The sequence below is a fragment of the Drosophila ananassae genome, chromosome 2L, assembly GCF_017639315.1.
Source record: "Drosophila ananassae strain 14024-0371.13 chromosome 2L, ASM1763931v2, whole genome shotgun sequence".
NCBI classification, from domain to species: domain Eukaryota; kingdom Metazoa; phylum Arthropoda; class Insecta; order Diptera; family Drosophilidae; genus Drosophila; species Drosophila ananassae.
Window position 1 is genome coordinate 4421830 of NC_057927.1, and position 68581 is coordinate 4490410.

The 68581-nt window shown below is 42.3% G+C and overlaps 3 protein-coding genes and 1 long non-coding RNA gene across 7 annotated transcripts; 3 read left to right on the forward strand and 1 right to left on the reverse strand.

Annotated features, from left to right (window-relative positions):
• Positions 1-1195: 1195 nt before the first annotated feature.
• Positions 1196-3203, forward strand: LOC6500525 (eukaryotic translation initiation factor 3 subunit D-2). Its single transcript, XM_001953357.4, has 2 exons — positions 1196-2290; positions 2441-3203. The coding sequence occupies exons 1-2, from the start codon at positions 1304-1306 to the stop codon at positions 3101-3103; spliced, it is 1650 nt and encodes a 549-aa protein (XP_001953392.1). The 5' UTR covers positions 1196-1303; the 3' UTR covers positions 3104-3203.
• Positions 3204-31029: 27826 nt separating this feature from the next.
• On the forward strand, positions 31030-35014 carry LOC6500526 (calphotin). Its single transcript, XM_001953358.3, has 2 exons — positions 31030-31118; positions 31590-35014. The coding sequence occupies exon 2, from the start codon at positions 31702-31704 to the stop codon at positions 34885-34887; it is 3186 nt and encodes a 1061-aa protein (XP_001953393.3). The 5' UTR covers positions 31030-31118; positions 31590-31701; the 3' UTR covers positions 34888-35014.
• A 4446-nt stretch (positions 35015-39460) lies between these two features.
• LOC6500527 (mucin-5AC) lies at positions 39461-57789 on the forward strand. Of its 3 annotated transcripts, none has more exons than XM_001953359.4 (7): positions 39461-39662; positions 41380-41829; positions 46676-47211; positions 51492-51726; positions 52221-52927; positions 53358-53463; positions 56512-57789. In XM_001953359.4, the coding sequence occupies exons 2-7, from the start codon at positions 41769-41771 to the stop codon at positions 56826-56828; spliced, it is 1962 nt and encodes a 653-aa protein (XP_001953394.1). In that variant the 5' UTR covers positions 39461-39662; positions 41380-41768; the 3' UTR covers positions 56829-57789. The 3 variants fall into 3 exon arrangements, with proteins under 3 accessions (XP_001953394.1, XP_014766597.1, XP_044571280.1); XM_014911111.3 differs by having other exon boundaries at positions 39461-39637; XM_044715345.1 differs by lacking the exon at positions 39461-39662 and having other exon boundaries at positions 41206-41829.
• Positions 43017-44196, reverse strand: LOC116656566. Of its 2 annotated transcripts, none has more exons than XR_006507224.1 (2): positions 43857-44196; positions 43017-43779 (listed from the first exon to the last, which is right to left on the reverse strand). It is a non-coding gene; the product is annotated as an uncharacterized LOC116656566 (long non-coding RNA). The 2 variants fall into 2 exon arrangements; XR_004311526.1 differs by having other exon boundaries at positions 43017-43782; positions 43857-43979.
• Positions 57790-68581: the final 10792 nt, after the last annotated feature.

Genomic DNA, 68581 nt, shown 5'->3' on the forward strand with positions numbered 1-68581 from the left:
CAACATGACACCCTGTCGCCCTGACAAAGCTTAGCTCAAAAGTGAAGAGGGGGAGTCGGGGCCAGGCGCCGATGGGTGGCACCACAGCAACCTCCCAGCCCACCATATCATTTTCCACACATCCAGGCACATTCGCATGCTCGACATGTTGCTTTTCGGGATGAGACGACGCGGACGGGGAGGGGAGAACAGGACGTCCGCTTCCTTTTCGCCGGTTCTCACGTTGTTATCTAACAAGATTTTTATGGGATTACCTTTTGCCTTCTGTTAGTTATACTATAATTTGGCCTTTACGCTTAACGAGATTGTTGTGAGGTACTTCCCTGAGAACAAGGAAACCTCTGACCAGGCCCATTGTAGACCCAGTGCATTGTGGCGCTGTTCCTTTTCTTTCCTGATACTTAGCCCCGAACAATAGCCCTAAGCTGGAGCAATGTGAGTGGCATCATGTCCGTGTGGGACACCCAGTCCCACGTTGTCAAGTGATAATCCGGCCCCTGCCCTATCCCCTGTTTCCGGTTACAATTGTTCACTGCTCAACAAACTTTTATTCGTGCGTTGCCGAAAAGATTTTATAGAAAAGATAAAAGGGATCACCGCCCATCGCCCATCGCCCACCGCTGACCGCCATCACTGATTATCGTCAATCCTCGATCAGCTCCAAATGCGCAGGATAAGAGAAGCTGTACCCACAAGAAACAGTAGAATATTGAGGGTGCATCGGAAGACGGCTAGGAGATTCCACATCGCGACATAGCGGCTGCTTTGCGAGGAGACTCATCGATACCCGTGGGTCTGGGGGCGGTGCGTCCTCTTGCGATGGTGACTTGAGCGACATATTCGGTATGTGTACTCCTATCCTAGTGATTAGAAATCCGAAAACACATGTGTCGCCGTTGTCGATTTAGTGTAAAGTGTAAAAGAAGCTGTCTCTTTCATCCAGAATGTCTCGATCAGGGATAGCTTTATATCAATTAGTTAATTAAGTGCACAACTTTTGGCTATCATGCTTGAAAAGCTTTCCTTGTGGTTATTCCAATAAATTTCCAATACAATTTTTGTTATTGGCAATAAATAGTTATTTCAAGCCTACTCAGTTTCACAGACAAACGCGTTAGTACATTTAATTGTGAAGGAAATTTGAATTTCTTCGCATCACGTTCCCTTTTCTCCAGTTGACTTTGAGCTTTGTGGCCTGTCAATGTTTCTTCAAAATTGAACTCATTTTACTGTGATCATTTCGACAAGTCGCATCGAATTTTTCCTTTACAAATATATATTCCGAGAATTCTGCCTTTGGAGAATGGCCAGCTACGCTCCGTTTATAAAGCCGTACGTGCAGTACAACGAACATGGATGGGGTCCGTGTGAGATACCAGACATGGACGTCCCCTACCAGCCGTTCTGCAAAAGTGACCGCCTGGGTAAGATCTGCGACTGGACGGTGGCGATGCAGGAGAAAAAGTTCTCCAACAAGTACGCCTCTTCGTTTGGCAACAACAGCCAGTACGCCTACTTCCATGAGGACGACGATTCAACATTCCATTTGGTGGACACTTCCGGATCGCGAGCCTTAAAACCTTACCAGAGAGGTCGCTTCCGCCCGAACGTGCGCAACAATGCTCGGGTCAAAGGGCGCTCAGGGCGTGGCCCCGGCATGCTCGGTGTGGCTGGATCAATGGCAGGCGGTGGAACAACCAGCGGCAGCACCAAGTACGGAAAAGGTCGTGAGTCTCGTCGCAATCAAGGACGTCGTTTCGCCCGAAACGCACCTTCCCGTCTCCGGGAGAGTTCCGTCCTGGTGCGTCCCAACTGGGTGTCCCTGGAGGAGATTGAGTTTCCACGTTTGCTCAAGCTAGCTCTTCCAAACATCAAGGAGGGTCAGGATATCGTCACTTGCGGTTCATTGGAATATTACGATAAGCTATATGATCGCATTAATTTGCGCAATGAACGACCGCTTTTGAAAATGGATCGCATTGTTCACACGGTGACCACCACTGACGATCCAGTGATTCGACGACTCTCCAAGACAATGGGCAATGTCTTTGCCACTGACGAGATTCTGGCCACTATCATGTGCTGCACTCGGTCCAATTACTCCTGGGACGTGGTCATCGAGAAGCTGGGCACCAAAGTATTCCTCGACAAGCGCGATAATGCTCAGTTCGATTTATTGACCGTAAACGAGACCTCGTTGGAACCACCCATGGATGAGGAGGGATCCATTAACTCTGCCCACAGCCTGGCCATGGAGGCCACTCTGATAAATCACAATTTCGGTCAACAGGTATTTATAAAATGTTTCCAATTGGTCATTCATTTAGCATGATTAGCTTGTTTACCATAGGTTTATAAATTAATTAACTTTATTCAAATTACATTTGAATATAACCAAGTTTAATCCGCAATTAAATCTGTGAACTATTCTTTCTAAAAGGTTCTCCGCGTTGGGGAACAGGAGCCCCGGTTCAAGTTCGGAGAGCCGAATCCCTTTGAGGAACCCGGCGTGGAGCTGGCCTGCTTGGGCTACCGCTACCGCCAATGGCAGCTGGGCAATGACTTGGTTTTGGTGGCCCGTTGCAAGCACAACGGTGTAATCCAGGGTCCCAACGGGGAAGTCCAGTTCCTTTCCATCAAGGCTCTAAACGAGTGGGACTCGAAGGCAGCCAACAGCGTGGAGTGGCGCCAAAAGTTGGATACCCAGCGGGGGGCAGTTTTGGCCTCCGAGTTGCGTAATAATGCTTGCAAGTTGGCCCGCTGGACGGTGGAGGCTGTGCTGGCTGGGTCTGATCAGCTCAAGCTGGGCTATGTTTCCCGGGTGACTCCCAGGGATCACCTGCGCCATGTTATCCTCGGGACCCAGCAGTTCAAGCCCCAAGAATTCGCCACCCAGATCAACCTGAACATGGACAATGCCTGGGGTATCTTGCGCTGTCTGGTCGACATAGTGATGAAGCAACCGGACGGAAAATACCTGATTGTGAAGGATCCCAACAAACCGATGGTCCGGCTGTACGATATTCCGGAGAACTCATTTGACTCGGACGCGGAGGATGAGGAGAACTCCAGCGAGCCCTTCGCCAACTCCCTTGACAACTGATATTCACGCAAATTTATTTAACTAATAGTTGGTGTTCGAATAAAGGATCCGTTGACAGCCATCTGACAGATGCGATGTGTGAACACAAACGCAATTTAAATTAAGTTTTTGACCAAACACATTCGTATGTCCTCCGACCGCCATCTCCGGGCGGCTGCAGTCACAGTTATTCGGTGATGGCATGGCCACATCAATCACAGCGGTTCAAAGAAGTACAAAATGAAAGCCGGCTAAATAAATATGCATTGTACAAAACACCCCGTTGCCATTACCAACTGGACATTGCACATTGTTGGGGGGTTGGGGGGGGGGGGGGGCGGAGGGGTGAGGTTAGGTGGGGTTGGGGGGGGATGGTGGGGGGTGGGGGGGGGGGGGGGGGGGGGGTGGAGGGGATGGATGGGTTGGGGGGGGGGGGTGGGGGGGGGGGTAGGGGGTAGTGGGAGTATTTTGGTGTGGGGGGGGGGGGGGGGGGGGGGGTTATTTAAGATGGGGGATTGTTTGATTAATTTGTATTATGAATTGATTGGATTTGTAGGGGGGAGGGGGGGGAGGTGGGTTTTAGGGGGTGGGGGGGGGGGGTTTTTGGGGGGGGGGGGGGGGGGGTGAGGGGGGGGGGGATGGATATATTGGGTTGGTGTGGATGTGTGTGGGGTGAGGGGGGGGGGGGGGGGGGGGTGGGGATGGATGGGGGGGGGGGGGGAGGGGGGGGGGTGGAGATTTGGATTGGGGGAATTAATGGGGGGGGGGATTTTTGGGGGGGGGGGGGGAGGGGGGGGTGTGGTGGAAAATTAGATTTGGATTTGAGGGGGATAGTTTGGTAATTTGGGGGATGGATGTGGGGGGGGGGGGGGGTGGGGGGTAATTATATTAATAGTGGTAGGGAGGGGGGTGTGGAATAGAATTTGGTTTTGTGTGGGGAACGTGGATTGGGATGGGGGGGTGTTGGGGATATGGAGTGGAGATGGGAGGGAGGGTGGGGTTGTTTGGGGGTTTTGTGGGGGGGGTTGGTTGTGTTAGGGGTTTGGGGGGGGGTTTGGGGGGGATGAGAAGGGGTTGGGTAGAAGGGTGGAGTTGTTGGGGTTATTTTGAGTGGGGTAATGAGAGGTTGGTGGGTGGATTTTTTATTTGGATGTGTGGTTGTGTGATATAGATGGGGGTGTGAATAAATGGGGGGGGAAAGGATTGGGGGAAGGGAGGGTTAGGAATGGTGAGGGAGGGGGGGGGTTTATAAGGTTGGGGGGGGTGGATTGGTGTTATGGGGGGGGGGGGGGGGAATTTGATTATGGGGGGTGTGGGGGGTGGGGGGGGTGGGGGTGTGGTGGTGAGTAGTGGCTGTACTTAGTGTAGGATTTGGTACGTGGTGTGAGGTTGGGGGGGGTTTAGATGGTGAGCCAGATGTTTTGGGTATAGGGAAGGGTGTATGAAGAGTGGGGAGGATGATGGATTGAATGAGTAAATGAGTTATTAGTATGGGGTGTTAATGAGGGTTGAGGTAGGGAATGTTTGTGTTGATGGGGGTGCGGGTTATGGATGGGATTGGTAGGAGAGGGGGGAGTTAATCTGTAGAAGGGGGGGTTTGGGTGGGAGGGGTTAAATATTTATGTTTAGTGAGGGATATGGATATGAGGGATTAGTTATTAGAAGGTGAAATGAGATTGGGGGCCGGTTTACCACGCATATAACTTTGTACATTTTATCGCATATGCAGGGCTGCGGGCCATGTTAGAAGGGTGAGGCAGACTAGAGACGGGGTTTGGGGCACTGGAGCAGTGGGGGCCGGAGGAGCACTGGGGGCAGGCTAAGGCATTTGCATATGCAACCGCAAACACCGCCCGAGTGAAAAGTTAAGCGTTGAATGAGGGCGACAAATTGCAAATTAAACTCTTTTGCATTTTCCCAGCACACACATGAGAAATAGTTGTAAATAAAACTGCCACACCCGCGTCAACTTTTTCTTCCCATCCCCCGGACGACTCCCCTGCCAGCGACCTCTGACTAAAATTCAATTTCATTTCAATTTGGCCAACGCGTCCTGCAGGGGGATGGGAAGCCGTCTGAGCCGCATTAGGAAACCAAATGCGACTTAAAGTTGCCGCCAAAGCGTTCAGTGCCCGAGGCTCTCTAGCCGTTTAAGCAGCGAATTTGCCATCTTTGGACATTAGTTGGGATTGGAGGATTTTCTTGGCGGATGGAGGGACTCGAAATCGGGGAAGGTTCGGTGAAGAGTTTAGGAATGTTTGTAAGCCAAAAGTTTGGTGTTCTTTTGGCCGGCTCGGATTTCGCCTTTGCCTTTTGGCATATTTAATTTGCCGACTTGCGTCAGTTTTTCTTTTCATTTCGGGTATCCTGTCAATTTTGTGACATTTGCTTTGGGCCCCGTTCACCGTTAACTTTTCAAATGCAGCTCATTTAAATATCATTTGTCAGGGAAAAAGTTTGCCACGAGTCAGTTAATCGAGGATAAAGCTTGGGGCAAGCCAAGGGTTGCAGCTCTCTTCTGGGGAAATCTTGAGAAATTTTTCAAACCGATAGCCCTCAAGCAAACATTGTGTTATTTTAAATAAAAACGATTTGTATATTTTTGGCTTTTGGAAAGCCAACATTTATGTCTTATGACAACTATTTTATTTAAATAAATTTTAGTTGAACAAATTACCTTTCAGCCATTCTGTGCACCTCACGACATTGCTCCACTTTCTCGATTGCAAGTCTGCCAGTTTCTGCTCCAGAGTTTTTCCAATTTAATGTATTTAAATTACGCATTTTGCATTTTATATGCACGACTAGACAGAGACACGCCGACATTGTTGATGGCAACGAAATGAGACTTGTTATCAAAACCAACGTCACCCCCATCAAAACAAAGAAGTAAAACAAATTTCACCGGCACCCAACAAATTTGCTACAATAGTGATAATTTTTTCTACTTCTTCAGCTCGTATTCCAACACTCTCTGTTCTGGGAGAAGTTTGTTCAAACATTTTGACAAAGTTATTTTTTCTCGGTATTTTAGCCAAAACTTTTTCGGTGGCTGTGGCGGGCGAAGGAGAATAATGTCCAAAATTATGTAGATGCAATGTGGGAGACCAAGGAGTCGGGGACTAAGGTCATAATTCGATGAAATGAATTGGTTGCAGCTGCAGTGCCATCTGTTCCAAGACCGAGTTAACTGACAATTCGCCCAATGATTGCATAAAAAGTTCTCGAATCCCGCAGAATTATCGCCCCACCCGGACTACGACGGAAATCATTTTTTCCCTTTCCGGTCAGGCTCACAGTTTCAGTTCTCGATCCCTGTTCCTTCCTGTGCTGCCGCAGAAAAGGGGAATATTTTTCACGACTCACTTGCCACTCTTGCCCCATTGCCAGAGTCCCATACCCCGGAGGCGGCGGGACAACTTCTGTTTTACACATTTCTAATTCGTTTCCTGCCTGCAGGCGTCTGGATGCTCGGAGTCTGGCTGCCTGGAGTTCAGAGTTGCAAATCTCGCATGAAATTCATTGAATACTTGTCAAAAAAAAAATATTTCACTAGCCACCGTAATTGGAATCTTTATCGTTCGTGTCATCCCTGTTGGCCACATGTGCTCTTTTTGGGCTTTTGAATATTTTTGCGGAGATTCTTATGTTCGATTGAGGCCAATTCAGTGGAAATGCAAGGCATAGGAATTCTGTATAACCTTTTTTCAGGCTTGTAGTCTTAAATAAGTGAAACACACAAATTGTTATGAAGCTCAATGATGAATTGGGTCAATATGGTTTAAACTTTAAACAACCAAAGGGAAAGACGTCCCATTTATAATAATGGATTACTTTCAACCTGAAGTTTTATCAACGAAGACAGCGTTCATTCTGTAGTGGATTTTATGTTATGCAAATCAGTGAGGAGATCAAAAGCAAAACACGATCTCTGGCGGTGATTATTCTGGGCAGGTTTCATTTTAAATGGGGAACGCAAAACCGAAGAAAGCGAAGCAAACTGAAACACTGATGTGGTTTAACTTTGGATCCAGGATGTGGGGTAAAAAGTAAATCAACAAGTTGGTTAAACTTGGCTGTCAGACACCGATGGAATATTTTAAGCACGACGAGCTCTTAACTGCTTTAAGTTTTCAACATAAATATCAAGTATACGCACACGATACCCACATCCCGCACTCGCAGGAGGGCATAGGAAAACAGGATGGTGCGCTGGAGCTGATGCTGGAGCTAAAGCAGGAGCTGGGAGGTGAAACCGAAATCCAGGACCCAAGGAAAAAACATAAGAATGAAAACAAACGAAACAGACAACAAAGTTGGTTTACTTTTGGGTTCCTTTCAGTTCTTTTGTTTGAAACCTGTGATTACCTGTTTGAAATGGAAAATATTTATATATATATATAGAATTGTCTTTGAGTGTGTAAGCTGATTGTGAGGTTTCCTTTTTATGTGGAAAGGACAGACTTTGCATAACCGAATCGTAAATACAGCAGAGGGTCGGAAAACAGTGAAATTATGTCGAATGTGTTTTTCGGTTTCTAATCTCGACTTCGATCCTCAGTGCCAAAGTGAATTGCAAACTTTAGCAGATGTCGAGTGGCAATTTGCAATGAATTTGCTCGATTGCTTCAGCTTTGACTCCTGCTGCACCTGCTGATGGTGCAACAAGGAGCCGTCCCTCGAAACCCGCATTGCTTGCCAGCATTGTTTTTTATTTTATTTGCAACAAATTGGGTTTTGTCAACCGCCAGACATTGGGTCTGTCCACGGTATCCGGACTCCGGAGGGTGTCGATGTTGAGGGACATCTGATGCAGCGCCGATGACAACTATGTCCTTGTGTGTGAACAGCAGAAGTTTCGCACAAAATTAAATTCCTTTTGCCTTTCTCCAATAAACTGGCATTGTTGAATGGGAATCATCGAAATTTTCATCACTCACCCTCCCAAAAAGTGTCCAAACAAAAGGCAACCAGACGTTGGCCAGCATGTGCCGAGCAAGGTCTCTTGGCCCTTGGCTCGGTTGCACATACTCAATCACAATCCGAGTGCGGTGGCAAGTGGCAAGATAAGATCAAGTGCCGCACTTGTGGGTGTCACAAAAAAAGAGAAAGATTACTTGCTTGGAGTTGGTATAGTTTCAAGCAAAGCAATCAAAATTTTAAGCAAAAGGACATTTTTTATACTTTTCTATAGAACTGCTAAATGAACAAAACAATACTTTGTTTTCTTGGTTTTTTTTTTTTTTTAATTCAAACCAAGTTTTTAGTTACCCATATCCTTTCCAACAGTAGATTCATAAATCCTTATAATTTTATGATGCATGAAAAAAAAAAAACAAACGCATTATGATAGTGATCTAGTATAACCTTGAGAGGCAGTAATAAAAAATTAGCTTTCGTAAAACATAATCCAGATTTTTGATTATCAAAGAAAAAGTCAAGAATATAAAATATTATAATAAACGGAAGGAACCGACCTATTGACCGTTGTTAAGTTTCTTTGGAGCGTCGTATCTTGCCCTTCGAGCTATAAAATATATCTCATGTCCTGACTGCCATCTCACTAATATATCATATTTAATGTGTCTGACTTTCACGTTGTTTGTTCCTTGTGTTTTTTTTCTTGTGTTTTTTTTTGGTGCATTTTTAGTTTCATTTTCTGTGTACTTTTTTCCGGGTCGCCGTCCTTTATGCGCCACTTACTTCCGCACTTTAATGTGGCTCCATAAACTCTCCTTTATGACGGGCTCTCCTCCCGAAAACAAAATGTTTTTTCGTGTCCCTGGCTCCGATTTTTTTTCGGGCCATCTGTAATAGCTGCCAGTACTTATTGTGGGCATGTAAGCCTGGGTGTCGAGTATGGTAGGCCTTTAATGAGCTGATTTCAGTTAAATTTTATGTGGTTAAGCGCATTAAGAGTGCACAAACTCATTTCCAGAGTCCACATCAAATGGGGTCAGCTCCCTCTCGTCTTTGTCCAGGTTACCCAAGGAACCGACGTGTGCGTCACTTGACACACATCCATTTCAAGATGTTCAGGAAAAGCACATTAACAGCGTTTTGTGCTAATCAGGGGCACACATTTGATTCTAGTTTTTGCTCTCTGGAACATCTACTGCGAATTTCCGCAGAACATGCTATTTGTCACCAGAAATAAACACGACATTTGGCTAATTTGAATTAAAATACTTGCCATCGTCAAGGAAAAACCACCACTGGTGGCACTGTTCAATCTTAAACAACCTATGCGATTTTTAAATACTCTTTCAGTTTATATTTAAGTTATTTTATTATTGTAGCTGTTATTATAATAAAAATAGGATGACCTATGTGTATTTGCTATTAAAGTATTTAGAGTTTATACATTTAAACTTATTAATATTCTTCAATTTTTTATAATAAGAAATACAAAAATCATTGTAGGTCATAAACAGAGTATGGAATCTGGAACACCTCCGGTCGGTCAAATAAAGAATCCAAAAAAAGATACCTGCCAGAACAACAAGATACTGAGGAGGGGCGCCTGTTGTGGCGCCTATCACCTGGTGGCTCACTAAACAAGAAATTATTATGAGCTTGCAGCTTCGTTGCCAGTTGCCGCAGCAGCCGTTGTCGTAATCACACACGACTTGCCCCCATCTCCCCGAAAACAGCCCTCGGTGCCCGTAGCCCTCAACCTTGTTTAACTTCCGCTAAAATTCATATACACAAACCAACACCAGGACCCAGATGTTGGTCAACTTTCATAAACAGCCAGGAACCTGAGGAATTTCGGCGGGTAGACTATTTAAAAGTCATAGCTTTTGTATTATTTTAAATTTGATGAAAGTGTTTTTCTCTTATTAGAGTATTGTAATTGAGGAAGTGTATTTTGAAGTATTTATGGATATTTTTTTGAGCTCCTGACACAGTCGCTTACACCCCTTTATACCCTCGAAATCACTCACCCCAAAAAAAAGTTTAGCGTGCCAAAACACGAAAAGGGAAGTTGACCGCTTGCTCCATATGCCCGCCTGTCTGTCTCTGCTAGCCAGCGACCACGCCCCCTACGGGCACCTCCACTTCGACTACCCACCCACCTACTGCCCCCACACTCCCGATGCCGCCATGTTTGTGTTATTTAATGTATCCTGGATTTATTGTGCTGTTTCCTTGTAGCCTGCTGCCGTGCATTAAATGTACATAAACTTTTTTTTCTGTCCAGGCCTGTTTTTCTATATATTTTTTGCGAAGTTGCCGCTTCTGCTGTTTTGGTTGTTGCAGCTTGTCAGAGTCTGAGTTGGCTTCCGTTTGGTCTTGAAACCTGCAACAAAAAGGGAGGAAGGCAAAATGCGCACACATGTGCACATGTGCATATCCTCGGGCTGCATTTTTGCAATTTACAGCAGGAAAAAGACGTCGCCCAACGCTGACATTATTATGCGGCGACGACGAGCAGCGGCGACTTTTGCCCCTTGGCCATCGTGTCGTATGCGTTTCCGGACAGGGCCAAGACCCTAGCACCCCTCCTTCCGCACTTCCCCTTCTGCTGAATCTCTTCAGATGTTGCAGTGTACCGCCTGCAGCTACCAATGGCACTTGGCTACAGTAAACAATACACAAAAGAACTCAACTTTGTTGGCATTTTCAGGCAAACGTTATCCTTTTTTTTTCGATTGGTTTAATTTTAAATATTTTAATTATATAATGATGTAATGAAAAAGACCCTTTTAAGCTCCTTTAAAGTATACCTACACTCGAGAGTTAAAAATGTGTTTATAGTTGGTTACTTTAATTTGAATCCTTTGAATTTTGTGAATCCTTTTTTTGAGTTTACCAACCACAGAGTGCATCTGTGTTTGATTGTATTTTGTAGTACGAAACTTTTTACGCAACCGAACAAAGCAAACAAGCTCTGGCCACCCATAGGGCTGTGGTTGGGGAGGACAAGCGGAGCGGGGCTAGCTAAAAGCTAGGGGCCATGGTAACGGCTGTGTCACACAGGGCGGATGACTGCTCATGTTGGCCCCCAACACTTGTTTGGCATTTACAAAGTAATATACAAGTAGGAAAAGCCATTGGAAATGTGTTCGCACTGTTTATGAAATCAATTTGAAGAGGCAGCCAACGGAAGTTCATTTGGCGCGGTTGAAAATTTTGCAATCAATGCGAACCATTCGCGCTTTTTTATTGCAATTTCAACTGCGACGCCAGCATTCGCATGTTGAAAAGCAGGGCTACTGCCGAGCAGGGACGGAGGAGGGCAGCTCTAGGTTTAAGGGAATCATTCTATCGCATAAGCGACCGCATTACACGCTGCATTGAGGACCAGCTAAATGACCGCAATGAAACCCACACCCCCCAGAAGGCATTGGCAGGAATGCAACCTCCTGTGCCCCCTGCATCCTTCGCTTGGCAACATTCGCATCAATTTGTGTGTGCAAGCTTGTGTGAGTGTGTGTGCGTTGAAGTCTGCAGAAAAGCAAAGTTTACTTGAGCTTTAAGTAGTCAGGGGCAGCTGAGGCGCAGCTAGAGCGCCGCCGAGGGGGGCTGAGTGTGGGTGGTGGGGGGGCAGCTGCTAGGCCAGCAATGAGCAGCATTCCATGGCATGTCGGCAAAGGCATCCCAAAAGCACACACTGGCATCCAAGTGCAAGTGCGCACACCCACATTCCCTCCTGCGAACATTGGATTTGGGTTTGGGGAAACCCCTGAATAGCACTGCTAGTAATATTCCATTTAAAATAGTATTTAAAAAATGCATTTTAAATTAGGAACTTCAGAACTAAAATTGATAGGATTAAAGGAAAAAAATATATAACCAAAAATACAATTTTTTAATAAAAAAGGGATGCTGCAGTTGAGATCATCAACTTCCTCCCACCTAGAGCCACCTTTTCTCAATAAAGATAGACTCCGCTGTTGATCATAAAATATACTTAACTATATTCATGAACACTTTTAATTTAACGTAGGACACGTTGAGGTATCCATGTTTCTCCCTTTAAACCACTTTTAATATTATACGACTTGTGCGAAGACCAAAATCAGGCGCAAAAATAATGTACAATTTATCTTACTATCTTCTTTTTAGTTCTATAGCTATTGATATATCTCAGTATCCACATACCACTGTGCTTCAACCGGATACAGCTCGCTTGATGGGCACTCCAACTGTTTGCATTATGAGGCAGTGAGCTTCCCGTTCAGCCTCGGCATCGTCATCGGAATCAGCAGTGGCAGCAGCTTCATCCGCAGCCGTCTCAGCAGTGGCTCGATCATCAGTTTCCCCCTTTGGCCAATGCAAGCAAATTGAGCTAGCCATCCCTGCCACCCTGCCACGCCCACCAAAGGCCTCCACCTCCGCCTCGCCATCCTGCTACCACTTTGTGTGTGCAACTGTCAATACTGGCAATGAGTGAAATGGAATTTGTCTTTCTTGCTGGTGACGGTTCGAGTGGCGTTCGGCAATTTGTTGCATTCGACCCCTGGCCCCCAGTTCCGGGTTTGCTCTTTATGTCGACCAGTCGCTCCATTGCTTTGGTTTGGGTAATAGTTTCAAATCACTTTCCAATCTTCTCAAATTTCGCATTTTGCGCTGAGAGCCAGTGATTATGTTTTTTTTGTGACTCACTTTTCGTTCTTTATTTTGTGGTGGATTATTACATCGCTGGTATGTAGTAATTGAAGTGAAGTTTCGAAACCGCATTTTTATTACGATTTTAAACTCACTCTGCAAACAGAGCTAACCTTAACCGAGTTGCGTAATTGGAGGTTCAAAATTACCCAGGGCTTTATTTATATGTCTCATTTTCACATATTTTCAACTTTTTGTTCCTGCTTCAGGTTTTTGCGGTTTCCCCACTAACAGTGCTCTGACTATTATTATGCGGAATAAATATGAACCCTTTTCCAGTCAGCTGAGTGTGAGTAATTAAGTTTATTTTGATGATACACGCGCATATGTAGTTCTGGTTGAGTTTTAATTTTAGCAGTTTAATTAGTTTAGCCTCCCGGCTACACATTCCCACGTCGAACGGCCCGTAAGGTAGATTGGATCCATCAGAGCTATGAATAATTCGGACCGTTTTAGCAACAGTTTCACATAAATATTTTCATTTTCCGCAGAGCGCAGAAAACTGAATGTAGAACGCATAACTAAGTTGTACACTTTATTCAGCGTTATTGAAAATATGGTATCGCTTTCGGCATCCTATTTGTCCAGTCGGCGACCTCGTCGGAACTTGACATTGATGCGCATATCAAATCAGGGGAGTATAAACAAAGAGCCAAATGCACGACTTTCGTCAATTCATTTGCATTTATTACAGCTCCGATCTGGCATCCAGGAGGGGAGCAGCAGGCATGAAAATGGAAGATGCCAAATGTGTGTGGTCCTGGTCAGGCAGGAAAAAGGTAGCAAAAAAAGATGACAGCCCGAAACCAAACCGAAATCGTACGCTGAATTATTCATATTTTTGCAATGGCCAAAGTTTCCAGAAGGCCAAGAGTGAGTGTCGGGGAGGGCGGCGAAAGGGGGGAGTCGGAAAATCAGCTTAGCAAATGAAAAATCGAAATTGGGCAAAGGCAGAGGAAAAATCAGCAGGAGCAGCGGCAGCACCGGCTGAAAAGCAAAAGTTGCACTCATTTGTAACAATTTATTTGATTTCTAGCAAAGGAATTTCCTTAGTCGGGCTCCCATTTGTTGGCCCTTTTCCACTTCCTTTGCTGTTTAGGAGCTCAATGCAAAAGCGTTTTTTATTCAATTTTCTGCTCACGTAATATTGACAAATTATTAGCGGGGATTTTTGATAGCTGCGGGTGTAACGGGGCGGGGCAGTCCGGTCGGGGAGTGAGGTGGAAACAGCTGGCAAAGCGATGGGAAAATTTTTTATTGTTCCCTCGGACGAAAGGTGCAGCTGGCAGGAGATTTTCGAGAGGCCAGAATGACTTTGTTTTGCATTTTTTATTGGGATCTGAAGAGGAAAAGGAAAAAAAACGGAACAAGAGGCATTTTTAAATTGATTATTCCCTCTTGTTTCCAAACCCCCCTACGAAATGAGATTTTCCTAGCTGTGACTCCTCATCTGTGCGAATTTCATGGCCCCAAGCAAACAAATTGTTGCACAAATATTTGCTATTAATTTCTATAGACAACATTTTGTGCCGCCAAATGAGCAGCCGAGTTTTCAGGGGCACCAGCAGGTTGAACTGGGTGGCATGCCACGCCCATCGATGAAATACCAATGAAATGTTAACCATTAATTGTCATCCAGTATTTAGCCAGGTCATTTGACAAGTTTCAACCATTGTGTTTTTTATTGCAAATCTTCGCACTATGGCTTCTTCGGTTAACAGAAAGGCCAACATGGTTCTAACAGCTAGCGAGAGGACAGAGTCCTGTTCTCACGCCTGCGTTATGAGTCCTGTTGTCCTGAAGACTCTCATCTGCCGGTTGCTCTTTATGATTTATGAAATTCTGGCGGAACTCTCTTTCTTTTAAGCGTAAAAGGATGCGAGGGAAATGGGAAGAGGCCGCAGAAATGGTATCTGATATTGGCCTGTTGACATATATTTTCTAATTGGCTTTTCCGATGCATTCGTTTGGAGTTCGCACATCGATGGTATGAGGTTATGGTTAAGAAAATGCCGAAATTTTAAGCCAATAAATTATTGATACCAAATTGGAGTATCGTGTGTACCCAGGCCCCAAGGTAAATGTATTCATTTAACTTGGTTTATAAAGGGCCTGCTTACATTTTAAGCTCTTACCATAAGATGGTTCCAATTAGCTATGAGGGTCCTCAAGCATCAAGCTGAAAAAGCATCCCAAATACCAATGAAACTCGACTGATCCCCTAAATTGGAAGCCTTTCGCTTTTCGTCCATCAGAAGCCACAAAATGTGCAATTTGATGGAAATCCCTTTTCGAACTATCAACCGCATAAAGCGGAAGTGAAGGAAATTAGCGAGTCAAGTATTCTAATCAGGACACGTGCCAAGCTTCGGGGCCAAGTGTTTTGGTTTTCGAGTTATGATTGAATGCACACGGACTCTTCGGCATGTGGCCTAATACTGCAGGACACACTGGCACACCCACCACTCGCACACATCGTAAATCTCTGTGCATTTACACAAAAGGGTCGCAAAAGGTTTGGGGCAAGGATATTGGGCCAATATTCTAATTAACTCATGCATAAACGAATAATAACAAACAAAAGTGCTATAAATTTCCACTTGACTTGATTGATGGCCTCTAAATTGTATTTACATGTTCGTCCTAACGAATATGTTGAGCCCTTGCCAGTGTTTCTGTGAGTATCTGTGTTAGCCAAGGTCTGACCTTTGCACATTTGACAATTCTGCGACCTTGCCTATACCCACATACATACGTATATTTGCAAATTGTGGTTAATGAAAAAATAAATTAATATTCGGGTGACGGGTTTACAGAGGAGTTTATTCGTAAAATTAATCAAATATATGTTTATTTACTTTTGAGTGGAAAATGTAATTAAAAATGATGGTAATATATGTTAATAAGTTCCTATATTATTTTATTAAAAATAATATACGCTCGAAAAGTTTGCCAATATTCAATGAAATTTTATTGAAAAGAAATTAACTTTTTTCTAATATTTTTGAACTCCATTAAACAGATATTCCTCCATCCACAAAAAGAGTGTATCTAAAATCATTTGAATTAAGTGCAAGGCAATTTTCAAACAGGTAAGAAAAAGTCTTTCGGCTTTCGGCCAACACGTTCTACGTTGTCTGGACACTAAATCACAATTTATGCTGTTCTCACGTAAAGCCCATTAGGGGGACATCAAAAAATTATTACTATAGCGTTTTATTTACGATTATTTGATCAAATATGGGCCAACGACAATGACGGCCATGTCTGTATGCCATTTGTGGGAAGCCAACTGGGCGTATAATGTTCTGTGTGTTAAGGGTCATAAAGTTAATGCAATCCAAACACTAGCAAATAAAACAACAAACAGGATCATGATAAAAGGACGTGGCACACAGGCTGTCTGGCCGGCTTGGCACGTCCCAAGGTAGCCAGTAAATGCAAAATTGAAGGAAATCTAAATGGGACAAGCAATCATGTTTTTAAACTGTTAGTTTTAAAGGGATCTCTACTTTTAGTAGATAGTATACGTTTTCGAAAATGATATCTTGGAAATTTGCTAAATAATTTCTTGTAATTTGATGTAAAATAATCCTTTAAGTTATAATTATAATTATTCTTTTATTTTTTTAAAAATTAAGAGCATGCTTGGTCATTGAATTACATATTATCCATGAGATATAATTGGACGAGAAGTCTAGATGAAACTATCTGAACCAAATTTAACCTAAAGTTTAGCCGGTAAATGGATGGCATCAGGTGTGTGGGCTTTCGGGCTGCTAGAAAATGTAAACACGTTTTAATTAAAATACTAAGACAACAATAATAGCAGAGACTCACATGGGCCATCCAGGAAGGATGTCAAAGTCAGCAGCTGGCCAGGAGCACCAAACCGGAGCCAGTTCAAATGAATTTGTGGTGGCCAGTCGGAACAGCCTGGTACAAGAACAAATCTAGTCGCATTCACCGAATGCCTTCCCAAGGATTTTGTTTGCATGCAAAGGACATAAACAACCGAAAGCTGTTTGGGATGCAAACAGTGACAGAAATGGAAATACTTGTTCATTTATTTACTCAATAAGTATATAAATAAATAGTTTTTATATGATTCAGCTTAAAAGTCAATTTGATATATAAACACTACAAATTGGCTAAAATTGATTTATTTCGAATGCTCATTTAAAATGTTTTTTTAATAAAACATTTTGTAGAGTAAAAGACAAAGACCTTAGGCTGTGTTCATAGCATAGGTTCTTCTCAATATTTTTCTCTCAAACCATTTCTCTCAGTACACGCACGTGTGTGCCGAGTCAGGGAGTCAGGAAGTGAGCTATGTAAGAGTGTTGGGGGCTTAAAACAGAGTTCCTAGCAGACAAGTGCCTAATGGCTGTGGCTAATGAATGATGACAGCATTTAATGTCGCTCCCTCCACTTCCTTGACCAGCATCATTAATAACCCGACCGACCAACAATGCCAGATGTCAGGGTATCAGTAGCAGAAGCAGAAACACCTTGACCAATAAAATCAAACTAAACGACAAAAACAGGCCGTTGACCCAAACCGGTAAATGCTGGGTGAATTATAATTGCCAAAGTTTGAGAAACTGGCCAAAATTTCGACCACAGCCCAATTAAAAACCGAAAGCAGGCTAACAATGAACCCATCAACAATCCTCGCTAGTATTTAATCCATGGAAGCGCGATTGGATACTGCGAGCGCAGGCATAGCCCTGAACGTAAGCTTAATTACTCTCGACTCGCCGGCCAAATTAATGATGCTTAAAAGTGAGGGAGTGAAGTTGGAGGAGCGTAAAAGGCGTGGCACACTGCGTGCGGTGACGTGTGACCGCAGCTGACTGCATTGCTCATACGCCCCGTTGCACAATTAAGTCAGTTATGCCAAAACAGGCAAGGAAACGGTTAACGGAATTTCAAGAGTTATTGGAGGTGAAAGGTGAACATTATGGGATAACGATGTTGTCTTTCATAATACCAGAGCTTAGCTTGCTCTAGAAATTAATAATTAAAGAAGAGGATTCATTTTTAGTCTGATAACTATATTTACTTCCATTTTGTTTTAAGTTTCTTTCAGTCCAGATCTGGGTCTTCTTCTGTCTGATAGCTTTCTGCTGCTGAAACTCAAATTTTAATTAAATTTGGTTTGTTTGATATAATTGCACACAGCTTAAATGGCGCTTGAAAAAATGAGCAAATGTTTAATTTTGATATTTTATAATTTGCACTTTTGGGGGAAACTAAAAATGTTTGGCGGACTCTGACCCAGAAAATTGCTGCCGACATTCGACGGGCGTTCGGCGTATATAGTTGCCATTATAGCATTACAGGTTCGATGAGGCCCTGGTGTGTTGGCTTAGTTGCGGGGTCAAAGCCAAATGGCAAACATAGGATGCATTGGCCTGGGCCAACCTCGGACCGGGCAAACAGAACCGTCTGTGTGCAGCCCACCCGTAGGGCCACTATTTGCCGTACACGAGTAAATGGCTTAGCCGAAATGGGGGCTATACGCCGAATATAATTGTTACATTGAAGTGGCAAATCGCTGGCCGTTCCACGATTACAATTATTATTATTATTATTTGTAGTAGCCGCATTAGAACTTTTGCAAATTGGTTTTATTTCAGCAGTCCACTCACATGGCAAGTATCGTGTTTTCACAGACTGCCAAACACAAGCACACACATTTCCCCAATTTGCAGGCATCCCTCAGGACACAGCGAATAATTATGCAGGAGCCGGGCCAAACTCAAAAAAAAAGTTCCGCATATTTAAGTTATGCATGGGCATACATAAATACTAAAAGTGGACCCAAGCCCACAGAAAAACTGAGCATATGTGGGGGTCGGGCATAGATTTGCATTTGTTATTTTCATTCCAAAGGTGATTATTGCCATTACAGGGAATAATAATTGTTGAACGGTCTATTTCAGGATTCCGAAAAAAGTTGCAAAGCGCTTTCTTCAGGGAATTTTTCCTTTATAGAGTTTTATTTTTAAAGCTTTTTTGTGTTAATTTCGGGTTTTTCGTAGTTACATAATTCTACAATACAATCTACAATCTACATTAAAACCTTTAATCGAAATATTTTTCGTCAACTTTTCTGGCGGTGCTTTTGGCGAAATATATCCTAAGCCCACATGGACTACATATCTTTGGTGGAGGATCCCCTTCGAAATCATGAACAATGTAAGAAAGGCTCAATGGTGGCTATATCTTTGCGAATTTTCATCCGATTCTAAAACGGAATACCTTAAAAGATTTGTACACCTCTTAACTCTCTTAACTGTGAACTACTTTATAGCCGTTGCATTAGAGCTAAGGAAGTAAAAATTTAATAAGTTCTTTAAATAAATTTATTTTTTTCAGTGCCTCCTGAAAATGGCAAAATCAAATAACAGGTAAACATATATACAGCATTAAAGCATAAATAAATTGACCGAGGAATCAGTATCCACTGACCCCTTAAACCTTAAGGCCTCCGGGATCCTCGCATTTCCAGCTTAAGCGAATTTTTACCAGCTTTAAGATACATACCTCCGGCAATCTGGGAGGCACTTCCTGATGCTTATGTCAATGTCGGCATCGACTTGGGCAATGTTCGAGAGCTCGAACATGTGCAATAAAATTGCGAATCTCTCGACTCGACAATTTTCCATTTTATGGCACACTTCGCTGACAACGGTCTCGATTTTCTCGATTTATCGAGTTTATTGCGGGTAAATGCGCTGCGAAAAAAATCAACAATAAATGCACACAGATGCAATGTATTTAAAATTCGCATATATATGTAAGGATTCCCTTAACTGACTTTATATGTAACACAGAATTCTGATTATTTGGTAAACATGGTAGCTTTACGTATCCAAGACAACTGTAATATGGCCAAGGGACCAAAATGTTAAAGGATATTGGGTATTAAAAATATATGTTACGAAGATGGGGATGTAATTTTCTCAATAAGTCGATTTCTGCAGACCAGGTTGATAAAACAAAAATATAAATTACTAAATAAATGATTAACCTTTTGGCACTTTTTCAGAAAGGCTTTCCAAGGAACATATTTTTAGTCTGCATTTATAAAAACTCGCAAAAATGAAATTACGCTTAAAATCATTTAGATCGGAGCTTTTTTTCAAATATACATTTGATATCCAAGTGGATTTTTATTTAATGGCAATTTTGTTATTATCAATATTGTACATTTTAACTTGTAACTAGAATGAGTATAACCGTTTTTTAATATTATCTTTACGATATGCTTTAAAGCTTAAATTCTTAAAATGATGGAAAAATTCAGAACATTATGACGAAAGAAGGATCCTTACTTTCGTTTAAAGTTATTAAAATCTCATTTAACGTAATTATGAAGAAAAACAGTAAGTGTTTTAGAAATATTTTCCACGAAATTTTGTATAGGGCTGTGGTCCTTACAAGAGGCATTCTTATTTCAACTGCAACAGCTGTTGCCAAAATTTTTTGGCTATGAAAATAATGGTAGCAATGAGCGAAACGGGCTAAGCTTTGAATAAAAACCCTTCAGCTGTGAGCCAAAACTTTCGCATAAATATTTTAGAAATGAAATATGCACCACTGCAACCATTTTGGACATTTACTATGCACACAAAAAGTATCACAAATAACTGAAAGTGTACACGTTTCAGTTTATTTATAGTCGTAAAAAATGAATGTGTAGTGTTATTAATAAAGTCAGGTGTCAAAGAGAGTACATTAAATGGGAGCATAAATGTGATGTGATACCAACATAATATCTTTGTTATTCTTTGGAAAAAACCATTCAGCAGCTTCTGCAACAATTATAAGACTCTTCTCTGGAGAGGTTACTAAAATTGGGGTACTGATTTTGTTTGAAAGCGAATTGTTCTGGCCAGCTCTCTAACCCAAATTCCCCAATCGGCAAGGCAGTTTTAGCCATTTTATACACAAACGATCGCCCGTAAAATCGCCACGGAGAAAGTAGACGGCATGGGATGGCTTCGGGGGTTGGATAATGGCCTCCCACAGAAGGTTATTGCGGATGGACGTGGGGGCATGTATAGAAGGCTAACAATCTAAAGCTCCACCTCAGAGCCATGTCAAAAAAAAAATCGCTCAGCAGCCGTAATCAGTGCAGCCAATGCAAAAATTGTTCACAAAATGAAAACTAATCGATGGCATCGGGAAGAGGGGAAGGAGCTGGAAAAACCCGCCAGAGCCACGAGGGGTGGTAGGCGTGGGGCGGGTTGTTAGCCAAAGTGGGCGTGACCGGTTTGATGGCGTTCCTTTAGGTGTTTTACACGCTGGACGTGCATAAAATTGCTGGCAGCCGGCGTACGTGGCATGGGGAGAACGGCAAAGGAGATCCGGAAAGTGGGGTCTGCGTCGGATTCCCATCACGTATCGCAATTTAAATTAACACTTTGATATTTTTAGCTAAACGTGTCGCGGTTTTTTGCCCCGTTCAAAAGGAGAGTTCAACACCAGGACTCTGGACCTTTGGCGCCACATAATGGAGCATTTATTATTTTAATTAAGCGTTTAGAGACTAACAAATGGGGCCAGTGAAATATATACCGCCACATCCTCATATTTGAGGTATAAATCATAATCAGCGAAGCGTATTGCCCGATCCATTCATTCAAAAAACCCCCACCGTGAATTGGTTACCCGATTCCGATTTTCAAACTCCGTTTATTGTTTGTTGGGAAGTTTTAATGAAAAACCAGGAATCAGGATGCATCCAAAATGGCGGGGAAATCCCTTTCGCATAGCGGCATGGAAAATTAGTTGCTTGTTGTCGGGCAAGGAAAAGGTGCATGGTGCAACAAGCTGGTGGCAGAAGGGGTGTGGCAAAGGAATGCATAATTATGGACAAAGTTCTCATTTATTTTCGCGCTGAATTAATTAAAAGTTCACTTATGCACGAAATTTGCATAAAAATTACATTTTAATTGCGCTTCATTTGCGAGGAGGACGTCGACTTGTCTTCGTCAGATCTTTGTCCTTGCCTGGGTTATGAGAGAATCCCTTCTGTTTGTAAGGGCATCGGCGTCGCAAGGGGGTTCGTTCTGGTGGAAAAGTGACGGAGAAGTGCACTCGAGACAGACGAGAACACTTGGAGATCCACTACAAAGCGCACTTGCCAGTCGTAATGAAAAAACACATTTTCTCCCAGAGCCTTCGACTCTTGTCCTTATGAGGATAAAGGGGCTAACAAGACGCAAAGAAGGTTGGAATTTTATTTAAATTATTGGATTTGGTTGCATTGTTTTCTAGGTTTTATATCATCATTGGTAAGCTCTATCTAAAAGCTTATTTCTTTATAAATGCATAATCATTAGCAAATTAAAAATCCTTTAAATACAAATCTTTTCACTTGCATCAGCTGAACAAATTCCAAATCTCACGTGACAGTGTGACAGTAATTTTCAGTTCATCGCATTAAATGCGCCCCTATTAGCTAAACAAGTACCTGACAAATAAGTTAATTCCCGTACGCAAACATCAGCGAACATTAACGCCTTTGCCAGGACCTCTGAGCTAATGGGGGCGTACGCCATAAGCCCCACCATCGACCAGAATATATCCTTAAGGGGATGGAAAGCTGCTAGACAACACCCCTCGGCGTTTCATCAACTTGGTCCAATGCACAGAGCCAACTCAACAAAGTGGGGGATGCAGAAAGCAAGTTGGCCAAAAATATTCTCAAGTTTCGGCAGGATTTGGCCTGTTCTTGTGGCTGTTGATGATTCTTTCCGTTTTCTTTTTTCGTATTTTGGATGTTTTTTTGCTCATTTCCGAAATACGGGCAACCTGAGGTTTGTTTTAATTTGGCGCCTCTCTATGAGCCATCCTCCATCCAGAGCCATTGTCTTTCCGAACGAAGCAAAACTTTTGCATTTTCTCATTTTCGGAAAATGTGCAAAGGGATTTGTTTTCATGTCTGCTCCTTGTGGTCCTGCTGTTCCTGTTTCTGGTCCTGTTCCACGCATTCGTGGGTTTATGTTGTTGCATGATATGATTTCTGCCTTTGTCCCCGTATGGAAGGAGAGGAGGTGGTCGGTCGTGCTCCTTTGAGATTATTTTTGTGATGCGGCGGCACAAAAGACAACAAACGGGCCCGGGTCGGGCTCGGATCCGGCTCTCGACTCTGACTCGACTTCCCTTGCCCAGCACTGCAAATAAATAAAGCCAAATACATCTGTTTTCCCATAAATTGTACGAGTATGAGCATCTGTGGATACGAGTGTACTTTTATGAACAAGTACGAGCACCACCACCGAAATGATATCTTGCTTTCGGTTTGTTTTGCTGGAAAGTTTTCGGCATGCTGCTGCGGTTTCTTTGGCGATAATCTCAAATTATCTTTTGTGTACTTGATTCGAGGACCCGGTTTGGGGATTACAATAATGCTGAACTGTTTGCTGGAAAAATACAACGCACATCCGGATAATTATACGCAGTTTGCTCCAAAATAAGCTGTTTTTGTTTTCAAGCATTTTGCTTTGTTTCTATTTCTAGTTCGTGAACTTTACGAGTCCGATTTCATAGATAAATTTGGGCACTAGGGTCCGCCCAGAATGCCGTGTGTGCGCTTGGCTTCATAGCAGTGTAGCTTCCTTTGTTGTCGAATATTTCTCTTGTGCCAGCTGGCGGGGGGCATTTGCCTATTAGGCCACGTTCTCGGCTTCCTGTGGTAAATTACATTGTTTTATTTGAATTACGATTTGTCCTGGCCAGGACATAGCATCTCTCTATCTGTTTGCCACCACGTGTTCCAGACATGAAAGCTGCTTTGCTGTAATTTAATTTGTCCCACTCAGAGGGAAATGCGTGTTTATGTGATTGTCCTGGCCCTGGTGTAATGGGAGACAGGATCATTTGGGAGGCACTTGGAATGCGCGATAAGAGATTACGCACTCCAATACGCTGCCATCGCAATTGCATTATTCACGCGTGTCAAAAGTCCTAGCATGTCAGGACCCTCATTTTAATTGAATAAATCACAAAAGTTGGGAAAAAAATCCTACGTACGTGGCCTGCTCGCGAAACAATTAACCCTCGGATGCCTGGAAACTTTGCAATCCCTCAGCTCAAATGGACTCCAGCCTGCAGTCCCCTGAACTTCGCTCCACTCAATTGAGACGGGCTCTTCGTGGCTCGTTTATTTTACCAGCGGACATGCTAAAAAGGATCCGCCGACAGGAAGAAAATCTCCTCAAGCTAACTCGCCGCGTCTCGTGGCACGTGGCGCCCTGTGCATTTTGCCGTGGCGTGAAACAAGTGCAAATACCAGGCTCACTCGCATTTTTCGTGGCCAGGGTAATAAATGGACAAGGGTTGTCATTGCACTCCTGGCTGAGCATGGTTGCCCGCAAATTGTGTCCCGACTCCGGATGTTTTCCATTTTGCGAGCCCCTCATCTTTTTATGGACTCCGGGGAAATTAAATTGAAGAGATTTTTAGGGAAGCACATTCATCTGGCGTTGACTACTTTTCTCTTTATTATTCATCATGCTGAGGAATTCTTTTCGTAATTTTTTATCGCTCAGTTAGGTTAAAAAAAGGTAAATGTAATATAGTTTTAAAAACAATTTATATAAAGAGTTTAACAACATTCCACGATTTATTCCTTCAAATTACAAAAAAGTCGAGCATTGCCGTGGAAATGGCCAAAGTGGCGATGACCACTCATAAGGTACAATGTGTGCAAATAAGAAAAACTTATCTGAACCGAAATGGCAAAAAACTTGAGCGCATATTATTGATCTACTAACTAAAGTAAAAATATCTCACAAACTCAACAAAGTTTCCTGGCCAAAGACTACAAAGTAAAAATTCGTAAAAATAATAAAGCAAAAAACAGGAAAAGACAGACGATGTCAGGGACGGGACAACCAGGGGGATTAAATGGGAAGAACTGGACGCTGGCAAGACATTAGCACTGCAGGAAAAATCTGATGCCAGGTGAAAAACCAACAAAAAAAACATACGAAAAACTTGCGAAATCGGGAAAAGAAGCGACATTCACGTGTGTGTTCGTCGTTCACGTCTATCTGCTTTGTTGGAAGACATATGCTTGGCACTTAGGTGCCCTGCTCTACTCCCGATTCCATTCTGTTCAGGTAAGTCTGCTTGGCACGGCGTGGTTTTTCCAGCTCTTGGGCAAACGCAAACGCTTTTCTTGCATTAGTTTTTCCTCAACTGGCGGCGTTTTTGCAGTTTTCAGCTTTCAGCCTTCTTGGTCCTTTTCGTATTTTACACCACCCTCCCCACGGCCCACGGCATCCGGCTTACGTGTGTGAATGGTTTTTGTGGTAAATGTTTTTCGATTCGTTTCCCCTAACAAAAATTCTCATCCAACGCATCGCATCGCTGTTCGCACCGAAAAGTACACAAATTTAGCGTTTTATTTGCACCTGCTCCGGCCGCCTCTCAATTCGCATTCGAAGGTGTGTGGCGGCTGTAAGTGCTTTGGAGGGGCGGAAATAGAGCTTATTATGGCAGCCCACTTCACTACCCACTCACTCGATTTTGGCCAAGTCAAAGGCGTCGTCCAACCCATTCAGCCAGCCGCTCGATTCGCTCATTTTGCAGTTCGCAGCTGGCTTTGAATCGAGATTGAATGGAATCGGAGCAAGTGCCATAGAAATCGCATAGAATTTTTCCTGAATGGGGACCTCGTTTACTACACATTCTCAAGAGTCATTTGTTCCCCCCACCGACCCACAACATTTTATCCCATTTGTGGCTTCTATTTATGAGTGGCTGGCCCTCATCCTTTTCCTGTCAGTGATTTAACTGGTCCTGATGAAGGGTTGTTTAAATTTAATTTTCGATATAATCTTTCGATTTGTTGTATTTGGGAAATGTATTATTATTTGTATGTGAACCATTGGAAAAGTTGTGTATATAAACTTGGTTGAGAAACTAGAAGTCGAAAATATATTTTTAAACAAATCGGCAACGAAGCATCACACTCCCAGTAAGAGAGCCAAATATGTATGGTAATTGGTAAATAAGAGGTGCGCATCGGTGCATTCAATAAAAAATCAATTGATTTCCAGTAAAGAGCTCAGAATCGGACTCGGAAGTGCTGCAGGTGAGTTGTGGAGCGTGGAAAATGGGTTTTTGTCCACTGAAAGATGCTGAAGTTGAATTGGAATAAATGGAAATATTTGTAAGGGAATTTTCTTAGCCATTGTATTGTGGAATTTCATCGAAAAAAAAATATAAAAAATACATATCTCAACTATGTTAAAGACAATCAAATCGCACAAGTTTACTTTGAACAAAAATGCAGTAACTAACCGCATTTTTTGTTTGCAACAAACAATGAAAATTTTCGCTAAGAAAAATGGTAACTGAGCAATTCGAATTATGATGTGAGCAATGCTGAATGGCAGCAATAAAACTGATTGAAGTACACAATTGAGGGTCGGCCAAACGGGCATTTGGGTTAAATTAAAACCTCAGCCTCAGAAATAGGGAGACTACCCTCAAAAGAAACATGTTGCCAGTCCGACTGAGTGAAAAGTTCATAAATTGTATGCGTGCGTGCTGCCGAAATTGTCAGAACTTTTGTCAGGCCAGAAAGTAGAATGTTTCGGAAGGTCCAAGAGGGTAAGGATACACTCTTGTTTAGAGGACGACATGTGCTGAGTGGCCACAGCCGGTTGGGTTGTGGCCTGGTCTGCTCAACAAATGTCACTCGGCGCAGATACAAATGGAACCCGACATGAAGCTGGTATATCCTTAAAATGATATTTCGGAGAGTCCACATCGACGAATGTAATTGACATTTCTTTAAGCGTCTATGTGCTCGCAATTTGAAAATATCCCAAAACCAGAGCCTGGACAAGAACTTTTGGTTTATCCTTGTCTTGACCACATGCTGTATTGCCAAGTTCTGCTGTTTGGTCCGGAACGTGTCTTCATTCAAGATGTGGTTTTGGTTTTGGCTCGGGACAGATTTCATTTCGCTATATTATTAAGGTTAGTCTGGCCAGAGAGTATAATTAAATAATTATAATTTAACATTTAGCCCCGTGTAAGTCCCCAAGCCACAGTAACTTTATCTGCAACCGCATCTCAGGTATGTTTTAATTTTGACAACCTGCATATGTATAATACCGCGAAAATTGGTAAAAAAAAAAGTGACCTCTTGTTATCCTAATGGCACAATATTCAGCTAAGGGCTTCATTCTTTTTCCACAAAACATCAGGGCATAAAATCATAAGAATGAAGCCAAAGAAGCGGAAGAATGGTAAAAGGGACCCCAAGCCCAAACCCGTGCCCGAGCCCGGGACCGAACCAAATCGAAAAAGTTTCCGCTTAGGCCTGGCATTAAAAACTTGGCAGCTTGTTAAGCCCGGGTGAAGAGCAGATGTAGTTTACAGGACCGGGGGCCAAATTAAATCCACAAACTGTAGACAAAATGCAATAAAATAAATTGCAACGATATCCGCAAAAACCAAAGCGGGGAACAAAGCTTAACAAAATAAAAGTTCCTTATAAATGATGCTGCTGCTAACCTTAGTTTCGTTTTTGCCAGCTCCGGTATTTGGAGTGAGTGTAATATAAATTTTCAGCCAAGTCGAGCCAGGAGCCAAATGAAAGGTGACAGCTGGGATGGGGTGGTTAGGAAGTGGTATGGCTAAACAATAGTTCTGCAAAAAAAAAAAATAAGTTGAAAACGAGTGAGAAAAACTTAAGTGCCCGTTAAATTTCCCAGCGGACTAATGATAAAAGTTACGCGACTCCATTGCCACGCCCCTTAACGCTGCCACACCGCCACGCCCCCATTCTACCACCTTTGCTGCATCATTCCTTCCGGCTTGTCGGATTTGTTTGCTCTTTAACCCTTTCCATTTGGAGCTTGTTCATTGTTTTTTCCCTTAGCCAGGTCTTCTGTTGTTTTTCCACCTTCTTGCCTGGAGTAGCGGTAAATACATTGCGGCATTCAAGTTAATTTACCACAAGAAAGGAGCCAGAAAGGAGTCGCTGCGGAAAAGGGAGCAGGGCACAGGAGCAGCATGAAAGGCTGAAAAAAATGCAATGAAAATTATGTTGAACCAGGCCAAGGGATCGTAATTAGTTTACTGCCATTTAACTCGCTACATTAGTTGCAATTACGGCATAAATATTGCTCATTGTTTAATTCATTTGAATTATTTAAACAGTTTTGTCGAGTGAGTAAAAATATACTTGATTTTCTCAAATATTTGCTACTTAAAGCTTACTTTTCAAATCCAAAGAGCTCCGTTTAAGCACCAAAATTATTGCAAAAACCAAATCAATTCACTTTTCTCTCAAATCTAAAGCTAAAATAAAAGCGTAAGTGGTTTATTTGGCTTGACACTTGGTTGCGTCAAAACCCATCGAATAACCACTTTAAATATTTGAAGCATTTTTCAGCAATTTAATTGATGCAAATTGTTGTTCGGCCTTCCATTTAAATATGTATTTTACTTTCCGTTGTTGTTGATACAGTGAACACTGGTTCGGGCGTGCGTGCCTTTCGATTTGTGTTTGTTATGTGCTTTGCATAATTTAACACTCTGCCTTAAAAACAATCAAATTGTCAAGTGTCAAAAGGTTCTTGTCAGGTCGGGAGGCCGGGCTTACTCGCTCATCGCCCCCGCCCAGCTCCGTTTGTGAAGCTATGTAAATGTAAATAAAAATGCATTAAAAATGTAGCTGTAAATTACACACCCACACCTCGTTATGTGTGTATACACACATTCGTCCATGTTGTGGGTGGAATGTGTGCTGTGTAACCGTAAGTGGCTGCTTGTGTGCAATATTTTGCATTTGCCTGCCAGTTTTTTCCGGCTTACTCTGACCACAAAGTGTTGGCCATTAACCGAGCGCAGTCTGACCCAGTGGTAGATGCAACACCCCAGTCCACACACACAGAGGCGCGTGTTAATTTGAATAAATTATTAAAGCACGTGATGAGCGCGACCTTTCAACCAATTGGGGCAGGCCCCCGCCGTCCCGATCTGCTTCAATCGGAATGATGGCGTCCATCTCAAGCCCAACCACCCACCCCCACCCACATGCCAAGTGCAATTAAGCACGAAAAAACCAATCAAACTGGAAATAAATTGCACCATAGTTGCAACAGTCTCACTCAGCGACCAGGGCTGCCATACGGCGCCGATTTTTTTTTTATCGCCTAGCCAGCAAAATGCCCGCCCCATCCCGGGTGTTTTGGGTTTTTTGCACTCCAAGGGGGTATCCCTTTTTATTGTGGCCGCTGGGCGAAAATTGTTTGCATTGCATTCTCTGCTGATGCATGCGATTCGAGAAATATTTGCAATTTAGCAAAATACACCCGGAAGCGGTCCCGGATTGAAGCTTCAGATCTCGCCCTTCAGCTCCTTTCCCCTGCTCGTCTGACGCAATTCGCTATTTCGATTTTTGTATTCATATTTGTATTTGGTTTTTGCCAATCGCTTTCGGACCCTCGACTTTCAACAAGCCCGCAGTGCGTGCAAAATGACGGCAATTAAGCTTATGTATTGCAGCTATTTGTGTGTGTTTTTTGTGGTTGTTACACTTTTACCTGAAATCGGATATAGAAATACAGTTTTTTAAAGGAATTTGTATTGTACTTCATATATTTTATGGCTTCACATATTAATGACTTTAGAAACTCAATAAATTTTTCTACGCTTAATTTTACAATGTGAAACTGATACGATAACAGGTTTTCTAAATTTTGAACTTAAAATCAAAAAAAATGTCTTTAGACCGAATTATCTACTAGAAGATATTCCGTCTTATTAGGCTTTTAAATTACTAATTAATTATTGAATTTTAATATTTCTAATTCCTTTTACAAATGAAGACAAATTTTAAAGCATACTTTTATGATGCTTCTTAGACAATGCCTGGAAATCTGAAAATATGCTGGGAATCTTAATTTAACATTAAATGTTAAAACTATATAACATAGTTGAAAATATTGTATAGCGCTTAGTTATAGCTTTATCTAAACAATAAGAATGCATCCGGTTGCATAAGCCATTCTGGGTAACAGACCGAATCAATTTTCGAGTGCAGTGATGCATCAGGGTATAGAATAAAGTATAAATACAATTTGTATGCTTGATGTAATTTCATTTCCACTTATCTTGGTATTTTCTCTGCATTTTGCTTCATGCGATTGATTTATCGCACAAAAAATAATAGGCAGCCAATGTCTGGGCATCCTGTGGAAGGACTAGCTCCTGCTTGGGCCCTTTCTTTCCTCGATTCAAGATTCAATCCCTGAGCCGGGTTCAGTTTATATTCAAATGCTTACGCTTAAATGTCAATAATACGTGAAATTGAACTGCCAATTCAATCTTCCCAACTACTCCGTTCGGTCTCCGTTCGCTTCCACTTCTCCAGTGAAATCATTTCCATATAAGCGATTTCCCATCTCCCCTATTTATATATGTGTGTTTCTTTTCTCCTCGCTGGAAATCTTTTTATTTTGCGAAGCAAATTCTTTCTGTTCATATGTGGAAAAACTATTTGCAAAAGTCTCAAGTGTGCTCGCTCCTCCGAATGGAAACTGGGCGGAGGACAAGGCGGGACAGAATAAGGAGGAGGTGTTGGACTTTTTTAAACGACGCCTGCAAATTGTACGCAGATCACATTACACTTGCAACGGCGGACGGCATGGCATGTGCAACTCCACTGCTGCCTCTGTGGATTGCTTTACATTCGGATGCACTTCCTCCCTTTCGCATTAAAAAAATTGAAAGATTTATTTCTTAGTTCTTTGCGATTACATTTCCACCGAGCTAATGTGTTCCGATCCAACGGCTATGTCGTGGCAGTTTGTCAACTGTCATTGCATCAGACATTGAATGGCGACCAGTGCAGGAGTGATGGGGGAATTTTTATTTCCGCTCCACCGGACGCCCACACAGTGGGTGTGGCAGACTTGTCGCATTTTGTTGACAACTACATTGCAAATACGGCAAAGTAATCAGTATTGTGTAAATAACCAGTTATGTGTCTGTGAGTGCAGCTGACAATGCGAGTGGTAAGCGATATGCAATCAGGCGCAAATAAATCTTGAATGCGCATTCAATGCAGTTGAGAGTACTGAGATTCACAGCACATTTTCGGCCCCAGGGGAAGGCGTTTTGGGCGAGTCGGAAATAGTTCAATACTGGCTAAGGTCAGCTGCTAAGCACCTAAAACATAATGTGCAAATAGCGCAAAAGCAGTTCAAGCGGTGCGTATTGTATGCATTCTCAATGGGCAGTTGTCAGACTTCCTCAAAACGAAGGCAAGCCACCGAGAAGAGGTGAAAATATTCAAGAAAACTTGGTCAGCGGGCCAGTTAGTCGCAGCTTTTCCCATCGAGTGGTCGGTATCTGTCAACTATAATTTAATATTTCGGTTTGTATTATTGGTAAAAAATGATTCGAAAATTTGAAAAACATTGTTTAATTGGTGATTTGAATTATGTATTAAAGAATTCATAAGCTTTAATTTACTGTCAGCCATATGAGGGGAATCCTTAAGATAAATAATATCCTTTAAAGAGCTTTAGGAAGGCTTCCTGGCCAAAAAAAAAAAAACAATCGAATGGATTAATACGGATAACTTTTCAACTTAATATTGTTTAAAAAATGTAATATAAAAAGTTGTTCTCTTTTCTTGCTGGATGTCATTAAATTAGTGTCGCGTAGTGAAAAAATTCAATCAATTTCTGATCGATAGCCTTAAAAAGAAACAATTAGAGAACATGTGGCTCTGAAGAAACAAAGCTGCTTGCATTTTTTTAAACGGTCAATGACTCTATCCAAGGCCCTTCTTTGTGGCTTTCAATGTCGCTTGGATTTTAATTTGTATTCTCTCTTTTTGCAGCAATCCAATCAATGGCCATGAAAAGCTGGTCATGAATATATTTTCCGACTAATCACTGGACAAGTTAAAAGCAACGGGCTGACTTTAAGAAGGAATTTTAACAGCCCTGACAATGGATCAACAAGGGGCGGCACCACCTCCTGCTCCAGCACCAGTGGCAGCACCTGTTGCCCCCACCACAACACCTGCTGCGGTGGCTCCTGCAGCAGTATCTCCGAATGGAGTTGTTCCAGCTCCAGCGCCAGCAGCAGCTCCTGTGGCAGTCCCTGCTCCTGCAGCAGCATTAGCTCCTGCGGCCGTCGCTGCTCCCGTCGTAGCCCCAACTCCTGCGCCAGCCTCTGCTCCTGTGACAGCCACTGCTCCTGTAATAGCCTCTGTTCCTGTCGCAGCCCAAGTTCCTCCCCCAGTAGCAGTACCACCTGCAGCTACTGTTGCAGTTCCGGCTCCAACTTTATCTCCTGCTCCAACAGCAGCCCCAGTATTAACTCCTGTAACTGTTCCAGCTGCGACACCTGCTCCTGTTTCAGCCGGTGCTCCTGCCGTTCCCCCTAAGCCCGCACCAGCTCCTATACCCGTTGCTGTAGCACCTGCCATACCCATTTCTACACAAAATACAGTACCAGCTGCAGCAGAAGCTCCGGCGATTACTCCTGCGCCAGTTACTCCGGCTCTTGTAACTCCTTCAGTAGCATCCCCTGTGGCTGCTCCTGTGGCTTCTCCTGTCGCTGCTCCTGTAGTTACTCCTTTGGCCACTCCAATGGTTACTCCAGTCGCTGATCCAGCTGCCCCGTTGGTCGCTCCAGTAGCTGTTGCTGTGGCTGTTTCCGCGGCAGCTCCTGCAGTTATCCCTGAACCGGCTCCAGTAGCTGCTCCAGTAGTTGCTCCAGTAGCTGCTCCAGTAGCTGCTCCAGTAGCCGCTCCAGTAGCTGCTCCAGTAGCTGCTCCAGTAGCCGCCCCAGTAGCTGCTTCAGTAGCTGCTCCAGTAGCCACTCCAGTAGCTGCTCCAGTAGCCGCTCCAGTAGCTGATCCAGTAGCTGCTCCAGTAGCCGCTCCAGTAGCTGCTCCAGTAGCTGCTCCAGTAGCCGCTCCAGTAGCTGCTCCAGTAGCTGCCCCAGTGGCTGCTCCTGCAGCTGCTCCTGTAGCTGTCCCTGTGGCTGCTCCAGTTGCAGCTCCTGTGCCAGCACCAGTAGCTGTAGCCGTTGCTGAATCTGCAGCTGCCCCTGAACTTGCTCCAGTAGTAACTTCAGTGGCTGCTCCTGCAGCTGCCCCTGTGGCCGCTCCAGTAGCTGCTCCAGTGGCAGCCCCCGTGTCAGCACCAGTAGTTCCAGCCGTTGCTGAACCGGCTCCAGTAGCAGCTCCAGTGGCTGCTCCTGCAGCTGTCCCTGTGGCCGCCCCTCTGGTCGCTCCAGAAGCTACTTCTGTGGCTGCTCCAGTAGCAGCTCCAGTGGCTGCTCCTGCAGCTGTTTCTATGGCAGCTCCAGTGGCTGCTCCTGCAGCTATCCCTGTGGCTGCCCCACTACCTGCCCCTGTGGCTGCTCCAGTTGCTGCTCCTGTGGCCGTTACTGTGCCTACTCCTGTGGCCACTCCAATAGTTGTTCCTGTGGATGCTCCTGTAGCTGCGCCTGTGGCCGTTACTGTGCCCGCACCTGTGGCTGCCCCTGCTGCCGCTCCAGTAGCTGCTACGGTAGGAGCCCCTGTGGCTTCTCCGGAGGCTGCTCCTTTGGATACTCCCTTGGATGTTCCCGAAGCTCCCCCAGTGTCGGAACCGATTGCTCCAGCTGCTCCTACAGTGGATGTTTCTTCAACTGCACCCGTTGCCACTGAATCAGTACCTGCCCCTTTAGAGGCTCCCGTTGCCGCTTCTGAGCCTGCTCTTGCAACTGACTCGGAATCTACTCACATAGCTCCTGCAGAACATGCCCTAGAATCTGTTCCTGAGCTGAGCGTCGCTTCAGAGACCGTTCCAGTGGAAGCTCTTGTGACTGATCCAGCAGCTGAGCCCATTGTCTCTCCAAATGTTGCTCCAATTGATATATCTGCAGTCCCTACAGTACCTGCGCCTGCTTCTGAGATTTCACCAACGACTCCAGCCTCTGAAGAAATCATCTCTGCAGTGGAAACAAGTGTCCCGGCGTCGGAGTCTGCTAAGACCATTGAGGCATCAGTTGCAGTAGACGCGGCCCCAGACACTAATGATGTCCTAGTTGCTACAACAGAAGTGGCTGGCATTATCGAGGAAGCAAAACCTGAGCTGGAAAGTATTCCGCAGCCAGAAGTCTCATCTGACGCCATTGCTCCTCCAGAAATAACAGAAGTACCCACACCACAGCCAGAGATTGCAGTTACTGATGATACAAGCGCTCCAGGTCCAGCTCCAGCAGAAGATCCCGCCACCGTAATGCCAGAACCTTTGGAAGTCCCAGCGCCAGATTCCGTGCCATCTGAAGAGCAGCAAGCCTCAGTAGGAGAACCTGAAGCAGTGGAATCGGTGACAGAAGCTCAACCAGCCTCACTTCCCGCAACTGACGCAACTCCTGATATAGCTGCCGCACCTGAGCCCGTACAACAGGAAAAAATAGCTGTCGAACCCGCTACTGCGACTTCTGAAGCAGTGACTGTTCCTGCTGAAGAAGCCCCAACAACAACACCTCAGTTGGACGCTTCTGCATCTGATACGGTAGCTCCTGTACCTGAGCCGGTAGATACAGCACCTGAATTTCAGCCAGTAGAACCTTCAGCTGAACCTGTCATTGAACCTCAACCGCCTGTTCCTGATCCAAGTCCAGAGCCCACAGATGCTACTGCGGAAGTACCTTCAGAGGTGCCAGCAACGCTCCCCGAAACATCTGAGACAACCCCAGACACCACTTCGGAGGCTGTATCTGCTGTTGAAGAAGAAGCAGTTGCACAACCTGAAGTAACTCCCGAGGCTTCAGTAGGCATACCAGAAGTTGCCAAAGAAGAAGAAAATGTAGCTGATAAAGTTGCATCAGCTACTGAAGCCACTGCCGTTGAATCCACGAATGAAAAAATCGAAGAATCAGTCCCGGAACCAGCTTCTGAAGCAGGCGTTGTAGCCGCAGATGAAAGTTCCTCTCCAGATGCAAGCTGTGTGCCAGTGGCCAAAATAACACCGCTCCTTAGAGATCTCCAAACTACAGATGTATCTCTGTTGGCGATTGCTGCCACACTGGATGCCATAGGAGAGAAGCTGAAGGACCAAAAAGCTCGCAATCAGCAGGTAATGGACAGGCTCTGTGAAATCGAGAAGATACTGGGGCCTCCAAAACAAAATTAGATTATAAAAGGTTTCTGCTGACTTAAGCAAGTGTTAACAAAACATAATTATATTCATAACTAAAATAAACCTAAAATAAAGAATGCACTTTGTGGTATTTCATCATCACCAATTTTACAAAATGGTACCCTCGCAAACAAATTAAATTATTCAAAATTCATGAAACCAAAATAAATATTCGCTCTTCCCTGGTTGGACAAGTAAAGGTGGCGTGGTAAATAAGCGCACAAGCTAATTTGCCAGCCAGGCGAAAATTTTCATTACAGAATGGGTGAGTTTCATAAAACACATCGCGAAAGGAAAGGTAAAAAGTGTATAAATTATTCGCCAAAGTCAGCGAAAGTAAAACAATAAATCTTTCTTAAAGATTGCAATCAACTGCTTGCGTATTGTAATTGATAATTGAAAATTTATCATCGATTACTATAAATGAGGGTAACCAATGACATTTATTTTTAAGTTGGGATAGGTACATATATATTTATAAACGTTCTTACAAATCAATTTGAAACTGAGCCTGGTAAAAAGGATTTTTCAGCCCCAGAAGTCAATTGAGAATAATAAAATCGTTTGATTGGAGAAAATGGAAACTTTTATGGGGAAAGCTGAAATTTGTTTTTATGGCCCTGTAAGTCCGGTTAAGTCAAACAGCTACGGTGATTATTCTAATCATCTGCATTGTTTTGACTGCCCAACTGACCAAGAGGCCAACTGGCTGGTCATCCCCCAAAGTTACCCTCGACTGGGTGGGCGAGGGTAGTTGAATCCAAGAGATCCCAGTTACATGTTCGACAGTTCAATCTAAATCTATAGGCTGCTCACACACACACAATGTCGAAAAAGCTAAGCTAAAAACCAAATTCCCATTTGACCATTTTGTCTGGAAATAATAAAATGACCTCTCGCACACACTGCCGCACACAAGCAAACGCACACACAGGCAGGCAATAACATACGGAATCCCATAAATGTTGCAAATGGAGCAACAGAGTGAAGTTGTCATGCAGAGGATGCGATGCCTGTGTATAGCACAGCACCAAAACAACCTCTACCCAAAACTGAAAAAACGAATTTCCTTTTTTAGACTTTTTGGCACTTTTTGGCAGGGGCCAGCAGCCGAAGGGCTATTCTCATGCGACTGAGATGAAGGTTACACAATCTAACCGCATTAATGCCAACCCAGAACAGAACAGGACAGAGCAGTACGGAACAAGGCAGCCCGGTCGGAGTCAGAGCGAAATGTGTAATTGTTGCCTAGAGGATTTGCAAAAAGATTTTCACTGTCATTTGAACTGCGTTTAAGGCTTCATTTACTGTGCCTTCCCTGCTGTGTTTACCGTCATAAATGCTATCAACTCTGCTTAAATGTCCCAAATTGAAATGATCTTTCCATGTGATACGATGTAGGATAGTTTTCTGCAAAATGTCGCATAATTGGCGCAGTAATTGTGGTCCAGAAGTCGCTGATGGCCATGTTATTTCCTTTCCTAGCAGCACACCATGATTATTTTCTTAGCGACATCTGGGGAATGATTGGAATAATAAGCATTTTTCAAATAATTTTCCCTTTTTATGGGATCTTGCCTTTCTTTGTACTCGTCATAGTAGTTTAAATATTCATGAATCTAATATTCACAATTTCTTTTACTGCACTGACCAGGACTGTCTGTTAGCCGCAGAAACATTCGTTCAACACTGACTGGACTTCCCATAGCTGAGGGGCTTCAGAGTGTGCCAAATCAATCAGTCGGCAATGCATAAATGACACAGTCAGGACAGGCGTTCTTCTCATACTCATACATTTGACATCGTCCAGCTGTCACACACGGCCGTTGCGGCTAATGTGGTCCCTTGTTGCAGTCTCCAAACCACTCCACTCTACTTCACTTCTTGTCCACTCCGGGCCCATCAGTAGCAGCTACATGGGAATTATACCGCCCCCACCACCGACCAGCCCATTTCAATAGCCGCCCATGGAGTCACATTAGCCAGACACGATGAATGTCCCGGGCACTGGACAATGATGATGCCTTAGTGCTTGACTGGCTATAAATTTTGAATTAATTGGTGGCTGCTGAACATTCAGCCCTGAAATTTATGTTTTTCCTGTCAGCCAGTGCTGGAATTTCCAGGCAGTGATTTTGAGCTGTAATTAGATGGTTGAAAGAGATCTCACCGGTAGACCTTTTTCCTTTTAAATATTTTATAATATTATATTTATTTTAACGTTTAACCTGCATTCACTTTGGAGTTTTTAGAAGTTGGCGTTTATTAAGAGTTCGAAGCTGATTTCTCCCAATTTAAATGGTATTATCTCGAATTCAAAAAGAGAACATCCACTGTTCTCGGACTTTTTACGCAATAAGCTGGAAAATCTGTTTTCGATTTTAATATGATTATCTTTTGTAGACGGCACAATTGTCTGTCCAATTTAATCGCATTAATTTCAGCGACCCATTTGAGCAGGCACATTATTTTTTTCCCACTCCTTTGAATAAATTTTTAATTTTTTCTCGTCCTTCAACAACCGTGATTAATGAGTTGTAAGGAAAAAGTGAAAGGTGCGCAGAAGTGTAGTAGGGCCAAAGGACAGCTGAGGAGGAATTCATTTCCAAGGGTCTTGCATGATTGAGTTCTATTGAGAAAAGTGCACGGCTAAGCACAATTTTTTGCTTAATTCAAACTGGCTAGGGTAATTTGTGCGATTGTTTATAGCTGGTAGTGAAATGAAATGAAAATGGAAGTGACGTCTTGCTTTCACCTGATTAAAGCCGGGTTAAAAGCTAGCTGGAGTGCTTTTAGCATATAGCTTAAAATTTATTTAGTTTTCTGTTCATTGAACAAAGCAACATGTAGTCAATTCATTGCGATTCGCAACCTGATCCTGTGAGCCCTTTTAAAATGCTGTAATAAACTTTTTGAGTTTTGGCATTATGAATAAATATTTTGAACTCATACTTTCCACTATTTTGATTTTGTGAAACTAAATTAGCTGCGGGCCGTCCAATGTAACTGCATCAGGGAAAACAAAGAAATATGTGCAAAAATCGTTTTAATTCACAAATGATTGTGTGTGCTCATGGGTGGTTCAATTATTTAACTACATAAACAATACAAAAAGTCGCAGTTTTGTGCGTATGAGGGGTGTTTTAAAAAGTGAATGTGTCTTCTGCATGTGCAGCCATTGTTTTACAAGCCTTTGTGGGCACCGGGAAAGAGATGGTATTGGGATTGGGCCGCCATGGAGAGTGGATAGGGCCAAAACCAGCCAGAAACTGTCAGTGACAGCACGACGTAAGTAATTTCGCGCATATGTTACGCTGTAGAGGGAGGTATGGCCGAAACGGAATGCACTGCTGGATAAAATGTCAAAAGCTATTGAATTGCAAAAATTAATCTTTTTGTTTGGATTAAAACAATTGTGTATTGTGATTGTGTTTTTTATCGCAAAACAAAACAGTGTAAATGAAAAATTGACATCGTTTCTTCAATATTTTTTTGTGAGGAACAAATTTTGATTGACAATTGGTGATACAGTATATGGTCTAAAATATTAATTATTTGAAACTGCAGGTAAAAAGACAGCTTCAAATAGTATCTTTACTAACATCTACTTAAAACCAGCCAACTAACTACTTTATATTAATATTTACTCATTTTAACTGGACCACAAGTACAGGGATTAACAATTAATTGTATTTTTTTTCGCTGTGTAGAGCCCAGGCGCCGTCATCAGGTTCGGCTTAAAGCCGGAGTTCGGCATATTCATGGCTGCTGCACACGACAAATTGAATTTTATGCAAAAGCTTCCGTTTTTTGTGACCCCTCCTTCTAATGCACACTTGCAAGGCCCCTCGCGAACATCTTCGCCGTTCGTCTGCACTATAATTTGGTCTTTTGTTGTCTTTGCTGCTTCCATGCTCTCTGCGAGTCCCCGATATCCTTAGTTATCCCACTGTTTTGCACTTTGCCATGGCATATCCGGCCAAGACGCGTTCTCAATGCGGTTTCCTCTGCTGGCTGCTGCTGTCCCACTTTCATTCATATCCTTTATATCCGCTTTGTTTTTCCTCTCTCTCTTTTTTTTTCGCCAGCATTTTTCCGAGCATTGTGAAGAAGCGCCTTTGATCCGCCATTAATGAGGAATTATGTTATCGCGCTGTTAAAATGCCATAATTGTAGGTTTTCCGGCTGCCAAACCCTTTGACATTTAATTGACCAGGCTTAAACGATAATGATGGGCCGGAGGTCTCCAGGCTCGTTCAGATTTTATGCTGGAATTTGCATGAAATTCCAAATGAGTAATTTTCCTAACTACCCAATGCATAAAACATGCCAAATAACAATAGAACAGTTTACGCGTGTAATTGCATTTGTTTCGTTAGCATAAATGACAATGTTAACATTGGCAGCATCACTTTAACTGTTAAAGTTTAGCAGAAGCGCGCTCTCAGCCATTTTCTCTTTTGCTGTTAGAGCTTTACAGCTGTTAGTGGGAAATTACGAATATTGCGTATACGCCACCGAAACGCACCCTTCGGCTCGCTTCGGACCCGATTGGTTTCGCCTGTTAAGGTGTCGCCATTTGGCTTAGTTTCCTTTTGGCCGGTGTCAAGCGCAGTTCGCTTCTCGCTTTCAAGCCGTTGAACTTAAATGCATTGGTCTAACAGTGGCAGTTATAAATGGTTTACAAAAATACTAACAAGAACGATCATTGACAAATTTTAGTGATCTGACTTTGTGCTGCGGGGTAATTAAGATAATCTAAATGAAAAGTAAATAAAAAAACAAAAATGCACTAAAAAAAAATAAGGAATAATTTAAAGTAAAAATAATCAAAAGTTTACAAGTGACTTAAATATGAACAAATACTAAAACTAAGAATGACAGAAAAATTTTTATTTTTAAATCAAAATCAAATTATAAAAAAAAAATAGTTTTAAATTTAATAAAATTATATTATGAATTAAAATTACCAATAAACTGAATTCATAATACCAAGAACTGCAACAATAAACAATCAACCACAATAACAATACCGAAACAACCATATAAAATAAAAATTGATGACCGATTTTCAAAATTGAACGGCAATCGAAATAAACTAAATTACAAGACACAAGAATTTCCCGCATTCCACTCCGTCGAGCAAGGCCCAAGTGTTTGAGTGTTCCGGAAAGCAGACGGCTAGATCCAAGACGGACAGCAGTCAGAAGTCGAGGATGCGGAATGCGAATAGAAATAGGAATTGTGTTAAATCATTTACACTTCCGCTTCTGCTTTGTTTGTGCAATCAATTTAATATTATTTGTGTTATCCACGGCTCTGGCTCTAAGTCCAACTCCTTCCCAGCCCTAATGCATATGAGCCAGTCGTCCGGAACATTACATTTGTTTAACATTTGAGTTAACGCTTCATTGGGCTACCTACTCCGCCGCCATTACTTATGTATGCCTGGCATTTCTCAGACTCAGACTCAGACTCAAACTGGCCAACGAATTCGCATTCACACTCACGAACAGAGACCAACTCAAAGCCCATCTGTTGGCAAAGACAAAACAGCATTTAAATCATTATTCGCAGCCAGACTCGTTCGGCTCCGATCGGCCTCCACCTGGGCTAGCCATCGAGAATCCTTTCAATTCATCCTGCGCGTGTCCTGCATTTGTAAGTGGGCACGTTGGGAAGTGGGCGTGTTCGCCTGCTTCCTAGATGGCTGCCGGATGGCCGGCCATCCATATGTACTCCTTTTACGCCCCACTAAACACCCGCATAAATAAATTTCGTTAATGCCAAATAGTCTGGGGCGTAAAAGAAAGATGAGGTAACACAAGCAGGGAGCAACGGTTGGCCAAATGGAATGCTCATGCCAAAGCTTACCCAACTACATGTGGTCTGATTCCGAAAATCAATTTCTCCTTCATAACGATAATAAGTTTTCTGTTTATATTTTTTCCGTTTAAACGCATTGAAAAACAAAAAAAAAGGTTCTTGATATTATTTAATTATTTATATTTAAAGATTTGTATTTTTATGTCAACTTGATTTAATAATATGTCTGAATTAAATGATTAAAGATTAAAATTGTCTTATTGATATTTCCTTTAAATAACAGACAACTTAAGTCTATTATTCTTAATTTTCTTCAATGAATTCATTGAAAATTTCATTTTGTTAAAGTATTTAGAGTTTTGGGAATATGAAATGGGAAACATCTCGGTTGGATAACTAACGGCAAGAGCACCCACATTGCTGAAACCAGCCAAAAACTTACACAAACATATCAAAAACAGGACTCGGCGGAAAATGCCGGCCATAAACTGGGGCACGGACCGGAGGAGCAAGAGAATTTAGGATGGCTGTAGAGGAATACGAGTATGGGACCTAAAACACAGAGCCTTGCTCGACCGGTTAGGAATTGTGGGAATATTTAAAATTGGCCACGTGTTGTTCTTGCTGCCCAGCTTACCATACGACATTTTTCGCTTTTAGTTATTTTAGATTGCCTCGACAAGCTTACCGTGCAGTGCAATTTGAAAATATGTTAACCCTGCGATTTTGTGCGCCAAAGAACAGCCAACAACGCGAAGGAAAAGAACATATCGCTGCAGTTCGTGTCAAGGCGTATACGCCATATTAAAAAGAGCAACGAATACTGCTCCGTTCAGGGGCCGAGGCAGGGATAAATTTGCAAAGGCTCCAGCGGCACAACGCCGCCAGACGACAGCCAATGTGACCCAGTTAAGGCCAAAGGATTTAGCCGCCCAAGGACCGCGAACCAAGGAACCGAATCGCGAAACGCGACACGGGATACGCGAACGCGGAGCTCGCAATCCCAGAACCGACACGCAGCAAGGATTATCAATTTGCTTGGCACTTTAATGGAGTTGGCCAGGATGCCGGGAAGCCTGATCCTTCTGGCCCTGCTCATCTGCTTGCCGGGTAAGCTGCGTCAAATATGAAATTATTTCTTACGATACATTTGTCGCATATTAAATGACCCGCCTTTCTCTGCCAGAATCTTTTTCTGGTGTTTTCCTTAAAAATAATTTGATATGCGCGGCTTAAAAGCATTTTGTGGGTGAATTCAGGGTATTTTCTGCCGTGTGTATTTGGCCTTTGTGAATATTTTAGGTCCGTCTGTCTGAGGTAAAGCCAAATATGACAGAGTGGGAGGATAAGCAGGCCTCGGTTGTAACGTTTTTTGCTTGGGTTTGTCAGGGTCAATTTAAATTATCCTGGAATTTTGGCAGTTAAGTTTATGCATACGGGAAATTCAAGTACTTTCTTGGAAAAAAAAAAAATTAAAAAATGATTTTGAAAATATTTATTCTGATTTATTTTGAAGAAAAAAGTTTTTTTCATCTGGCATCTTAAGAACAGGAACTCTGACGAATTTATTCAGGAAAAAATTTCATTTAAACGTATATATTTACCTGGTCAATATTTAAAAACAAAAGTGCTTCTGGAATTTAGAAATTGTAGTTGAAACTAACATTCATTTTTTTATAGTCAGAATTGCTTCGTTTTTTCCTGAAAAATATCTCAAAAAAGCTTTGATGAGGTCCTTGAATTTCAGTTTTTATCGAATAAAATGAAAAAATAGAGATGAAAAACAAGGGGAGAGAATGAAAGGTAATTAAAATCAAAATGGCTACATGAAAGGGCACAAATTGCTAAACTAAAAGTTAAGACCAAAGCATAACGAAAGTGACTCTCGACATTTTCATCAATGAACCAAACTCGATCAAACGCTGCATTCCTCTGGGCCTGCCTTCATAGGTTTTTCTCTTGGTTTTTGTTTTTTTAATGAAAAAGTTGCAATAGCAATGGGAACTGCAGCAAGGTCGAGCAATGGGGAAAAATTGTACTAGCTTTGATGGGTGTGGCACTGGATGCTTTAAATTGTGTTAAAAGCATGAAACTTTGATACACCCCAGGATATACCACTACCACTAACCCCATTTTCGGAAGCTGTTCGATTTGTTTGGCCATGAAAGTGATGAACGAAACGCTTGAGGAGATTCAGCCAATTGAACGAGAAATAACAACAATCAAAGTAACAAGTATGGGGTAGGGTAGGGATTGGGATGGGGATAGGGTGAAAAATGGACGAGAGAATAAAAAAGTTTTAAAACTTTCGCTTTTGTTTAATCAAATTCAGCTGCCCGCTTGAGCACCATTGAATGCTTGTAGCAAAAAGTGAAGTAACCGAGAAGAGCCAGTCCCGAAAACGAACCTAACTCAACCACAGATTCCGTTGGACCTTCGCTCCATTGTTGGCTTTTTGGCTCGTTGGCTACTCGGCTGGCTGACTGCCTTGCGGTAGCGATAAGTTGTTCAAGTCCTGGGTTATTCTCCCACGAGATGCCACTCGGTTAGCCGCCAAAGTGGCACGCCCGACTTAAACGCTTAACAACAATTATTACACAAAGTTACGCCCTGCTTTCGGTCGTCTCTTCTCCAACACCATCCACACTTTGCGGCCGTCATCATTATGGGTGATAACTAGGCTGGCATTTTGATGAGAGTGTCCGGCCGAGAGTCCTTAGTCTTGTCCTTCCGTTCCATTGCGGAGATTGCGCCGCTTCATAACTGCGGCTGAGCGCCCTGGGGTTAAGCCAATTTCCATCATCATCATCATCGTAATAGTCGGCACCAGAATTAGGCTCATCATGCCGGCAACATGCCTATCATAATTAGGAAAAGTGTCGAAATGTTGTCAGCCCAAGACGGACACAACGGACATCAGTCAGTCGGTCTGCCGTGGGAATACACTGGAATTTTTTACTTGCCCTATTAGGTCTGTTTTTGATGAGCTTTTGAGCTTTAAATCTTAGTAATTTGAAAAGAGTTCCTCAGGTAATACATTTCGGGTTATGAGCGGCATCACTGCTGCATTTAAAAGAAGATGTTTACAATTTCTTATCATCTGAAAAGTTTTATCAAAGAACATGGAAAAGACTCACACAATCAAGAGCAATCCGCTTCTCAGCTGCGATTTTTCGCATAGTACTCTCCTTCCCCATTGGTTGTTATTATTGTTCTCATAACAATAATATAGTCTGACAAACAACAACAAGCAACTACACAACAATAAGAAAAACAAAAACAGACTAAGGAGCAACTTTGACCCCGAACCGGCTTCCGGCTGGGGCAAGTGTAGAGAGGCGTTTGATTAAAACACTTTCGACTAAAAATGCCCGCGGGACTTGGGAGCTTGCCTGCTCGGTTAATTTTTAGTGTAAGGATGCCGCTCAAGTTTCCTTGAAGTCCCAGCAGCACTTTCCCCATCATCGTCCTCGTCGTGGAGAGTCAATGAAATTCTGCATGATGAGGCTCATTTTATGTGTGAGTTTCCCCATCCGCTTTTCTCCGCCCCATCAGCCTCATTACGCAAGTTTTTCTCCGTTCTCCGTCGAGTGTTCGCCTTGATTTCCTTCACTCTGCCCCGCGTCGCAACTGTTTGTGTCTCCGGTTTTTTATATACATATTTTTTTTATTTTTTAGCTTTGCGCACAATTTGTTTTTACAGTGGCGGTGTCAGCGGGGAAAGGAGGTCTGTGTTCGTGCCTGCTTTTACAACTTTTTAGTTTGCGACTTTCCTCTCTGTTTTGGCGCGGAAAGATTAAGCAAATTTTTAAGGGCCCCGACAGTTCCCCTTCCATGGCCCCAACCGCTCAGTCGCCTGTCTTTCAGACCCTTAGTTCCCTTAACAGTCCCATCATGCAGCTCTGGCCTAAATGATAATTTTTTTCTTAATAATTTGAGTTTATTATTTTGTTTTCATTTTTTCTTAGGTCCGGAGTCCGGACTTTCAAGTAATTCGCCTGTTTTATTGCACTTTTTTACGCTGTTTTGATTTGTTTCATCGCTGGTCGACACGCCCTCCTTCTGTTTGCCTACTTTAAGCCACTCCGACCGCCCACCGCTCTGTCTGCTGCCGAGTTCCTTAGCTTGTCTCCCACCAGCTGTTGGTTTTTATATGTTTTGCGGGCAAATGAGTTGAAGTGCCGGACAGTGGGTTGAGATGAGACTAATTCTGGATAAAATATGCAGATTATTTACAGTTCTAATTTGGGATAATTTTTAATTTCCAAATAATAACATGCAAGGTGAAGATGAAACGGATTACGTATACGTAGTGTTGAACAAAAAGTATTTCTTTAATAGTAATAAATATACATTTTTGTTCAAAGTCATGTATAGTCATAAGAAATTCAGGGTGAAAAGATGTATCCTTTAAAGAAAGTTTATTAGTAGTATTAATAATAAGCATTTAAAATATAGTTCAATGTATGAGGCTTAGTCTCATATATTTAATACTTCAAGTATTCACATATCCTTTTACCACTGTGCTTGAGGGGAAATGGAATTTTTGTAACTTTATTATAATCAAGTTGGCTGCAGTGCATCATTAGTGCAGGCAATTAAAAAGTTTTTTATATGCAATCGCTTTATCTTTATTGCACGTACACGAAGCATAAACATAAAACATGATAACGCACACTCCCTCGCAGACACCCGCTGCGGCTCTTATACACACACCCAGGCCATATACCATACGCACGACTTGGCCGGGACCGTTAAAAGAGGCTTCCAGAGTTTTGCATTTACTTTGAGCAGAACAAAATACGCTGAACTTGATTAGAAAATGGCGGAGGTCCCATCTATTCACCCGTCTCTATGGCGAACTTTCTCCTCTCCATACCACACTCAATGGGTAATGAAGAGCTCTCGATGATTGGCATGCAGGGAATTTGCAGGATCACTGTTCATTAGTTAATTAAGGCTGGGTGCCTCTAGGTACTTTTTTCTTCGCATTGCCAATAAAAGAAAAATATCTGCCAATTTTAATTAAAATAATGAAAAAGGCAACGCCATCCCTCGCTTTACTTTTCTTTCTTATCATCAGACTGAAAACTATTTTCCGACTCTCGCACTTTCACTTTTACTTTCTCTTTGGCTGCTTCTATCTTTGACTTTTGCAAAAGTTTTTGGCAAAATTTATGGCGCCAATTTGGCAACTTTACTCGCTGTCTGGATATGTGAGGGCGAAGAATCAAATATATGCAGCGAAAAGTGTACATAGAAGTGTTCAAGAAATACTTCGATATATGTACAACACAATATTATTATTTACAATCTTTTTAAAGAAATAAAAGAGTGTGCTTAATTTTTCTCTCTAAAATATGAACATAATAGAAAGATACCACAATTTCTTCCTGTGCAACAATCTGCATCCAAGGAAGCCCCAAAAGTACTCGAATCGTATGTCAAAGGCGCATAAGTTATTACCCATTTTCGTGTATATTTTATTGCGTTTCCAGGTGGCCATGAATCGAGGAGTACCACGAAATTCTCCCCCAACCTTGAGTTACTAAGGCGACCCAAGAAGAATTTTATTCCAATTATCAGCTTTTTGGCTCAAACTTCGCGCTTTTGTTAAAGTTAGACACCCTCTCAGCTTCAAGTACATGCAAATCAATTCAAGTCGGTAATTAGCTAATTAATTTCACTTTCCGCCGAAACTCGACTTAAGCTCTGGCCATTGAGAAGTAGTTGTCGAAAAATTAAGATTAATTTATTGAACCGAAATGTGGAGACCGTAAATCGTTTTAATTGTCGTAACGAGTATTTCAGATAAATGGGGATCAGAGGATTCGAAATATAAGTAAGCCGTTTTGGGAGCCCAACAAGGGACAACGGCCAGTCAACAAAACACTAAGTCATTCATTTCCACTCACAACCTATTCATTCTTCGTTTTTGTGTCTTTTTTTCTTGCAGAAACAAGAGCCAGCCAGCCGGAAGAGACATCAATATTAAACGGCAGCGGAACAAATGGGCGACCCCTTCAAAGAACTCAATCAAGGCGCGAGGCATTAATTCCGGCGACAACGCAAATGGCCCGGACATCGGACAAAGCAGCCGCATTTAGGCCAACAATGGCAGCTGCAGCGTTGGCTTTGGCTTTGGATGCAGCCCAGAATCGTTCCGAGCACAATGTCGCCATTAATAACATCAGCAACAATGGCGATCAGCGCCTGACCGCTGCCCTCGAGGCGAATCTGATTATGAGCAATCGGAATGTCCATGAGCAGCACAGCTACCGAATCACGCACGGCGACAATGCTACACTAGCTGTACCGCCAGTGTTTGCAACCACTACTACAGCCACCACTGAGCCAGCTCCGACAACAACGACCACTAGGCGCACCACTCGACGACCTGTGCCAACCACCACGCTGAAGCCACCGCCGACAATAGATGATTACCAAACAATAATTAGCCAAGCCGGCACCCACGCCTATCTGCCATGCAACGTAAGTTGAGTTCACAGAACCGAAATTCGAATCAATATCCAGGACATCCCGGAGGAAACTCTTTGGCACAAGTGCTCGGAAAATTCCATGAAAATTCAATCAGTCAGGCAAACTCTTTCGGGCTCCACTGTTTACCCAACAATCCATCCATCTGGGAGAAGAAGTTTCCCGGCAATTTGTTGGCTCTGCAAATATTTACAAAGGCATTTTTATTAATCATTGATAATTTATAATAAGCAGCTGATTATACAATTCCGGCTCGGTCCAATCAGTTTTTCGCGCAAGAGGATGTTATGGGAGGGTCTCAGGATGTAGAGCCCAGGGGATGTGGCATCGATTGGCACAACTTCCGTTCGGTTTTTTTTTTTACCATTTTAGAGCTTTGAACTAATTTACGCTGGCCTCTGTCGGAACTGAACGAAAACAAAACCGGAAATTGCCGATGCTGATGTCGATGCCACGCCCTGGCCAAAGGGCATACATAAGCAGTTGAGATTGCACTTCAAAAAATTTAGTCTTTTATAAAAAACGATTTACTAAGAAATCGTTTCCAGAGATCAATTTCCAGAGATTTCCTTTATATTACTCATACGACCCGTAAACAAGTTGAAATTTTTGCAACCATTTTAATCTTCAACTCCATCAAAAACTAAAAGTAATCTTGTTATTCTCTGTGTAGACATGGAAAAAAGTACAAGAGGAAGCTGAAGAAGCCGAGGGAGACACATTTTTGTTTGAAGCTGCTCAAAAACGATGACCCAAATAGTTGACTATATACATTTATATATCCCTTCTGCACACAAGTACGTATTTACATATGTACGCATAAATTTGGAAGGAGTAAGAGAGTGAGCAACAAACTAGGAGAAAGATGGGGCGCGGGCAGTGCTCTGGCATCCGCTAATAACTCAGTTACGCGCTTTCTGCTCCTTGGCGCTGCGCCTGCTGCATCCGCCTGCCGCCTGCCACCCCAGCTTCCAGATCCGCCCATCTGCAGGTCTTGCATATCCGCGATTCGCATTGAAAATTATAATTGGCGCAGCTGGATGGTATCGCTGCCAGTGCCAGGACTGCTGCTAACTGTTTGGACAGGAAATTACGGGAGAGCCATGCAGTGGAACGCAGGGCTTCAGAAATAAATATTCCTTCTAACTGACGGCTGCAGACACTTTCCCCGGAAACTCTCATTCGGAGGAAGTCAGCTGTGAGAAAAGTCAGCGGGGGCCGTGGTGCCGAGTTAATTAAAAGATGCAACTGCGCAGCGAGGGGGAAAAGGGTTTTATTTACTTACCTTTACTTGCCGCATTCTGCGAAAGCGCTTTTCCGATTTTCCAATTCATTTCAGTTCTTATTTGTTTGGGTCTCAGCAAACAGACATAAAGGGGAAACAAATTATGCCAAAATTGGCTAAATGCGTTAATGGTTTTGTATAAATTGAAACCCACTTTCTTGCCTTTTGTATTCAAAATCACTTAGAGTTAACTATCGCCTGAATACAAGGACCTATCTATCGCCTCAATTCTAGCATAAATAAGTATGCAAATTTAACCAAATATCGAATATGTGCTGGAGAGACCAGAGTTCCCAGACGGCAAAGCGCTTCCTCAACCATGAACTTCCCCTGGGCGAAAGCGAAAAACAATCAACTATAAAATATTTATCAGATAATTTGAATACATACATACGCACACGCCCGATACTCGACTATACCATACTCGTTTTTGGCTGATGGCTGATGCCTGTTGGCATAGGGAATCGCGTGTATATTTATATGCCCGAAATAATCTTCAAATCTGCTTAAACCTAATCAATTAATAATACATTTTGAGACCGTGGGCGTTACAAAGAAGAGCAGCTGAAGTATAACGAATCGAGACGGTACAAAGGGAATCGGAAGTGTGGGGGAATCCCGCAAAAATGCTTTGCCTGCAAGCACTTGAATATTTTTTACCCAGAATCGACAGACCCTCCACCCCCATCCGCTGTCATTCTTTTCTTTTCGTTTTTTTCGGCGAAGTCAGCGAAAAGTTTTCTCTCATTTTTGTACTTTTTCGTTGTAGCGTTGGGTTATTTCGAAGCAGACATGAAGGCAGGCACTTTGAGGTGTATTGTTGTGTGAAAAGAATGAGGAAGACGCTGCACAGAAGACAGAAGAGAATCAACAAAATAAAAGAAATTATTTGCAAACAAGTTTAGACGAAAATTCGCAATGTTATGAGCAAACTTTGTTGTCTGCTCGACTGTGATGGAAAACGATGCTCACCCGGAGCCCTAATCTGTAGCTGATGATGACGACAGCGATGGTGGTACAAAGCGATTTTAGGGAACGGCCACCGATGGGGGCAGGGCTTTGGTCTGGCTAGGAGCCACCCGCTAGGATGTGACACACTTTCGGGAGCTTTAGCTGCAGCTAAAACTAATTAACAATATTTAAATGGCAAACGTTCGGGCATCTGATAACGGCCGACAGCCCATCACTTTATGGCGGAATTAAACGCAATATACACGGCGAGAGAGGCGAGAAATTTAAATTAGCTAATGCCAGGCAGGTCCCGCGCCGAGACAGGCCACACAGGGATATTTGTCAGCCGCAAGGACAAAAGGCAGGGCGTAGCAGCCGACTTACTTACACTTGCCACGTACTCGAAGTCCTGACTTGGCTCCCTGCCCAAGTGGATAAGCATCTTTACTTAATGCCGAGTATAATGTCGATGCTCAGCCCGATAATAATGTCCTTAGAGCCGGCAGAGTCCTGGCCCATCCCGGCCTCAATGTGGCTTTGGCTTTGGTGAAATTTAATAACTCTCACACCGCACAGTGGCTCCGATCAATGATTTTTCGATTCTGTCATAGATAGTCATGAGAAACATTTTGTATGGAAATTTTGTCAGCTCATGTATCTACTGGGAAATGATTAATTAAACATGCATTAGGGCCGCCAATCAGATGGGCCGCCAGGCCCAAATGAAAAGGAAAATAATGGAAAATAAAGGAAAACGGGAAATTGAAAATGAAATGGAGAATCTGTGTGTTTTTGGTTGAGTTAAAACGCGAAAAAATGAATAGAAAGTTTATTATTTTTATTCAAACAAAAAATATAAGCAGTGCTCTTTAAACGCTCCTATTTGACTCTAATACGACCTGACAACTTAAAGCTACTATCTCCAATCAAATTTATTGTCTAAAGGCTTTGGTTTAGTGAGTTGATTTGTCTCTCAAGAGCGTAGATGTTCATATTCATTTAAAATAGATAGTTTCTGACAGCACGTGCTCAACCAGCAATAACAGAGTGAATGGATGTGGGTGGAGCTCGGGAGCCATTCGAGTTCCAGTGTCTGGCACTTCCTCTTCCTTGGCGACATCCACAACAACAATAATACCAACAACAACAAAGACAATAATAAGAGTGGCGCGACCACAACAAGGCCATAAAACGCAAATGATTATAGTATCTAATCATGACGTTGTCGTCGTCATCGTCTTCGTCGGAGAGCTGGGGTCCTCGTTGTCTGGGCCCTGACACCGACAATGTATTTGATGACAGTGGTTCAAAAGACTGTCATTTGCCTCTGTCATGTCGCCTCCGTTTCGGCCAGTGGTTATAATAACCCGCGCTTTTGGGATGACTAAACACCGGAACAAATGCAAAACATTAGAATGCCCTGCATTTACATAAAAAAACTCGTTAAGAACAAATAATCTAAAACGTGTAATATATTTTTAAATCATAAAACTATTTATTTATTTTAAAAGTTTATAGATATTTTCTTTTTTCCTATGTATTTCATTACTTGAACTGAGTAGAATATTTTACTAACAATTGATCAAAATAATAATAATTCATCCTTCTCTAAGAATGAACTTCCGTTTCTATAGTCTCATATTTAATGGGTTTTATTGTGTTTTCTCTTATCGAAAGCTGCCTGAACCAATTGCCACTAAATTATTATTGCCATTATTGACATAAATGAATCGTCGTTTTGTTATCGTGATTGTTTACCGCCTTCCCGGTAATACTCCTTCCACCACAAACACAAAACTCGACCGTAGAACACACAACAGAGGTAGAGAAACGTAAACAAGCCAGAGTCCTGCTGACGTCATCGTCATTATTGTAATAACCATCATCGCTCTGACCATTCCTCGGGTTGGACAGCTGGGATTTACTGTTTGGATAGCTTTCTGAGCGGGGGATAATTGAATTAATTTTAAAAATGAAAGCCACACTTGGAATGACTTTTCGATAATTGAAGTCAAACTTGCTGTCTCATTTGTGTCAGGTGAAGCAGTTGGTGAAGAAGCCCATCTCCTGGCTGCGGATGCGGGACGGTCACATCCTTACCGTGGACCAGACCACGTTTATTGCGGATCAGCGCTTCCAGTCGGTCTTCTCGCCAAATCCTGAGCGTTGGTCGCTTCAGATTAAGTACGTTCAGGTGAAGGACGAGGGCACCTACGAGTGTCAGGTGTCCACGGAGCCCAAAGCCAGTGCAATTGTGCACTTAAGGATTGTTGGTAAGTGTATGGTAAATTGCACAAAAAGTATAGCATACTTATCTGGGTTCCGAACGCATGTTTCAAATTAATTCAATAAAAATGACCTAACTTAAAATATAGAAACTTAAGAGTCAAAGTTTGTAAAGTCTATTATTATACCAAAATTTAAAAGGAAAATAAATCAAGAAAATTTTTATTTCAACAATGAAAAACACTAAGGTGGAATGTAAAATGCATGCAGGTGTGTTCAGAGTAAATCTCCTATCTTTTGCTCCAATTTTCTGTCCAAACATTGCAATGACCTATTGGCCTTCATCTGCCAAAATCAAAACCAAAGCCAAACCCGAACCCAAGCCTCTGACCACACCTATAAATCTACAATGACAGAGACAATAAATCAATGACCGATGCACTTTCGCGTCGACCCAACTCTGCATTCGAAATCTGTGTTTGAGTTCTTGCCTCACAAACCTCACTCACTTTCCCTGTCTCGCTCACTGTGTCGCCCATAGAACCGAAAACCGAATTAATTGGGGAGTCAACGCGACATGTGAAGGCCGGAAGTCAAGTGAAATTGCGTTGCATAATTAGCCAGGCTCTGGAGCCGCCGCTTTTCATTAATTGGTTTTACAATCAGAAGCAAATCTATTTGCATAATCGTCGCGGTTGGCGTACGGAAATTGAACGCATTGAGCTGCCAGCGGAAGTGCCAACCACCAGCACCACCACCACTAGCACCACATCCACCACAACAACAACACCAGCAGCAACAGCTTCCACCACATCCAGCACTGGATCAACAGCAGCAGCTTCGACATCCAAATCGGCATTGGAGGCACTTAATGGGTTGGCTACCATAACACGTTCATACATTTTAGATGCCATATCACCGAATGATGTGGCAAGTGGCGCTGTTGCCGGGACGACAGCCGCTGAGCTGGCTGCAGATGTGGATGCAACATCTCCGACTTCGGCCAACCCACCGCCCATCTTGGCATCCACAGCTGCTGCAAATGCAGTGGCATCCGCTGAGGGTGCAACAACAATGGCAACAGCCTCCATGGCGGCGACAGGTGACTCGGCAATTACAACAAACACCTGGGTGACGAGCACCTCAACAACAACAACATTCACCGACTCCACGGAAATAACAACAACGACTGTGGCAGCAACAACGACAACTCTGCTACCAAGCAGCAGTTTCATTAAGCAGATAACAGTAAGTGGCTTACCGCATCACATCCGCCCACACACCCAGACACTCCCACGCCCCTCAACGGGCCACGCCCTTCATGTTGAGAAAATTTCCCATTAAACGCCTTTTCATTACACAAATTGGCGTGAATGCGTGCCAAGTAAAATAATTTTTATTAAATTTTTATTGTCGACGTTTGTCAAATTATAATATTTTATACGGCCTCACTTGATCTTGTCTGACGGCTGTCTCGGCTTCTGCATAATACATGCGCTTATGTATGCACTGAAAGAAATTTTTTCAAAATATTTAAGTCCCACATCGAAAAGATAGATCAGAAAACAGAACCTGAGCTGATTATATCTACCTATATCTGGTGATACATTTTGTGTCTTACTTAAAACGCATTCATTTTTTTTAGTGAGTTTCTGATGATTTTATTATATAATTTCAGGCGGCTTCGCTCATCATTCCGGCCGTAGTCAAGCTGGATTCCGGCAACTATACATGCAGCCCCTCGAACAGTGCGCCACGCACCATTGTGCTCCACGTGCTAAATGGTAAGGGGGTGGCCAGAACGGCCAGAACGGTGGCGGGATAAAATAGGTGGTGGTGGGCCGGGCGTTAACTGTTTGTCTGGATGGCCCGGCAATTGAATTAAGTTTTCATTTAGCTTAATTGAATTTTATTCGGATGCGTTTGTGTTTGTTTTGACTTTTGATTTTCGCGAAATATCTGCACAGTGGATGCCAAAGCGGCAGAACTAAAACGGTAAAAAGGTTAATTAAATTTGAAAATGTTATTAAAGGAGAAATATCTGGGAATTTGAATAATTTTTTGTTGCCACTTTCCATTTGGACGAAACCACTGTTCCGGCAATTTGAGAGGTTTTCATTTTGTTTACACAATTTCCTAGAATGGCAAACACAATGGCACAATGCTGGAACGAAATGAAAACCAAAACCAGACCAAAGCAAACCCAACCGAACCTAGCCAAAAGTGCGGGGACGAGGCAAGAAACGGTTGCAGTTTTATTGTTATCTCGAAATGGCCACAATTGCGTTATTTGCTCAATGTCCGCCAGGCAACTTGGACAACAAGGACCAAGGACGCTGACAACAATGACAGTGATGCCGAGGTAAATGTCCATGACGCTGTAGACTGGAGACTGGGACGACGACGATGATGACCTATAAATGTCGCAACGTAATGGTTAGCTATCTGTCTGAATATCCATTTCTTCTTCCAATTTGTCTATCCGTCTTTTTACAGATAAACTAAAAATTTATTTCTCTCACCTTCAGAAATTTTTATAAAAGAATTGTTATATAATAACTCAATTTACTGGAAGGCAGCTCATATTCTTAGGCGGGTTTTAATATTTAACAAATTTTGTTCTATTATCTGGTCTAACAGTCTGGATTTTTCTTTAAGTGAACTCGTCACCAATTTCCGTTTGTATTTAAATCGTTTGGCCAAGAGCCCCGCTGGTCCTTGCTTTTTTTGTTATTTCTATTCCTGATCCAGTTCCTGGTCCTGGCTGTCAACTCCGACATGTGCTCGCCTGTGTTTGCCAGCTATTTGTAGCCTGTCGTTTTCCGTTTGAAGCACGCTACTTAAAGCCACTTCACCGGCACTGACAATATGATTCGACTCTGTCGGGTGCAAACTCACACTCAGTTGAGACAGGCGACACAACAAATGCCGGGCGATTGTGACTGATGACACCTGACGAAGGACAAGGACTCTCAGCAGGACTCGGGGCAGACAGGTACAGGTTCCGTAGGCCGGGCGATGGCTGTCAAGCTACAAATAATGGCCATAAAAATGCCACCCGGGCTGTCTTGCATTTTTCACATAAGCACCGGTAGGCACAATACTGATGAGAGGTACTCATGTCCAGATCAGAAAGGGCAAATAATCTCAAAGATTTTAAAATTAAATTTACAATTTAATTTGCAGCGAAATGGCCGCATTGTTTTCGGGCTGAAGGCAAACATCATTTATAACACGGAATTAATGTATTTTTAATATTCGACTAATTGACGTAGATAAAAGAAAGGCTCAGAGCCAGAGCCACTCGCTTTTTGCTGGCGTTAAGCCGGGCAAATGAGTGAAAACACATTAAAGCCGAGGATAATGAAAAACAATACTCTAGAGGCATGTTGGTGTGCCTGTGTTGTGGGTGAGAGTCAGCCATGACTGAGTGCCAAACAATAATGAAATTTCAGCGTGAAGAGAGCCATCTCTCCCGCTTTACTTTGTGTTTTTTACATAATTTTAATAACATTTCCGCGAATCGTACGTAAGTGCGAAAAGGTTAATAAACTTAATGTCATTTCTGGTTCGAAATTGTTGTGGCTCGTTACAATTTTTGCGTTGCGTTGCGTTGCAAGGCACTGTGCTGCGTTGCACAATGACAAATGATTATTAATAACTTAATGATATTATCATTTATTTATTCAGGCATTTTTATTATAATTGCACTTCTCTCTGTGATTTATTGAATCAGTAAGGGCCCTAGCCCTGGTCCAGTTCCACTCTGCTGGCATAATTAATTTGCTTATTCGCTTGCCACCCGCGTCCTTTCCCTTTGTGAAGTGGCAATGTTAGAGTGCGGTCGGTGCTTAAATTTATTCAAGTTTAATTATTTTAAATAAATAATTTCATGCATATTCGACAAGCGTTCTATACATTGCATAAATGATTCCACAGACCGCAGCTCATTTTAGGCTCAAATTGCGATGACTAGCTTTATTCTGTTACCGTTGCCAGAGGATACATATGTATAGTGGTTATGGTAATTGATACTCGGGGTAATGGAAGAGCTAGCACTGCGAAACTGATAATTAATTTGGCCTAATTGTGGTTAACTTGTCGGCTCTTTACTTGTTCGGGGTAGTGTATTACGGTTGCCACACGGCCTCTTTAAAGTAGGAAGTTCAATAGAATCAATATATTAGTATGGAGAATGGATTGAATAAGCCACAATAACTCTGCCCGGAAATAAAAAAAAACTCTTAAAACTTTGATTGAAAGTATTTTAAAAGAGTAATATTTCAAGCTTTATTATTATTTTGAAAATTTGCATAACCTTTTTCCCATTGTTTTTCCTGAATAAATAATATTTAGACTCTAATGAGCTGGGCGGGTATCATCGGGGTTTATTTGCCATGATACTATCAGTTAATTTGGAGCCAATGTCGATACATTTTCAATATTTGCTATGTGCGCATTTGATGCGGACGCCACAAAAATCCATCAGCCATATTATCCGTATTCGAAATTCACGGTACGCCCACATAAATCCATATACATGAGCAAAAACCGCACACACACCCACTCATGTTTGCTGTTCAATTTTGCAATAGAAATATTTAATTACAATGGGCACTTTATTTATCCAATCGAGTTCAGACGAGTTGAGCCGCATTGGATTCGCGTCGGTGTAGATTTAATTTGAAGCAAAAATAAAATTGATTGCAATGTTAAAGGATTGGGCGGATATTGGTTTTCTGCTCGGCTGCTGGTGGTAGGGATTTTGGAAAGCCAAAACCTCAAAATTCTGCACCCCTGCTAACCTGTCCCAATTTTTTTCTGATCGGCAGGTGAATACTCCGCCTCCGCCATTAAGTCCGGCAGTGTCAGCTGGAGCACGCTAATTGGATGTCACGGCTATTTGCACTGGCGGAATGTTTCAACGCTTCTGACACTTTTGTGGATTATTAAATGCGCCGTGGCCAGGGACATCTGCCAGCCGAATGGTGGCAAGGTTGCCGCAGCAAGGGTATACCGGAAAGAATCTGTGAAAGGAGCAGGGGCAGGATTGTCGGAAGGAGGTAATATCGAGCCAAAATCAAGGACCAGCTTCATCAGAGTCAGCAGCTCAATTAGTGCCACCAAAGTGGCCGAGGACAAGACTTGAGTTGCCATCCGGCTAAGGCAGGAAAAGATGAATTTTATTCCATAAAGGAGGCTATGCATAAGGATTTTACCCGACATACAAATATTACCACAAAATGGATACACACTCATCATCGAGGCAATACATAGGACTCTTCATTCATAATAATATTATTCGAAATAATCGAGATTAATAATGGTTTTCCATCTGAGTGTAAATTAATGTTTAAAGTAAATCTTAAGTTCGAGCATATCGCATTTGCAAGAATTGTGTAAATAGAATGCACAGTATTCTCCTTCCAAGGACAAAACTACTTCCCCTACTTTAAACAAATTGGCCATGGTTGTATCATATAAGTTATTTGAACACCTTCAACAAGGTATTGATAGAAATTTTAAAATTAAATTAATAGCTCCCTAAGGATAAATCAAAATAAATCATAAATTCCTTTAAATTGTATTATTATTTTTGGTCAATGCCATTTTTCTTAAGTTTCCTTAAGATATAAATTGTAAATATGTATGTACACCTTCAGAAATATGAATAACCCTGATTTATTAAGACTTACGGCTAATCTTTATGCATAAATATTAAATGATAAATACAAGAAAAACAACTGTGTAAATAAGCGAGTGTTACTGCGTTCTATTCCACTAAATAATCCACGCAAGCCAAAAGAAAATGTAAACATTAGTTAGTATATAAAAGACTTACTAAAATTTTAGACGCAGCTACGCCAAAAAGTGAGAAAAAGAATCCAAGAACCTAAAACAAAACAGAAAATTTAATCAACTAAATAAACAAAAATGTAAGGAGTTGCTCCAACGTTGCGTATACTTGATTTGCGAACAGATTCCAAGGTAACTGCAAATTAAAATCGAAATAAAATGGAAAATCAATTGGAATGATTTGAAGTGTTTGCAATAATTCTTAAGCCATTACAAATAAGAGAAATACAAATAAATAAAATACAATTTCTTCAATGGAATCAAACTAATTTCCTTTTTCGTTTCAAGGAAAGTTTTCCAATTTAAATTCAGATCATTGTGAGACGAAGGCATGGTTAGTGTGAAAAGTGGCAGAGCCCTTTTTCCACCACTGCCCACAATCTAGTTTTTTGCTGAAAATATTCACACTCTACACATGGAGCTACGTGGTGGTCAGTCAACTCAAATATTCAAGCACCGCCTCAGAATTGTGGACAAGTTAGTTAAATATTCATTTGTGGCTCCGCCACTTGGCACACCCGGAGATCGCAGCAAAAACTGCCACACAAAAAATAACGAAGCACACAAATTATTCTTACTAACAACGCATTAAGCTGATGCATATGAAACTAGGATCCCAGGACAACCGACTGGATGTCAAAATATTACCACCCTTCCCCCTGAAACTTTTTCAAATGGTTATTTTCAGTGGTTATTTGGTAGGAGGGGTTCTTCCATGCATAAACCATACAAAAAAGTTATACTCTGGGATACAGATAAATGAGTTTTGGTTTGGACATTCGACTGATATTTTTGTGAATTTTCAAATGTATTTTTGGGTATTTCATTTTAATTAATTCCATTATATGAAATCCAAAAGAGCGGAAAAATGCGTGTGACAGCAATAGGTTTAATGGAGTTATATAGCTTTTATCATTTTTTCTGATATTTCAACTTTAATTAAGTTTAGTAAAGCACTATGGGCTTAGTGTTTGCTCATTAAATATGCCTAATAGCTGACACAGATTCTAAAAGAAGGCTTTAAGAACTATTCCTTCTTCGCAGTTACACTCCGGTTTTGTTTTTCCCAACTACGATAATTTCGGGCTTGGGGCATTTGAGGAAATGGAAACTGTAAAGAAAGGGAAAATCAAAATGGAAATGAAAATCGTTCGTGGCATTGCAATGCATTGTTTCAACAAGCGCACGCAAAGTGGTTGACGAGTTGGAAGGAGAGTGATGAGACAGGGGATTTGCGGCAGGAGATGGCGGGTGACGACCCCTGAGCGGTGAGATGAGCAAGAATATGGCATAAATCAGACTACACATATAGCCCCCGGCAACCCTCTCTCCGCAACGGCCCATCCCGCCCTTGTCAGCCAATCATAGTTTTCACACTCTAGTTAACATCATTGTCACCGGGGCTTCACTCACTCTCCGCTTTTGTGCAGACAAGTGTGGGTACAAAAAAAAATTGGTTGACGTTTGCAGTTTGTCACCAGCCTTTCCGCACCGCATGACGCACACCACGCCCTCAACCCACCGCCCTACCCTTGTATTTGGTGCACAATTTTTCAACGAATTTCCATTGCCGGCCACGTTTGCCACCCGTTTTCGGATGGAATTCTGCTTTTGTCGTTTTTAAAATTTTACCAACGTTGACATTTAAGTTAATTTGCATACTGCCGCACAATTCGGCTGGTGGCTGGTTAGCTGGGTTGCCTATGGCGATGATTATGACAATGATGGGAGCAAAATGGAGTAACAGCATCCTGGCCGTGGAGGCCAGAAACTACGGGTATCGCCAAAAACTCACCTATTCCTTTATTTTCATTCTTTCCTTCCACAACCACCCTCCATTTGCATTCAACTTTCCCTATCTCCCCCATTCCAGTGTCGTGTCGAGTCAGTATTAAAAACTAAATGTTGGCCAATTACACAAGAAATTAACATACAATTCCCATTCAAAGAATTCCAAAATTTGCCACAATCTGCATATACAGCAAAGGGAGGAAATGTAGTGTCATTTAAGGCCTCTCCAATAATTTGTTTTTGTGCCTTCTCTGCGGTTAAAGTGTGGCATAAGCAATGTGGATTGTACAAGCATGGAAGGGTTATAACAGTGGTGAACTTATGGTCATGTGATGTACTGTATTAGGCCGCACATCTTGTTGTGCTTCCGGCGTAACATTTCTATTTCTAGTTGTGTGACCCTTTCAGTGTTCATTTCTGTTTAAGACAGCCTGTTTGTTTTATTTTTATTTTTTTGTGGTAAGTCATGTAAATGAATGAAGAAAAGAAAGTTAAATAAAAATTTTGGCTACGGGGCAGAAACTTAAATTGGTAAGTATTCTTTAAAGTTTAAACTTTAAAACCTGGTAAAATCTCTGCCATTTTGGGTGCAATCTACATCCGCGTAAACCTCTACTTGCCGAACTACGTGTACGTTGCATATTAATCAAATCCGCACCGCAGGAGCGAGTTGTTGCAATTTAGCTGGATTCAGAACACCATAAAATATGCCAGCAGAAACCAAAGAGTGCCCGCATCCACACCCCCCATCTAACATCCCGACGGCATCCGCAAGGATCACACTTGTCTATCCGCGTTTAGCACGATGGGTGCCACAAGGCTTTATGGTTGCGTTGCCACCCAGCTCGTGGCACCCAATTTCCGGTGCTTGCGTAAATACATTATGCAGCTTACAACTACTTAACTGGTGGCAAAGTGGGCGAAAAGTGCGGCAACGGGAGTAGGTGGCACAAAGTGGCGAATTCAAGGTGCAACTTTTCCCGATACAAGCTCCGTCTGCTCCGGGGACTCCTCCTTCAAAGGATGCAATGAAAGTGCATGGCGAAACTGAAAAAGGTAAAGATTACGCACTGAATAAGAATACGAGGCTTTCCGCCAAGGCGTAAAGGCACTTGAAAAAAAACTATGTTCCAAGAAGGATATTTTTCACAAAAAATTAATACAAAATTTGCAGAATGATATTCTTAGAGTGGAATTATTGTATAAACCTTTTTTTTAAGCTTAAGATCTGTTTGGAAGGACGTTTTTGTTTCGATTTGGTCTCTGCATATGTGGTGTAAAGTTTTTCGAGCGAACTGGCACTCAACCTGAATCTAGACTTCCAGACAGACACCACTTTGAGGCAGCGCCGTTCACATGACAAACATGTGTGATTCGCCACTTGCTCCCAGCCAGTGCAGCAGCCCGGGAGCAGCCAGTTCCATCTGCATTTGCACAACAGTTTTGCTTTGGCGTCACTCAACCAATCCTTTCGTCCTTTTTCATCCTTTCCCGCGCGGACCTTCATCAACAACCCGTCCCTCTCCGCCCCAGCCGACAAAATGCTCGTCTGTCAGCGTGGCATACTCATGAAAGTTAAGGACTTGCATAACTTCTGGCATTTATGTGCGCTTTTCACCTGCTTGCCAACAGCATTTCCCCACTTTCACTGCGCCCCCGTGCTTTTCCATGCTTCATTACGCTAATGCCGTGTTTTCAAATTATTTTACATGCGGCTCCCACACCAGCCAGCCTCTTCACCTGCCCACCAGCTCCCGAGTGGAATTCTTTCCGCCATTTGTTGGGGGAGCGGACTGATTAGCATCCGATAAACTAGTTTTTGACATAGTTCCTGCATTATGTTACAACCATAGAATCCTACATAAATAGTTAACCTCCAAGCTGGATTATGATACGTTTAAAAATAATGAAATATGAATAAGTTCTATGGGTGGAAAGTAAAGTGTAGAAATGATTCTTTTTAATTTAAAGTTCCTCTGAAGTTCCTCCAAGTCTTCAGAGTTTATCCAAAGTAATGAAAAGCGAAATGTTAATCAATGTTTACTCCAGAAGTTGTGGGTAGACTTTTGAAAAGTTTTCGCCACTATCACTGTTTTGCCAGTCCAACAAGCAACGATCCCGACACATAAAAGCCATCTAATTAAACGCATAATAATTAAGATTGGATATCATCAAATTAATGAATGTCAAAAGCAAGACTCTGCGGCAAAGGTGATGGCCAAGGTGGGCATATAACGACAGGTTGTTTGCTTTACATAATTATTTCATTAAGTGTTTGGTGTGTGCGGCGACTCTGTCGGGAGCTTCCAGTAGTCCCAAGGACAAGATGGCCCTATTGAGAGACCTTTTCACTTTTCCACTTTGGTAATTCCAGCATTTAACAAGTCGGAAAGCTGCAGACGTTCCAGCAACAGAAGCAGCAGCGGAGCAACGCCTTGACCCCGGGCACTGCCAAAAGTGATGAGTGGTTGCGGGGATGCGAGGATGGGGCGAAGCTCATTAACAAACATTAGTTGCAAATGTTGTGAATTACTTAAGGAATTAATATTCCATGCTTCACACACACACACTCTCTTAGTCCCTGCAGAGACGGGAGGGCGGAGGGCTAGAACTTAATCCCCCCAAGGGCCTCTGGCACTCTACGTCGGCAGCCAAATGAACAGGAGTCATAAGTCCTGAGCACACACACACGCACACTCGCTCTCTGACACATTTACTTCTTAAATCCTGCTCAGCGTCTGGTGGATACACTGAGGCGTATACTTAATGCAAACTAATTCATTTCCCCCAAACACACACCCGCACTCAGTCATACATCCGCTCACACTCCCAATTGGTTATCGTCGTCTTCATCATTAGAACGATGCTTGTCTGCAGCACTAGTTAATGATAGTTGACCTCCTCCGTAAGCATATTGAATTAATGAAAGCTTTTTGTCTGTTGACCAAGATATATTCACTATCTCTCGCTCCTCTCTGTTCTACTTTTGTCCTACTACTGCCCTTATAAATGGCTTGAAGCCATCTAATCACCAGCCCTATTGTTGTTCTTATGTTGCCTAAGGGTGTTAAGTGATTAATAATTTACAACGATTTTCTTTCATCGATTTGCGGTCTGATACAGTGAATGGGTGAATTAGGAATTCCTGGGTACACTTAAAGCACTAATAAAGTAACCTAAGCAAAAAACCCCTTTTTGTTGAAAATATCAGAAAAAAATGGGAAAGGCATCTACCACAAGATCCTACCTTAAACTGAATCTGTAGTTAGAAGGAGATTCTTTCTCCGTTCCATCTTTTACCAGCTTTGTGTTCTTTTTTCTGCCTTCTCACATTAACTAGAGACACTGGATACCGAAAACTTTCAATTTTCCTGCAGGAACGCAATTCACTTTAAGCGGCTTTCAGGACATTCTCTTTGGCCCACTCTTGTTCATATCTCCTACCCTCTTCAAGGGTATTATTAATTTGGTAAAATGTATGTACATCAGTAATATAGATATCTCCGACCCTTTAAAGTAGTTAACCGATTTGTATATTGATTATAACTCTGCATCAAAATCAAAAAAAAATTATTTTTGTTACATTTTGGGAAGTAAATGAAAAATGTAAGGGAGGCTCAACAAAAGCCCCATTGTGGCTATATCTTTGCCAATTATCATCCGATTCTTAAACGGAATACATTAAACGATTTGTATATCGATTCTCATTGAATCTGCATCAAAATCTAGGAAAAAATTATTTTTTATATTTTTTGTTAAATTTTGGGGAGGATCCCCTTCAAAATCATGAACAATGTATGGGAGGCTCAATATGGGCCCCAACGGTGGCTATATCTTTGCCAGTTATCATATAATGATTTAACGAATACCTTAAAATATTGGTATATCGATTCTTATTCAATCTACATCATAAGATTAGAATCCTAGATAGGAACAAATTATTTTTTAGATTTTTTGTTAAATTTTGTGGAGGATCCCTTTGAAATTCTGAAGAATGCATGGGAGACATCATATGACCCATAGCCAAGATAGTTTCTTTCTCATTCTTCATCAAAATGTAAGAAAAAATCTTCTTCCTTCAAAGTGTATATTAACAGAAATTGTTTTCATAATAAGATTCTCATAAGGATAGGCCAAATATATTGGACATTTGCGTTGTATATCTAATAATATAGGCTGTCACTTTACTGCAAGTGTATATCAACTTCGGAACCGTCCGTTGAATAGTTTTCCTTTCTTGTTTCCGGTTAATTCCGCTCTAGTAAGTTTTGCTTTGGACTTTTTGAAGAACAGTGAAATGCAGATTTCGCATAAACAAAGCACGCACAACAAATTAAAACAAGTCATAAAGGTGTGTGGCCGAAAACAGGAAAAAAGAGCATTTTTGCCGAAACCAAACGGGAAACTCTTTGCACGAAAACTGGAACATTCCGCGCGTGTCCTGAATACTCTATGGCTGTTAATTATGCTGTCGGGCGTTGTTGGGCGATATCTTTCTCTATGGGGTAAACATTGGAAATTTCCAAGATTTATTTGCCTTTGGCGGGATGGGAAATTAGCAAGAGAGAATGGAATGGAAAAGAGGTGTGGCAGACTATGAAAAATATCTTGCGCCTTTTTATGTGCAAAATATTGAAATGTTATAGAGGAGACGGGCCAAAGGGAGGACCTGCGACAGCGGCAAAGGATACCCTTGGTTGGCTGGCTGGTTGGCTGACTGGCCGGACCCAAAGGATTCATCAGTGGCAACAGCTGTTGACTGCCGAAAATGTTAGCATTTTGCGATGATGTATCGTTGGCATCATTATAACAGCTGCCAGTATGGAGCCCTTGCCATCTTTCCATCCCATCCCGCCTCCTAAAAAGCAGGGCATGAAATTTTGGATGCGTTTTCACCCGAGCCCTGATGGGCCCTGAGCCCCATTTGTGCGTGCCTGGGGTACTTGTTGTTATATTTATCACAGAAATGTACTTTATCTTTGCCGGTGCCCAATGCGCGAAGTGCAGAGCCGGAGCCGAGAACTGGAGCCGGATAACCGGGTAGCTGGTTACCCGGATTGCTAGCGGTGGAGGATCGGGAGTACCCGTAACCCTATACCCTTGGGCCAGGGCATTCGTCAACAGCTGCTGCGGAGGAGCAGTCCCCAGGCCCCACCAGCAATTTTGCCTTTTCCCATCTGGATGCCAGTGGGCTTACATGCAAACTAAATTATATAAAAATACACACTTATTCGTATATATTGTTTCGAGATTAAACTTGCATTATGAACCCGCGGACAGCGAAAGTTGCGTCGTAAAAAAAGTGAAGCAGATGTTTGATTTTCACTTTTATATGGCCGAAGAATGTTGCCAACATGTATTTTTAATGTTTAAATCCCATTTGATGGATGGCAATAAAAAACGGCTTTGCGCTGAAAAAAGGCCAAATGTCCTTCAACCTGATTATGATTGAGACTTAACCTGAGCACTAAAATGAATTTCCGAACAATAAAGTGTTTTATCAGGATACTTAATGGTTTATGTACATAGTTTATTGAAGCCCTTTGGCTATATCGTCAAGTCGAATTTCTGAAATTAACGCCTGTGAGAGCTACCTCTCTTCCGGTATCACTACTTCATATAAATTCCAAGTCACATATGCAAATTCCTGGCCGACCCCGGGATATTGATTGACATGCAGTATTCTGCGCGTGGTGTAACTCACTAATTAGCATAAGTCCATTACTGGCCAAAATGACAAACCATGGGCTTGGACCAACCTAGTTGACCTGCATGTGACCTGACGTGAATATGTGGTCGGCTCTAATTCTATGCCATTCGTGGTGACATATGCCAAAATGTGCGCCCATTTAGGCAGCTATTGTGTGGGCTAAGCACAGTCTTGAATTTTACTCATTAAGCATTTAAATGGTTCAGAGTTATAGGAAGTACAATAACAAGAATAAATGAAAATAATTCTATATCTCGTTTCTATTCTAAATCAAAAATAATCTCTTTACTAGCTATTCCATAAACTTGTTTTTCGTTCTCAATTTTCGTTGCCATGACTAAAAGCATTTCCAGGCAACTGAGTCACTTGCAACTGGCTGATGCTTTATTGTTTAAGAAATCCAACTTCTGCAATATATGTAAGCCTGCCGGGCGAAGGACGTTTATTTAATATGAGACATGACAATATTGTCTTGGCCTTTGCCCAGAATCTTCTGTTCAGTTCTTTTCTGCTCTCTACTCTACCGTTTTCGTTGTTACCCGACTCTGATGGCAGACATCATTATTTCTGGAGTGGTTGTTGCGCTGATAAACTCGCAAAGCGTGGCAGTCCCGCTCTCCTGATTCCTTTTTCCGCACACCCCATTCCAATACAGTTCGGTTAGCATCGTCATCGTCTTTGGCGTATTTATCCCTTATGCAAAAAGGCAAAAATAAAACAGACAAACAGAAGCGTTGTAACTCTTCCTGGGCCAAGATGGCAATAAAAAAATGCTTACAATTTATCGATTTCATATTAGTAGACTCACTGGCACACACATCATGATCGGAGAAAGTCCCGACAAGGTCTTCACATAAATTTCCAGCAGCCGCAAAGTATGCCACAAAATCCCTGACTTTCTTTTCCACGCAATTTAGATGTTGGCTCTCAACTTTTTTCCGCTGCTGTCGGTTGATTCTCGCTTTTTTTGTTAATGCCTTGATTTCAATTTGTCTGCATCGCACCGCCGCCCGAATGTGGGTCAGCGTTTTTTCCTTACTTCACTTTGGGCTGCCTTGCTAATTCGAAGACAGAATTTTTGGGCCAAAGAACGTGCTAATTAAATCAAATTGTCTCCTAATTGTTGTCGAGTTTCGATTTCTTTGACCTGAATTTTAAAAGAATATTTGTACGGAAATAAATATGGGAAAACTTTTCACTTTGGCTTTAAATTGGCTTTAATTATTTATGTAATTGTTTAATCAATGAGAATAAGTATATTTTCATAACAGATGAAAAAGGTTAATAATATAACTTTATTTAATTATTAATTACATAATTGGTCACAAAATTGTCTTCATTTTAATAACAATGCAATTAAACTATACAATTAAAAAGACGCTTTTTATTAAACTTTACATAAAAAGGATAAAAAAAGAAGCTTACAATAGATTACCTATGGATTTTTAATATGAACATTATATAAAGTTTTGAAATGATATGGCTCCATCGGGAATAATCTGATAATGCCACCACGAAATAGCTAGCACAATAGAATTTTCGCCACGGCCAGTTCAATATTCCGCAAACAATTCATCATTTATGCCAAATATTGTGTGTGCAGTACAAATTATAAACCGAACTACTGGATGCCGATTTGATAAGCTGATTTATGCTCCATGTTTAGTCTGCGGCCAACCACCCACCATCCTTTCAGATGACAGGGAAATCATTAGGCTAATGCGATTGGGGGGCGGTGTGGTGATTTAAGGGGAGTGGAGTGGAGTGGACTGGAGCGAAGTGGATTGGAATGCCAAATGTAAACACAAATATTGGAAATGGCAAACAAAAACGAGCTGTGCACATAAATTAGAGGACGAAATCAGTAATCCTACTGATTCCGGGATACAGCTGAAATGACGCGATATGCAAAGTCAGTTGGCCCCGTCGATAACAAATGTGGAACAATTATGGCCGCATTAAGCATATGCTCAACTGGCCATCTCCTCCATCCATATGGCATGCTAATGCCGAGTGCACCGTCAGTCGCTCTTTGGTTGCTTTTGGCAGCTGAGGATTTGCATAAGTCCCACAGCATTTATTCAATAAGCACTCCCCACTGGTCCTCGCTGGACCACATACGGGCAGTTAGAGAATCACTTGACTCAGCTTTAAGACCACTTAATAATCCACTTGGATGGGTTAAAGGCGGTCCCACGTTCACCGGATCCACTTGCTGATTGCCCGCACAGTTGGCATTGATTTACGGGTGGACTGGCCCAAGATACCACCACCCAATCCCAATCGCAATGGCAATCCCAATCCCCACTCCAGGACAAAACCCGTTGCCATTCGCAATCCCAATCCCAGCCCCAATCCGGTATGCAAATCGAATACAACTAAATGTAAACACATACAAATGCAGTCGAAGATGGCAACCTTCGTTGTCCGCACTCCGTACCATTTCTATTTTTCCGATTTGATTTCGCAAGGGTTCTAATGCCCTCGAATCTGATGCGGATGGAGTGGGCCACGGTGGGCAGGAGTATTGGCCGACTGGATGTCTGGCAGACATCCTAGGCAAACTTTTCCCTCAACGGCTTAACTTTTTTGCACGTGTAGTTGGCCAGCAGGAGTTGATGGGGGCAAGAGCCCTACTTTTAGTTAAATTCAAAAAAAAGCCCGAGACCTCTTTTGTTTCTTGGCAATCCCTTAAAATGTTTTCACAGCCACCTTTGCAGGCGAGCCAGAACTTTTAAATTGCAAGGCGAAGTTTCAACATCAATTTAAGAATAATGAATTACATTGTAGTTGGAATACGAAAAAATATCTCTTAGCTGATGAACTGTTCTAGTCAAGGTCTGTCGGGACAGTTTTGCTGCACCCACAACAAGGGAAATTATAGGACGTCTGGCCGCATGCTAATGAGATGAAAAACCTTGGCGAAAGAAAGATCAACCAGGTAGATCAACACCCGGCGTTTACACCCTCTTCGCCAGGCCAGACAACAATGGGCCATAAACGCATTAACAGTAATGGTAAATAAAGCAAGCTTGAAGATCAGGTAAGATGAATCTGCGATGGCGCACCTGCGCACTACCAGCACGCAACTTGTTTGATGTCGCGCTCCACGATCGAACGCGGTTCGAGTTGGTTTGTTGTATCAGAGAAGCCAACTTGGAATTTTTTTTATCAAGTTATTAAATAATAACAAAATATAAAATATAATGTTAATGAATAGCATTAATATTATTTACTAAGTTTTATTTCTCCAAAATTCCGTACTACAGAACCATAAAATACCATATAATACAAAAACTTCTTATTCTTGAAAGCGAAAAATTCTTGGGAAGATTTTTGAAACAACTTCTTCCAGAACAAAATCTCTTTCACTATTAGTAGTATCTTTTATATTACCCATATTCTGCAAATGGGGGGGCAAATGGACATCTGGACATTTAAAATTGTCTTCAGGATGTTTCCTTGATAGGTATACATAATGTTATGTATGAAAAATTCATAAAAAGAATAAAGGATATCGTTAAATATATAGTTCATAGACATCT

Excerpts from the sequence above, each read along its gene's own strand:
- LOC6500525 (XM_001953357.4), top strand. The coding sequence starts at position 1,304 with ATGGCCAGCTACGCTCCGTTTATAAAGCCGTACGTGCAGTACAACGAA. Across the intron at positions 2,291-2,440 it reads ATCACAATTTCGGTCAACAG|GTTCTCCGCGTTGGGGAACA; the intron begins GTATTTATAAAA and ends TCTTTCTAAAAG.
- LOC6500527 (XM_001953359.4), top strand. The coding sequence starts at position 41,769 with ATGGAGTTGGCCAGGATGCCGGGAAGCCTGATCCTTCTGGCCCTGCTC. Across the intron at positions 47,212-51,491 it reads ACGCCTATCTGCCATGCAAC|GTGAAGCAGTTGGTGAAGAA; the intron begins GTAAGTTGAGTT and ends CATTTGTGTCAG. Across the intron at positions 53,464-56,511 it reads TGTGCTCCACGTGCTAAATG|GTGAATACTCCGCCTCCGCC; the intron begins GTAAGGGGGTGG and ends TCTGATCGGCAG.
- LOC6500526 (XM_001953358.3), top strand. The coding sequence starts at position 31,702 with ATGGATCAACAAGGGGCGGCACCACCTCCTGCTCCAGCACCAGTGGCA.